This window comes from Mustelus asterias, chromosome 14 (assembly GCF_964213995.1).
Source record: "Mustelus asterias chromosome 14, sMusAst1.hap1.1, whole genome shotgun sequence".
NCBI lineage: Eukaryota > Metazoa > Chordata > Chondrichthyes > Carcharhiniformes > Triakidae > Mustelus > Mustelus asterias.
The window spans coordinates 63,933,520-64,005,608 of record NC_135814.1 but is presented as its reverse complement, the minus strand read 5'-3'; the positions used below and the strand labels follow the sequence as shown (position 1 = coordinate 64,005,608).

Here is a 72,089-nt window from a genome sequence, read left to right as displayed (position 1 = left end):
AGTAGAGAAGCAGATATTTAAGGAGGTAGTTCAGAAATCTCAACAAAGATATGAGGAAGAAAGACTACCAGAAGGATCCACCATCCATGGACAACTAAGGAAGTTGAGGGTGATATCAAATTGAAGGATTAGTGGTAAACCAGAAGATTGGGAAAGTTACAGACACCCAGCAAAGGATGATCAAAAAATAATAGAGGGAGAAAATGGAGCGTAAGAGAAAGCTAGCATGAAATATAAGAGCAGACAGGAAAAGTTCGACAAGGATGTAAAAAGGAAAAGAATAAGTAAAGAAAGCATCAGTCCCTGAGAAGGATATAACATCGACTTCAGCATGAGAAAGGAGGAAATGGCAGAGGCGTTGATCAGGTATTTTGTATGTGAATTCAGAGTAAAAGCATCCCAAGAAGAGCAAAAAATCAAGAGGCGAAAGGGAGAGGCGAGCTTCAAACAATCACAATCACCAGAGAAAAAATACTAGGAAAACTAATGCAACTTAACGCTGACCAGTCCCCCTGGACCTGATGGTCTGTATCCTAGGGTCTTAAAATGAAGTGGCTGGCGATATAGTGAACGCATCAGATTGTTGTACCTGTTAATTCTCAGATACTTTCAACCAGTTTACTTACTCCAAGGTTTTACCCCGATGTCCTTATTTGCAAGATGGACAAAGGACAAACACAAATAAAGGTTCAACAAGCTTATTAATAATAACACTATTAACCCTTAAATTACCCCCATAAAACAAGAGGATACCCCAGCAGATTCAAGTATACTACCCGTAAAGATGGTTTGGTTGGACTGCAGGCCCGATTCTCTGAGTCCCTCTGGTCCGTCGAAGGTGAGTCTCGATGGCAGCTTCTTCCTTCCTTCCTTCTTTGGTCAGTCTTCCAAATGGGCAAGGCTGCCTCCTTCGTCGAGTCTTCACTCCTGTGTGACTCGAAGTGTGTCCCTTTATCCCCCAGCCTGCTTGCCTCTCCAGAAACTTCTCTGGCTTCCGGCCAATGAGGTCCCAGGAGGGGGTTCCAATACCCAGTGGGTTTCTTGATATCTGCCTGACAGGACACCAGGGTCCGCCCCCAGGTGTCCATCTCCATGTTGTTGAACTTGTTATCAGATAAGGTATCTACAGGAACTCTTGGTGACAGAAAGTCTGGCTCGATCTGGGCTTCTAACAATAGGCCGGTGCATTTCAATGCGGTGCTATGATCTCCTGCTAAGTCTCAGTAGATTGTAATGACCTTTGATGGGTGATTGATGGGTCAGGCACAGACAAGTCTGTGTATTTGTATAATTGGCCTGCCTGAGGTTTCACTGTGTTTGATTTTAATATGCCCAATTCTTTAATTTAGGATGTCTAATTTTATCAGCCTTAAAACTAGGCCCTGTTTATATCACCACAAGATGTAATCTTTCAAAATTTCCTAGATACTAGAAAGGTCCCAGCGGATTGAAAAACTGCATATGTAACATCGCTATTCAAGAAAGGAGGAAGACAGAAAGCAGGAAACAATGGGCCAGTTACCCTAAAATCTGTCGTTGGGAAAATACTCAAATCCATAGTAGAGGTAGCTCACCACCACCTTCTCAAGGGCAATTAGGGATTTGTCAATGAGTGCTGGCCCAGCCAGCGATGTCCACATCCCATGAATGATCTTTTTAAAAGTAGTAGGACATTTAGAAAATCATATGGCAGAGTGAAGATAAATAATTTTTGACAAATTTATTAAAGGTCTTTGAGGATGTAACAAGCAGGGTGGACAGTGGAGAACTAGTAGAGGTAGTGTATTTCGATTTCCAAAGGCATTTGAAAAGTTGCCACATAGAAGGTCACTACACACAATAACAGCATATGCAGTTGACAGTAATGTTTTAGCATGGATAGGGGAATGCATAACTAATAAGAAGAGAATCAGGATAAATGAATCATTTTCAAGATGGAGTGCCACAAGGATCAGTACTGGGGCCTTAACTATTTGCAATCTATATAAATGACTTGGATGACTTCATTATATCTGATTTGCTGAGGATACCAGATGGGTAGGAAGGCAAGTTGTGAGGAAGATATAAAGAACCTGCAAAGGGATATGGATAGGTTAAGTGTGTGAGCAAAGGTTTGACAGATATATAAAGTTTAAAGGAGGAAACTAGAGCACCCGGAGGAAACCCATGCAGACACGAGGAGAATGTGCAAACTCCACACAGACAGTGACCCAAGCTAGGAAATGAACCCAAGTCCCTGATGCTGTGAAGCAGCAGTGCTAACCACTGTACCACCGTGCCGCTCGTGACATATGTGGGAAAATGTGAAGTTGTCCACTTAGGCAGGAAGAATAGGAGAGTAGAATACTATTGAAATGGAGAGACTATAAAAGGCTGCAGTAGAGAAGGGGCCCTTGCACATGAATCACAAAAGGTCAACACGCAGGCAGAACAAGTAATTAGGAAGGCAACTGGAGTATTGGTCCTAATTGCAAAAGAGATAGAGTATAAAAGTAGGGAAATCGTCCTACAAACTGTACAGGGCATTTGTGAGGCTGCACCTAAAGTACTGTGTGCAGTTTTGGTCACCTTATACTTGCATTGGAAGCAGTTCAGAGAATGTTCACCAGGCTGATTCCTGGGTGGAGAAGTTTGGTTTATGAGGAAAGGTAGAGCAGGTTATGGCTATATTCGTTGGAAAGATGGCTGTACTCATTTAGAAGGATGAGAGATAATCTCATTGAAACATATAAGATTTTAACGGGGCTATACTGTGAGATGCTGAGAGGATGTTTCCCCTCGTGGGGGGCTCTAGAACAGGGGGCACAGTTTAAAACTAAGGCGCCTTCCAACTAAGTTGGAGTGGAGAAAGAATTCTCTGAGGATCATATGTTTTTGGAATTATCTTCCTCAGGGGGTAGTGGAGACTGGATCATTAAATACATTCAAGGCTGGGTTAGACAGAACTTTTGATCTACAAGGAAAGCAAGGGAATTAAGGGAGGCAGGCAGAAAAAGTGGAGCTGGAGACTAAGGAAAAGTGGAGACTAAGGAAATTTGGCATGTCAGCTATGACTCTCACCAACTTTTACAGATGCGCCATAGAAAGCATTCTTTCTGGTTGTATCACAGCTTGGTATGGCTCCTGCTCTGCCCAAGGCCGCAAGGAACTACAAAAGATCATGAATGTAGCCCATCTATTGACTCCGTCTACACTTCCAGCTGCCTCAGCAAAGCAGCCAGCATAATTAAGGACCCCACGCACCCCGAACATTCTCTCTTCCACCTTCTTCCATCGGGAAAAAGATACAGAAGTCTGAGGTCACGTACCAACTGACTCAAGAACAGCTTCTTCCCTGCTGCTGTCAGACTTTTGAATGGACTTACCTTGCATTAAGTTGATCTTTCTCTACACCCTAGCTATGACTGTAACACTACATTCTGCACGCTCTCATTTCCTTCTCTATGAATGGTATGCTTTGTCTGTATAGCGCACAGGAAACAATACTTTTCACTGTATACTAATACATGTAACAATAATAAATCAAATCAAATCAAAGCTGAGGGATCAATCAGATCAGGTTTTATTGAATGGTGGAGCAGGCCCCAGGGACTGAAAGGCCTATTCCTGTTCTTACTTCAAATGTTCTCATCTAGGAATGTAAGAACATAGGAACAGGGGTTGGCCATTCAGCCCATCACGCCTGCTCTGCCATTCAATTAGATCATGGCTGATCTTCTACCGCAGTGCATTTCCCGTTCTATCCCTATATCCCTTGATGTCATTAGTCTCCAGAAATCCATCGATCTCTGTCTTGAACATGCTCAATGATCGAGTTTCCAGAACACTCTGGGGTAGTGAATCCCTCAGATTCATCATCCTCTGAGTGAAGAAATTCCTCCTTCTCTTAGTCTTAAAAAGCCTATCCTTATCCTGAGGTTATGTCCCCTAGTTTTAGACTCATCAGTCAGCCAGGGGAAACAACTTATCTACATCCGTCCTGTAACACCCTGTAAGAATTTTGTCAGCTTCAATGAGGTCACCCCTCATTCTTTGAAACGCTAAGGAATTAAGACCCAGGCCAGAATTTCCCAGCTGCCCCCTCCACCCCCCCCCCCCCCCTCCCCCACCCCCATAATTCTAGTTTTCCCACAGCAGAGGCATCTCGCCATTGGCCACCAGTGGCATCTTCCAGTCCTGCTGAAGTCAATTTGCATGTCTTGCCTGTCCTGCTGCGGTGGGCTACCTCAGCGGGACCGGACGATCCCACTGGTGAAAGGGCTGGAAAATTCTGCCCTCAGCTTCTCAATCTCTCCTCATAAAACAATCCCACCACCCCAGGAATTAATCTGGTGAATCTCCTTTGTACGCCTTCTGTGGCAAGCATATGACAAGCATATCCTTCCTTCGATAAGGCGAATAAATCTGTACACAATTCCAGTTAAGGTCTCACCAAGGCTCCAGATAACTGCAGAAAGACATCCTAATTCCTGTATTCCAATCCCTTACAATGAAGGCCAACATACCATTTTCCCTCCTAATTGCTTGCCTCACCTGCATGTTAACTTTTAGTGACTCATGAAGCAAGGATATCCAGGCCCCAACATCTCACCATTTAAGAAATATTCTATCTTTCTGCCTTTTCTACCAAAATGAATAAATTCATGGTATATCCCATCTGCCATGTTCTAGCCCATTCACTTAATCTGCCCAAGTCTTTTTGAAGCCTCCTTGCATCCCCCTGGCAGCTTATATCCGCACCCAGACTGGTACCTCTTCAAAGGTGGCATTCAAGAAGTCTCTCTCGGAGCTGCTCAAGTCTGGTGGGTCCAGGGGACGTGAGGATGGTCCTGCCTGCTCAGCTGCTTTGCCTGCTCAAGAGTGCAGAAGGCCATTCGGTCCATCAAGTCTGCACTGATTCTCTGAAAAAGCATCCCACCCAGGCCCTAACCCCATGTATTTACCCTGCTAATCTCCCTAACCTGCATATCTTGGGATACTAAGGGGCAATTTAGCATGGCCAATCCACCTAATCTGCACATCATTGAACATGCTGGAGGAAACCAGAGCAACCTGAGGAAACCCACGCAGATACAGGGAGAGCGTGCCAGTTCCACACAGTCACCCAAGGCCAGAATTGAACCTGGGTCCCTGGTGCTGTGAGGCAGCAATGCTAGCCACTGTGCCATCATCCCATCCAAATATAGTTATCAAGAGATCGGATTCTTTTTGTGGGTTGTGAGTATCACTGACAAGACCAACCATAACATCCTTCGAGAAGGATGAGCCGACTTCGTGAACCATGTGGTGTAAGTACACATTCGAGAGAGTAAGAATGACAACTCATAGAAACCCTACAGTACAGAAAGAGGCCCTTCAGCCCATCGAGTCTGCACCGACCACATTCCCACCCAGGCCCTACCCCCATATCCCTACACATTTACCCACTAATCCCTCTAACCTACGCATCTCAGGACACTAAGAGCAATTTTAGCATGGCCAATCAACCTAACCCGCACATCTTTGGACTGCCACAACTTTATTTGCAAATCCAACAGCTTTATTGCCAAAACATGAAACTTGAAAAAAGCAGAGTGTTTGAAAACACAGTTACCCCACCCCCTTGTTAGTCAAGGTAGCTTGACTACAGATCAATTGGATCCAATCTGACTCAGAGAAATCCTACTTTCAGCAGGACTTCTCCTAGTGACGGTCTCACTTCGATAATGCTGTATCGATGAGAATCTTTGACCGGATTTTATAGGCTGCCTGCACCAACTGCCCTAGTGTTCGATCGTTTGACAATACTCTGACCTCTGAGTCAGAAGGTAATAGTTGATTCAGGCACAAATTCAAAGGATTTAATACATAAATTAGGCCGGGACTTCAGTGCAGTGCTGAGTGGTAGCATTCCATCAGATGAGACCTTAAACTAAAGCTCCATCTCCTCCTCAGAGGGGTATAAAAATAGTGGCATTATTCGAAAAAAGCAGACCCAACATTTTTCCCTTAACCAACGCCAAGAACAGATGATCTGATAATTGATTACAATGTTTTACTGTAAGCATTTGCTATGTGCTAATTGGTTGCAGTTTTTAATGCATTATAATACTGTAAATGATACTTCATTGGGTATCTCAAGGTGCATTAGAGTCAGAGGTTATGAAAAGCATCTCTCTTTGTTTCTTTTTTTCATTCTTTCTTTTGTTCGTTCTTTCTTTATTCATGTTGATGGTTGCAGAAATGTCTGTCTGCCCCCTGACTGTAGAATCCTCGATCACCACTTGAGGTATGCAAATTGCAAAAGAGTAATAAAACTCATTTGCAATTGTTATATACTATAATGTTATTAAGACTTTGATGAATTACGATGCTCTTGAAAAATTGCAAGCTCAACTACATTAATTGTCTTTTAATGCTTATCTTCGTTATAATGTGACAATGAACATAACACTTTGTCATTTTCCTGAGAAGGGAGGCTGTTAGCTTCTGCAAGATTCCATTAGTAATACTGTACTTTCTTTTTATTGATTTCTGACTGCTTTTATCTTTTTGAAACATTTAATTAGGCACCATGCAATATGGCAGCCTCATCATACATCATTCTATCTATCATGCAGTGATTTCTTCAGTTCATTACCCCTTCACAAAGTAGTCTTCCAATTTCTGTAAGTGCCTCGGAAGTTTTAGAATCAGGCCTTCATGTATAACAGTTTACATTTTCTGTATCCGAGGAGATTCCGATAAATTGTTTTTTTCCACTACATTGCATTTCATTGAATAAACTGTGTGGGCTTCCAAACACTGTTATACAGTAGACTGTTGAGCATTGGTGGCACTGCTGCCTCACAGCGCCAGGGCTCCAAGTTCAATTCCAGGCTTGGGTGACTGGCTGTGTGGAGTTTGCACATTCTCCCAGTGTGCGTGTATGGGTTTCCTCCGGGTGCTCCGGTTTCCTCCCACAGCCCAAAGATTAACAGAGTAAATACGTGGGTTATGGGATTAGGGCCTGGGTAGGATTGTGGTCAGTGCACTCAATAGGCCAAATGGCCTGCTTCTGCACTGTAGGGATTCTATGATTTGAAATAAAATGCTGGAAACGCTCATTAGGTAAATCAGCATCTGTAAAGAAAACAACAACCTAACCATTCAAGTCTAAATCTTCGTGCGAACATATTTCCATTGTGATATTAACATATACACAAATTGAAAGAAGAGTCGCATGTTATATAATAACTTATGTGTAAGTGTACATTTCCCCTCTATCACAATTTATATATGTTACTTTCTAAGCATTGCACATAGATTCCTGTGTCATACCAAATAATCCAAAGAAACAAAGGCTGTTTTTTAATGTACGAGAAGACTCTTCTGGATCATAAAAATACTAGAGTCACAATATTTGCAAGTCTTCAATTGATTTGAGTGAAGCCCTGGTTCTGAACCCCAGCTCATTCATTGGGGCAATAATGTGTCACAGTGGTTAGCACTGCTGCCTCACACCAGGGGACCAGGGTTCGATTCTGGCCTTGAGTAACTGAATGGAGTTTTCACATTCTCCCCGTGTCTGCATGGGTTTCCTCCAGCAGTCCAAAATGTGCAGGTTAGATGGATTGGCCATGCTAAATTGCCCCTTAGTGTCCCAAGATGTGTAGATTAGGGGCATTAGTGGGGTAAATACATGGGGTTGCAGGGTCTGGATTGGATGCTCTGTCGGAGACTCAGTGCAGACTCAATGGGCCAAATGGCCTCCTTCTGCACTGTAGGGATTCTATGATTCCCATCAGGGACGCCGTGGGAAATTGGAAATTTTGTCAAAATAAATAGTTGCATCTAACAAGTATATTGTTGGTCTCATCGCATTTTGCCATCACAATAATTTATTGGGATTATTTGGCCAAAAGTTCAAATCAATAAATTGGCAACCAATCATAACTGAAGATTGCAGGGATGTGCAAATGAAGTAAGGAAAGTAGGTAGATGAGTTTACAATAAAGAGCTTCTGTGGCTATATGAAAATAATAAATCCAGCATGAGCAATCAGTGATAGGTAAAGTCCCGGCTTTTCCCCAGAGATTCAAAGAACAAAGAACAAAGAACAAAGAACAGTACAGCACAGGAAACAGGCCCTTCGGCCCTCCAAGCCTGTGCCGCTCCTTGGTCCAACTAGACCAATCGTTTGTATCCCTCCATTCCCAGGCTGCTCATGTGACTATCCAGGTAAGTCTTAAACGATGTCAGCGTGCCTGCCTCCACCACCCTACTTGGCAGCGCATTCCAGGCCCCCACCACCCTCTGTGTAAAAAACGTCCCTCTGATGTCTGAGTTATACTTCGCCCCTCTCAGCTTGAGCCCGTGACCCCTCGTGATCGTCACCTCCGACCTGGGAAAAAGCTTCCCACTGTTCACCCTATCTATACCCTTCATAATCTTGTATACCTCTATTAGATCTCCCCTCATTCTCCGTCTTTCCAAGGAGAACAACCCCAGTCTACCCAATCTCTCCTCATAGCTAAGACCCTCCATACCAGGCAACATCCTGGTAAACCTTCTCTGCACTCTCTCCAATGCCTCCACGTCCTTCTGGTAGTGCGGCGACCAGAACTGGACGCAGTACTCCAAATGCGGCCTAACCAGCGTTCTATACAGCTGCATCATCAGACTCCAGCTTTTATACTCTATACCCCGTCCTATAAAGGCAAGCATACCATATGCCTTCTTCACCACCTTCTCCACCTGTGTTGCCACCTTCAAGGATTTGTGGACTTGCACACCTAGGTCCCTCTGTGTTTCTATACTCCTGATGACTCTGCCATTTATTGTATAACTCCTCCCTACATTATTTCTTCCAAAATGCATCACTTCGCATTTATCCGGATTAAATTCCATCTGCCACCTCTCCGCCCAATTTTCCAGCCTATCTATATCCTGCTGTATTGCCCGACAATGCTCTTCGCTATCCGCAATTCCAGCCATCTTCGTGTCATCCGCAAACTTGCTGATTACACCAGTTACACCTTCTTCCAAATCATTTATATATATCACAAATAGCAGAGGTCCCAGTACAGAGCCCTGCGGAACACCACTGGTCACAGACCTCCAGCCGGAAAAAGACCCTTCGACCACTACCCTCTGTCTCCTATGGCCAAGCCAGTTCTCCACCCATCGAGCCACTTCTCCTTGTATCCCATGAGCCTTAACCTTCTTAACCAACCTGCCATGTGGGACTTTGTCAAATGCCTTGCTGAAATCCATATAGACGACATCCACGGCCCTTCCTTCATCAACCGTTTTTGTCACTTCCTCAAAAAACTCCACCAAATTTGTAAGGCACGACCTCCCTCTTACAAAACCATGCTGTCTGTCACTAATGAGATTGTTCCGTTCTAAATGCACATACATCCTGTCTCTAAGAATCCTCTCCAACAACTTCCCTACCACGGACGTCAAGCTCACCGGCCTATAATTTCCTGGGTTATCCCTGCTACCCTTCTTAAACAACGGGACCACATTCGCTATCCTCCAATCCTCAGGGACCTCACCCGTGTCCAAAGAAGCGACAAAGATTTCCGTCAGAGGCCCAGCAATTTCACCTCTCGTCTCCCTGAGCAGTCGAGGATAGATGCCATCAGGCCCTGGGGCTTTGTCAGTTTTAATGTTCCCTAAAAAACCTAACACTTCCTCTCTCGTAATGGAGATTTTCTCTAACGGGTCAACACCTCCCTCCGAGACACTCCCGGTTAACACGCCCCTCTCCTTCGTGAATACCGATGCAAAGTATTCATTTAGGATCTCCCCTATTCCCTTGGGTTCTAAGCATAATGCCCCTCCTTTGTCCCTGAGAGGTCCGATTTTCTCCCTGACAACTCTTTTGTTCCTAACGTATGAATAGAATGCCTTAGGATTCTCCTTAATCCTGCCTGCCAAGAACATCTCGTGACCTCTTTTTGCCCTTCTAACTCCCCGTTTGAGATCTTTCCTACTCTCTCTGTATTCCTCCAGAGCTCCATCTGTTTTCAGTTGCCTGGACTTAACGTACGCCTCCCTTTTCATTTTAATCAGATCCTCAATTTCCCTGGTTATCCACGGCTCTCGAATCCTACCTTTCCTATCTTTCCTTTTTACAGGCACATGCCTATCCTGCAGCCTTATCAATAGTTCCTTAAAAGACTCCCACATGCCAGACGCGGACTTACCCTCGAACATCCTCTCCCAATCAACATCCACCAATTCCTGCCTAATCCGGCTATAGTCAGCCTTCCCCCAATTTAGCACCCTGCCCGTAGGACAGCACTCATCCTTGTCCATTACTATCCTAAAGTTAACAGAGTTGTGGTCACTATTTGCCACATGTTCCCCTACCGAAACTTTGACGACCTGACCGGGCTCATTTCCCAGAACTAGGTCCAGTATAGCCCCTTCTCTAGTCGGGCTATCTACATACTGTTCCAAAGAACCTTCCAGTACGCATTTTACAAATTCCTCCCCGTCCGGTCCCCCAGCTCTAAGCACTTTCCAGTCTGTGCCAGGGAAATTAAAGTCCCCCACGACAACAACCCTATTTTTTCTGCACCTATCCAGAATCTCCTGACATATCCTTTCCTCCACTTCCCGTGGGCTGTTGGGTGGTCTGTAGTACACCCCCAGCATAGTGACTGCACCCTTCCTGTTTCTGAGTTCCACCCACAGCGACTCAGTACATGACCCCTCTAAGTTGTCTACCCTCTGCACCGCGGTAATATGCTCCTTAACTAATATCGCTACTCCCCCACCTTTTTTAGCCCCTCCTCTGTCTCGCCTAAAACACTGATACCCCGGAATATTCAGCTGCCAGTCCTGTCCTTCTTTTAACCAAGTTTCCGTCACTGCAACCACATCCAAATTCCGCACAAGCATTAAGGCCCTAAGTTCGTCTGTTTTACCCGTTACACTCCTCGCATTGAAGCAGATGCACTCCAGACCTCCAGGCCCAGTCAGGTCCTCCTCCTCCAGAGTGCTCCTCTTCTTAGCTAGCCTTGCCCTGGCCCCCAGCTCGACCCCAGCCTCAGTATTTACTGACCTCCTGTTTTGTTCCCCACCCCCCTGCCACACTAGTTTAAATCCTGCCGAAACACTCGAGCAAAACTCCCAGCCAGGATATTTGCTCCCTTCCAGTTAAGGTGTAACCCATCCTTTCTGTACAGTTGTCATCCTGACTTGAAGATTTCCCAGTTATCTATGAATTTAAAACCCTCCCTCTTGCACCAGTCCTTTAGCCACGCGTTCAACTGTAGAATCTCCCTGTTCCGAGCCTCACTTGCACTAGGCACCGGGAGCAGTCCAGAGATTGCTACACTGGAGGTCTTACTTTTTAGCCTAGCACCCAACTCCCTGAATTTCTCTCGTATGACCCCCCTGCTCTTCCTACCTACATCATTTCCCCCAATGTGTACAATCACATCCGTTTGACTACCTTCCTTTTTAAATATGCTTCCTACCCTCTCGGAGACATCCAGTACCCCGGCACCAGTACCCCGGCACCCTCTCGGAGACATCCAGTACCCCGGCACCATTCCATAATGGACCGCTGGGAGCAGAACCTTCATCCATCCTAAACAGTCCATTACATGAGGAATGGTGTGGCTGGGGTCGGAGAGTCCCTACATCAGGATTTCCCATTTCCCAGTTCTTCCAGTGACTGAGAGTCGGGTTCATGGAGTTGAGAGACTGAGACCTGCCAAAAGGTGAAAGTGGAGACAGCCTGAGACCTAGGATAGGATCATGGTCAAGGGTCTTCGAAAAGGAAGTATCTTTTTTTTAATATTATCATTCACTCGAATTATACAAAGCATGTTAAATCTGCACTTTTCCTAATTTTTCAACAATGAATTCATTTCAATGGTTTTAAAAGAATGTGCATATTCTAGCCTGTGCTTCAACAAATTTTCTTTGTGAAGATGATGTTTCTCAAACCGATAGCTTCCATGTGATTTGTACTAGCAGATATCATACAGACTTTCCAGATGTGTTCTTCTTAAACTGGCCCTGGTTTTTAAAATTGATATTTGAAGTCGGTAAATATACCTCTTGAGGCTGGTATGAGTCAAAATACAGTCAGGCTTCATTCTCACAAGCTTGAGGGAGAACCTGACCCCTTGAAAGCGGAAGCCAAAGTTCTCTCTGAACACAAGAAGCGTGGACATTTATACATCAGGGTTCCCAATACAAGCCATAAAGCAAAGTCCAGTTAACAGTCCTTGATCATAAATTATAGTTTCTTTAACAGCTTCTGATAGTCTCTGGATCATGGTTAGAGACTATCTGGTATCCTTGGGTCATAAAGCACAATTCTCCTGGTCGTTGCAGTCAAGGTGCCACCTCTGGTCCCCTGCTCTTCCCGCGGCCTTTCCTTTGAAGTGACTGTGTACGATTGCAGCTGTTCCAGTGGGAGTCCTCCTTCAAACGGCCATTCTCGCACTCTACCATTTGATAGCTGCTTCCTTTGTTTAAATCATACACAAGCCTACGGAAAAAGTAAGACTTACAACCCTACATCTACATTTAACTGTCTGTTTTATCAGAATGATATAAACAAGCAAGGGAACCATGAACAAATGGCTTATACTAAAAGTTAAAGATGAAACCAAGAACAAATGGCTTGTGCTACTAAAAGTTAAAGATGAAAGACATGAACAAATGGCTTATACTGCTACCAGGAGCAATATAAACAAAGGGGAGACTAGCCATAAGGAAGGGTTATGTTTATGATACATTCCAGGTACAAAGTTCAACCTTTTAGGCACAAAATACATCGAGTACAAAAAACATTAACCCTTTCCCTTCTTCAATATTTCTTGTCTCTCCCAGAAGATGGTTGGTGGAGGGGTACTGAGAATCAGATGCTCAATTACACTGTGATTGCATGGGACAGCTTGAACTTTTCTTGTCCATCAGTTATGTATGTTAATATGTTTGAATGTTAATTTGACTGCAGTAAAATGTGTTGGATTTTGTAGTAGATTGATTCTTGCCATGATGGGAAAATGTCTATTCTGCTGATGGGACTATCATCCCACAGCATATCGAACTGCTACATGCACCACTACATCTTTTTGATGAGGGGGAACATGACATGGAAAACCAGGTTCTTCAATTTAGATTCCTGTTAGAGTCTTTTCCTTTAGTTCACGATTCAAATAACTTCTTACATGCTTGCTTTTATCAAGACCCTCATTGACAGGAGCAGAATCCATCACAAACCGAGTCGGGGACTTTGGTGCAAGTAAACACTGCTAGAATTTTAAGGAAAAATCTTCCATCATCTCATCTACATGGGCAGAATGGTGGCACAGTGGTTAGCACTGCTGCCTCACAGCGCCAGGGACCTGGGTTCGATTCCTGGCTTGGGTCACTGTCTGCACGTTCTCTCCGTGTCTGCATGGGTTTCCTCCAGGTGCTCTGGTTTCCTCCCACAATCCAAAGATGTGCTGGTTAGGTATATTGGCCATACTAAATACTCCCTCATGTACTCGAACTGGTGCCGGAATGTGGCAACTAGGGGATTTTTGCAGTAACTTCATTGCAGTGTTAATGTATGCCTTCTTGTTACACTAATAAATAAACTTTAAACTTTTTACTTATGCATAACTAATAATCTTCACTAACAAATGATGTCCAAAACCAAAAAAAAAGAAAAAAAATGGATCTGCAGATGTTGAAATCAATGGTGAGTTTAAATTTTTTTTTAGTCAATCATGGGACATAGACGTCGCTGGCTGGCCAGTATTTGTTGCCCATCCTGATTTGCTCTTGAGAAGGTGGTGGTGAGCTGCCTTCTTGAAACGCTGCAGTCCACATGCTGTGGGTTGACCCACAAAGCCAATAGGGAGGGAATTCTAGGATTTTGATCCTGCGACTGCGAAGGAACGCCGATATATTTCCAAATCGGGATCGAAGAATAACTTACTCATGTTTCTTTCAATCTAATATGCTGCACTCACTGTTCACAATATGGTCACCTCTACATTGGAGAGACCAAATAGAGATTGGATGATTGCTTTGTGGAAAACCTCTGTTGAATTCACAAGTATGATTCTGAGCTTTTGGTCATTTGTCATTCTAGATTTTTCCACTACTCCCACTCTCTGACAGGCTTCCCACACTGTTCTCAACATAAGCTAGAGAAACAACAGCTCATCTTATGACTATGGGTGGCATGGTGGCACAGTGGTTAGCACAGTGATTAGTACTGCTGCCTAACAGTGCCAGGGACCCAGGTTCAATTCCGGCCTTAGGTGACTGTGCGGAGTTTGTATGTTCTCCTCGTGTCTGCATAGGTTTATCAAACATGGCTTCGGCAATAAACCACTATGATTTATTAAACAGGAAGGAGACAAAACATAGTGAGAATAAAGAATAGACTTGGAGTGACTCTAATATTTAAACCACTTTGGGATATATAAAACAATTTAGTCATTTCTCCATCAACGCTCAGTGTAAAACAGAACCTTGAAACACTGTCCCTGACATTTAAGTTTGACACTGACTAATCAGAGTCCTTGACTTACCTCTATCTCTGAATGATTCAAAATGACTCCAGATCTCAACAAAAGCTATTAAATATAAACACATACCTGTCTACAGAACATGCTGTCAAATGAACTACAAAGAATCATGATCCATCCCTTCCCAGATACCGGACTCAAGTCTTTCATTGATGCTGAACAATAAAGGAATTTAAAATAGTGGTTTCCTACAGGAATACAGCTGCAATCAAATGCACTTCAATAGATCCACAGGATACTTGTCTTTGAAGTGAATGGTTTGACCCGACCTGGGAACAAGTGAGTGTGGCACACCTGACTACTGCCGTAATAATGCAAATGATATTGATCATCATGTTAAATATAATGGACAAGACAAGTGAATACAGAGTTACTATTTCCGCATGCGTGTCCCATTGCTATCTACACTGACAACCACCTAATTATTTCCTGAACTGTTATGTATTGAAAGGATTAGAACAAGTTAAACTGTTCCAACCTATGTCTGTGACAACAGAAAAATAAAATGACGTAAGACATTGGGACATGGCAAAATAGCAGCAGAAATAATCACAGATTCCAGAAATATAATGACAAAAGAAAATGCATCTATCAACTAACCATTTTTAATATGGGCAGCACGGTGGCACAATGGGCAGCACGGTGGCACAATGGCACTGCTGCCTCACAGCGCCAGGGACCCAGGTTTGATTCCAGCCTCGGGCCGCTGTCTATGTGGAGTTTGCATGTTCTTCTTGTGTCTGCGTGGGTTTCCTCTGAGTACTCCGGTTTCCTGCCGCACTCCAAGGATAGTCATAGTGGTTCACAGTGTGGAAACAGGCCCTTCAGCCCAACTTGTCCATGCCACCTCTTTTTTTAACCACTAAGCTAGTTTCAATTGTCCGCATATGGTCCCTATCCCTTTATACCCATCTTACCCATGTAACTGTCTAAACGCTTTTTAAAAGACAAAATTGTACCCGCCTCTACCACTACCTCTGGCAGCTTGTTCCAGACACTCATTACCCACTGTGTGAAAAAATTGCCCCTCCAGACCCTTTTGTATCTCTCCCGTCTCACCTTAAACCTATGCCCTCTAGTTTTAGACTCACCTACCTTTGGGAAAAAATATTGACTATCTAGCTGATCCACGCCCTTCATTATTTTATAGACCTCTACAAGATTACCCCGAAGCCTTCTACGCTCCAGGGAAAAAAGTCCCAGTCTATCCAGCCTCTCCTTATAACTCAAACCATCAAGTGCCGGTAGCATCCTAGTAAATCTTTTCTGCACTCTTTCTAGTTTAATAACATCCTTTCTAACAATAGGGTGACCAGAATTGTATACAGTATTCCAAGTGTGGCCTTACCAATGTCTTGCACAACTTCAACAAGACGTCCCAACTCCTTTATTCAATGTTCTGACCAATGAAACCAAGCATGCCGAATGCCTTCTTCACCACTCTATCCACCTGTGACTCCACTTTCAAGGAGCTTTGAAGCTGTACCCTAGATCTCTTTGTTTTATAACTCTCCCCAACGCCCTACTATTAACTGAGTAAGTCCTGCCCTGGTTCAATCTACCAAAATGCATCACCTCACATTTATCTAAATTAAACTCCATCTGCCAATTGTCAGCCCGCTGGCCCAATTGATCAAGATCCCATCGCAATCCGAGATAACCTTCTTCACTGTCCACTATGTCACCAATCTTGGTGTCATCTGCAAACTTACTAACCATGCCTCCTAAATTCTCATCCAAATCATTAATATAAATGACAAATAACAGTGGACCCAGCACTGATCCCTGAGGCACATCGCTGGTCACAGGTCTCCAGTTTGAAAAACAACCCTCTACAACCACCCTCTACAACTCTGTCTTCTGTCATCAAGATGTGGAGATGCCGGCATTGGACTGGGGTGAACACAGTAAGAGTGTTAACAACACCAGGTTAAAGTCTAACAGGTTTATTTGGTAGGAGATACCATAAGCTTTCGGAGCGCAGCTCCTTCGTCAGATGGACATTTCCACTCCATCTGATGAAGCAGCAGCGCTCCGAAAGCTTATGGTATTTGCTACCAAATAAACCTGTTGGACTTTAACCTGGTGTTGTTAAAACTCTTATTCTGTCATCAAGCCAATTTTGTATCCATTTTGCTAAGTCACCCTGGATTCCATGAGATTTAACCTTATGCAACAACCTACCATGCGGTACCTTGTCAAAGACCTTGCTAAAGTCCATGTGGACAACATCAACTGTACTGCCCTCGTCTACATTCTTGGTTACCCCTTCAAAAAACTCAATCAAATTTGTGAGACATGATTTTCCACTCAAAGCCATGCTGACTGTCCCTAATCAGCCCTTGTATCTCTAAATGCCTGTAGATCCTGTCTCTCAGAATACCTTCTGACAACTTACACACTACAGGTGTGAAGCTCACTGGCCTGCAGTTCCCAGGCTTTTCCCTGCAGCCCTTTTTAAACAAAGGCACAACATTTGCCACCCTCCAATCTTCAGGCACCTCACCTGTGGGTGTCGATGATTCAAATATCTCGGCTGGGGGACCCACAATTTCCACCCTATCCTCCCACAATGTCCTGGGTTAAACGTCATCAGGACCCGGGGATTATCTACCTTGATGTGTTTTAAGACTTCCAGCACCTTCTTCTCTGTAATATGTACACTCCTCAAGACATCACTATTTATTTCCCCAAATTCCCTAACATCCATGCTTTTCTCAACAGTAAATACTGATGAGAAATATTTATTTAGGATCTCACCCATCTCTTGTGGATCCGCACATGGATGATCTTGTTGATTCTTAAAAGGCCCTATTCTCTCCCGAGTTACTCTTTTGCCCTTAATGTATTTGTAGAAGTTCTTTGGATTCTCCCTTGCCTTATCTGCCAAAGCAATCGCCTGTCCCCTTTTTGCCCTCCTCTCTTAACTCTCCTCCTACACCCTCTATACTCTTCAAGGGATCCACTTGATCCTAGCTGCCTACGCATGTCATGTGCCTTCTTCTTCTTCTTGACCAGGGCCTCAATATCCAAGTCATCCAGGGTTCCCAACTTCTACCAGCCTTGCCCTTCACTCGAAGAGGAATGTGCTTACCCTGAGTCCTGGTTAACACACTTTTGAAAGCCTCCCACTTACCAGACGTCCCTTTGCCTGCCAACAGACTCCCCCAATTAATTTTTGAAAGTTCCTGCCTGATACCATCAAGATGTGCGGGTTAGGTTGATTGGCCATGCTAAATTGCCCTTTAGTGTCAGGGAGTCTACGAGAGTTAATATGTGGGGTTAGGGGGATAGGGCCTGGGTGGGATTGTTGTTGGTGCAGGCTCAATGGGCCAGATGACCTCCTTCTGCACAGTAGATTCTATGATAATATAGGAAGATATTTCACAACATAGAATTAAATAAGCTTAGTCAGAGAACAAGAGATAGAAGACAGACAGGAGTACAACTGTAAAGGGGATACAGGAGCAGAAGGACCTAAGTGTAAATGCGCATAGATCAATGAAGGTGGCAGAACAGATTGAGAGAGCAGTTAATAAAGCAGACAATATTCTGGGCTTTATTAATAGAAGTATAGAGTACAAAAGCAAAGAGGTTATGCTGAACTTATAAAAGACCCAGTTAGACCTGAGCTGGAGTATTGTGTACAGATATGGCGCCACATTATAGGAAGGATGTGAGCACATTGAAGAGAGTGCAGAAGAAGTTTACAACCAGTGATAATAAATTTCAGTTATGAGGATAGATTGGAAAGGTTGGAACTGTTCTCTTTGGAAAGGAGAAGGCTAGGAGGAGATTTGATAGAGATACTCAAAATCATGAGGCGGCTGGACAGAGTAGATAGGGATAAACTGTTCCTGCTTGTAAAAGGATCTAGGATGAGAGGGCACAGATTTAAAGGAATTTGCAAAGGAAGCAATGCGATGTGTGAAAAAATGTTTTCACATAGCGAGTGGTTCGGGTCTGGCATGCCCTGCCTGAAAGTTTGGTGGAGGCAGGTTCAATTGCAGCGTTCAAGAGGACATTAGATAATTACTTGAATAGAAACAATGTGCAGGGGTATGGGGAAAAGGCAGGCAAATGGCAGTAAGTTATAATGTTCATTTGGAGAGCCAGTGTAGCCAGAATTTTACGAGAATGATTCTAAGTGTCCAGCTAGCGTGAAAATAGGAGAGTTGCAGATCCATTTTTTGGGCAAGTTTTTACACCCAATCTTGAGCACATAATGCATGAAAAGTTGGGCTAGACTGTTTCTAGCTGCTACAGGTAGTGGGTGGGGTTTAATTTACCAGCCAGCAGCAGAGGAAGCTATTACACATGTGCAGACCGCTGTGTCTGCACATGCACAATAGCAATAGCAGAGGCCTGGCAGAGAGAGGGGTACAGTTGTCAGGCGTCTTCTGTTGGAACTAGCTTGAACACATTGCCCCCTGCAATCACGGGGGCTGACGGCTGATCACGAGCCCCACACTGCCCGGACATATAGCCCCCGCTGTTCCCCCCCGCCCCCCCCGCCCGCTCAGAACAATTGTGCCCCCTCCAACAACCGTTCCGATGCAGAATGGCAGCAGCCCCCCCCTCGCACCCCTATCGGGCCACCCAGGCCTGGCCCTGCTCCCTTAGGCCCTGCCCCCATAGGCCCCACCCCTTGGCACTGCCCAGTGAGCAATGCCAAGGTGCCCAGTCAGCATTGCCAAGGTGCCAGGCTGGCACTGCCAGGCTGATATTGCTCAAGGGGCACCCCCCCCCCCCCCCCCTTGCTGTCAGCCTCCCCAGGGAGCTTCAATGGCTTCCAGTTCTACCGACAAGGTCAAAATGACTGTTCCCCATTCAAGTGGAGCAGGTATTTTCCTCACTGGAGAGAACGGTTGAGCGCCAGGCTCACTAAACAGATAGTAATAATCATTTCCATAAATTTTAAATAATTTATTCCTTGCTGGAAATCCAATGCCAGTAAGATCGCGAGAGCCACGAAATCGGGCGCGATCCTGATTTATCAGCTCTCACACGATTTTACCAGTTCACGTCACCCATTGATGGATGAGGCAAACTGGTAAAATTCTGCTCAGTGGACTGAATGGTGTCCTTCTCCACCGTAACACTTCTGTCACTCTGTGAGCAGATAACAGGATTTAGAAACAGAAGTTTGTGCAATGATCAAATCTTTGTTCTCTACGAACTTTGAACTCATCTCTCCCTATCTTAACGCTATTCTCTCTCCTCTTGACTAGTCTCTTCCCACTTCCATTCATGGTTCCCAGTTTCCGGGCCCTAACCACCTCCTCTTTGTTGTGGATGTTCAATTCCTCTAATCCCCCACCAGGACGGCCTAGAGACCCTCACTTTCTTCCTTGAGCAAAGGCCTGAACAATCCCCATCCACCATCACTCTCCTCTGCCTGGCTGAATCTGTTCTCTCATTCAACAATTACTCCGTTACATCGTTGACTGTATAGGTGCCACTTCCTTCTGTCATCCGGACCTGAAACACTTTATCAATTTTGCTTCCAATTTCCATCCCTCGCTCACCTTCATATGGCCCATCTTCAACACTTCCCTTCCCTTCGTTGATTTATTTATGGTGATAGAGTGTCCACCAATATTCATTACAAGCTCACTGACTTCCACAGCTACCTCAACCAGACCTCCTCACACCGCGCTCTCCCAGTTTCTCCACCTCCATTGCATATGTTCTGATGATGCTACCTTCCAAACCTGTCATGTTCTCCTTTCTTCTGAGCTGAGGTTTCCCCCTCATGCTGGTTGACAGCGCCCTCAACCATGCCCGAACCATCTCCTGTATTTCTGTCCTCATCCTTTCCCCTTTCCCCTAGAACAATGACAGGATTTCCCTTGCCCTCACTTTCCACCCCACCAGCCCACATTCAAAAGATCATTCTCTGGAGGGGAATGTTCTCTTGAAGGAGCAGTTGTATACCTGCCTCAGCACCGCAGACTCCAGCTTGATGCCACCACCAAACACATCTTCCCTTCACCTGCCCTGTGAGCATTCCTCAGGGACCACCTCCCTCCATGATACCCTGGTCCACTTCTCCATCACCTCCAAAACTTCTACACTTTCCCATGCAATCACAGCAGGTGTAACTTCTGCCCCTTTATCTTCTCCCTCCTCATCATCCAAGACTCTAAACATTCCTTTCAGGTGAAGCAGTCATTCATTTCTTCCAATCTAAAGAAGCAATTACTGCTCCCAATGTGGTCTTCTCTACAAAGGGGAGACTAAATGCAGCCTTCGTGAACATTTGGTGGAATAACATTCACTTAGTCCACAAGTATGACTGAAAACTTCTTGTCACTCGCCACTTCAATCCATCATCTTGCTCCCATGCTCACATGTCCATCCTTGGCCTGCTGCAATGTCCCAGGGAAGCCCTATGCAAACTGAAGAAACAGCAACTCATCTTCTGATTGAGCACGTTACAGCCTTCCAGACTTAACATGGAGGTCAACAACTTCAGGGCATGAACTCTCTCCACCATTTTGATCATTGTTTTTTCTTCTTTTTACACCAACGCCCTCCCTCCACAGGATCAGTCCATAACTTGTGCTTATGTATTGTTTTCAGAGAGCACTTACCTTTGTTATGTTACTTACGCATGCAGTAATCTGACTTTACTGCCACTATTAGCACTTCCTTAGTCTTCAACACTATTATTAACACTCTCTTTGTCTTGTGTCCATGACATCTTTGTCAAATCTCTCCTGAGTTCCCTGACCTTCTGTTTTGCTCCACTTGCTCCACCCCCTCTCTTCAACAGTATAAAATCCATCACATTTCTACTTTCCTTCAGTTCTGACAAAGTCATACTCTGTTTCTCTCTCCACAGATGCTGCCAGACCTATTGAGTTTTCCCAGAATTTACTGTTTTGATATCAGCTTCTTCATTGCTTTTGTCAGTTTTGAAATGACCTTTGGTAATGAAAATGGACTCACACATTGGTAAATTATGGATTTCCTCAGAAGTAAATACGTAGTAGGAAATAAAATGATAGAATTCAATGTGCTAAAGTGAAGGATAGGTCAGAAACAGTTTAAAATAAAACATTTGGTATTTGGCTCATCGCCCAGTAAAACAGTAGTGCTTTTAACACACTGAATCAAATCTAGATAAATATTAAATTATCCCACAAAAGGAAGATCTGGCGATAAAAAAGCAATAAAACTTTTGAAAATGCTGGATACACATAGATAAGGAGCAGAATTTTCCCAATCTGTGGAGGTGGGTTCAGGGGTGAATGAGATGTGAAAATCTAAATATTGTTCTCAGATTGCAATCCCAACGTGATCCCACCCTGTTCCAGTTTACTCCAGGACAGGATTATGGGGTGGCACAGTGGCTAGCACTGCTGCCTTGCAGCACCAGGGACCTAGATCATAGAATCTTACAGTGCAGAAAGAGGCCATTCGACCCATCGAGTCTGCCCCAACCACAATCCCATACAGGCCCTATCCCCATATCCCTACATATTTACCCACTAATCCCTCTAATCTAGGCATCCCGGGACACTAAGGGGCAATTTAGAATGGCCAATCAACCTTGCCCGCACATCTTTGGACTGTGGGAGGAAACTGGAGCACCCGGAGGAAACCCACGCAGACACAGGGAGAATGTGCAAACTCCACACAGACAGTGACCCGAGCCAGGATTCGAACCCAGGTCCCTGGAGCTGTGAAGCAGCAGTGCTAACCACTGTGCTACCGTGCCGCCTCACTTGGGTTCAATTCCCGGCTTGGGTCACTGTCTGTGCAGAGTCTGCACATATTATACTCTCTTAAAATACAGAGTCCCAATCACCTCTCTCTCGTGCAACAATGGATATTGGAAATATCCTCTACTCCAGCTTGAAGGAGCTCATGCATAAAGGTTCATGACCAGTGTCACCTCCACACACACAGTGGCAATACGGTTCTTGCCTTGCTCTATGGTTGTAGTTGAGGCTACAGGTGGCAGACTTCAGTGAAAACATTCTTACTAAAGCACAAACACCTGACATACTGTTCCTCACTGAGTTTCGGATTAGAAAATATTCCTTGGTTATCCAAAGTGAACGTGGCATTTTAGTTGAAAACGCTCCATCCCACCCACTCCCCCATCTTTGAGCAGCTTGTCCTACTCTTTGTTGCCTCTGCTCACTCTCTCCATCATGCTGTGGTCTGAGGGGAACAACCACAACTGCATCCAGGTCAAGGAGGAAGTATTTTTTTTGCAGAAGCCTCAAATTCAAGGCAAGGTCTTTCAGCACATGCCATATCACTCCCTGTAGACTTTTGCAACCAGATACCAACAAATACTTCTACAATTACACACAACACTCCATAGGAATCAAGTGGCAACTGGCCCAAAAGTACATAGTTGGCAATCCCTTTAAATAAAACTGATGAGTGTTTCTCCTGCTCTCTTTATTTTTTCATGGGAAGTGGGCATCACTGGCATTTGTTGCCCATCCCTAATTTCCCTTGAACGTAGTGGTTTGATGGGGTATTTCAGAGGACAGTTAAGAGTCAACCACATTGCTGTGGGTCTGGAGTTACATGTAGGCCAGACCAGATTCGTGATCTAAATTGATTGTTCCAACGATTGATGGCGTTTCATAGGACCATTAACTGAGACTTCTATTCTAGATTTATTCATTGAACTTAAATTCCACCGGCTGCCACGGTGGGATTTGAACTCATATCACCACAGCATTAACCTGGACCTCTGGATTACTAGCCATGTGACATTGCAACTAAATCATCATCTGCCCCCCGTGCATGAGTTCCACTGTGTGAGGTTAAGGGAAGCCATTAGTTGAGTATTCAGCTCTAAATGGAAGCACTGGTATCAAATCAGTATCTGTTGCCGCTGCTGACTTCCAGCAAACACTGACTGTGCACATGCAAATGGCCTCAGCAAAATGGCTTTTGGCATGACTTACCATTTTGGGCCTCCACTGCCACCCAAAGCTCCCAAAAATCCCGTTCTGCAACTTTGGTGGGTTTCTTTTTCCTCTTTTCTGCACTACTGTTTCATGCCTAGAAAGAAAATGATTCAATGACAAGTCAATATTGTTTGTTAAGGCCTTGTTAATAAGGCTTTAGTGAAAGGCATAGCAATTACCCACTGAGGGAAATTAAATAGACCAGGTATGAATCAGCTCCACTAAATTGGAATTGGTTCAACAATGAAGCCTCTAAACTCTTTGATGGAGTATATATTCAATAAGGATTTTTCTGTAATCATTTCATTCAATCTAGTCTGCTGACAGTGGGAGGAGACTGCCAAGGATTTGTTGGTGTCATCAGAAACGTAGCACTGATATCACCAACTGCTACCGAGCTTTTAGAAAGTTTACTGCTTTGGGTTCAGTGGCATTTATCAAGTTGAGCAATGTTGGGTTCGAGAGTACTTTCAATTGAGAGCAGTAAATTGCTGAAAAATGTTTATCCATCATTCAGCTTTAGATCCAAGGCTCCTTCATGGGACAAGTAAAATTGTCACCAAAATAAATTATTATATGGACAAGGGGTGGGACATTACAACCTCGCTCAGGCGAGACTAGAAATTCCTGCCCAAAGTCAACGGAGATTTCCGTTGTCGGACCCTCACCCGCGCTGATCCATGGTGGGCGAGGTGGTAGAGTTCTGGCCATAGAAACTAAAATTTAGTGATTAGTTTCACAAGTAGGCTTACATTAGTTACTGTAAAAATCCCCTAGTCACCACACTCTGGCACCAGTTCGGTTACACTGATGGAGAATTTAGCATGGCCAATGCACCTAACCATCTTTCGGACTTAGGGAGGAAACCCATGCAGACAGGGGGAGAACATGCAAATTCCGCACAGACAGCGACCCAAGCCAGAAATCGAACCCGGACGCCTGAAGCTGTGAGGCAGCAGTGCTAACTACTGTGCCACCATGCCGCCTAGGAGCAGGAGTAGGCCATTCAGCCCTTTGAGGGCCAACCACAACTAGCAAATGAATACCACCAAGCTCAGAGTATACAAACAATGCTTTTACAACTTGAACTGCAGTTTACTTTTCTTCTGATTTCAAAATTTAGTAATATAATTACACACATGAAAGGATAAGTTGGACACCCATGAGATGCTGATGTGGCCATCAGCAACAGGAAAATGATATATCATCGCAATCTCTCAGCTTATGTCCTGGCATCTCCTCGCACTCCTCGCTCACCATCAGGCCAGAGGCCTGGTTCAATGTGAGTTGCAGAAAGGTGTGCCAAGGAAAGCAAAAGGCTTGATTTAATGTGACATGACAACTCAATGAGCCTAAAGGCCATCCTGGACTCTAAATACTACAAGCAATAGGTTATAGATGGAGCTAAGCAACATCACAACCAACAGATCAGGGAAAAACTCTGTAGCCCTAACACACCCAGTGCAAAATGTTTACAGGCATCCACGAGGAGGTGGTTTACTAGTAAACATTCCCATCCACTAACGTTGTAGAACAGGAGCAGCAGCACCTTGGGACACCATCACCTCTGAATTCTTCAACAGCCTGATTTGGACATTTATTGCTGCAGTTCTTTCATGATCACTGGGTCAGTATCATGCAATTCCCTACTGAAATGTGGCAGCATCATTAGCAACACTGTAAGGAGCAGGCCCACCACAATGTTCTCAATCATTGGGTAAAAAAATACAGCCCTACCAGTATTGCTACATTCTGAAACAACCTTTTCAAAATTGGTCCTAATATCATGGATGTTTAAGTTATTCATTCAATATCTAGAAACAAATCTATGAGTAAAACGGGTTGTATAATCTTTCCACTAAATTTTCCACAGTTTATCCTCACTCGAGCTAGACATTCATCATTACTTACTTAGAATCCCTGCAGTGCAGAAGGAGGCCATTTGGCCCAGTGAGCCTGCACCAACAACAATCCTAGCCATCCCTGTAACCCCATGTATTTATCCTGCTAGTTCCTCTGACACTAAGGGGAAATTTATCATGAACAATCAGCCTAACCCGCACATTTTTGGACTGTGGTAGGAAACCGGAGAACCCGGAGGAAACCCACACAGACACAGGGAGAACGTGCAGACTCCACACAGACAGTGACCCAAAGCCAGAATTGAACCCAGGTCCTTGGCGCTGTGAGGCAGCAGTGCTATCCACTGTACCGCCGTCAAAGGGCATATTTTCACTCTTTCTGAAATGACACCCCATCTGTCATTTTCCCACTCATCTACTCCGTGTACTCCCCACAGCTCATTTAACCATCTAACCTGCTGCCATCGGCTAAATTTTATCAATAGGTTCCAGTGAGAATTGAACTCGCAACCCCTAGTTTACAAGATCAGTGGTCTAAGCACGGAGCTATGAAACCAATTTAAGCTGCTGCTAAACCACTTGAAGTATCAATTGAGTGTTTTGATTGGCACTATTTATGTCAATGTGTCTAACAAAACCCCATAGTGCAAAAGGACCTGACAGAAAACTAAAGCAATCAGCATTTCCATTGATTGCCAGTAAAATAAACAGAAGGAACCAGAACAAACACTCAGATATCTAACAGGAGGCAGTATTCTCCAATTGTCTTCTCAAGGTACTTAGGATTCGTTGAACAGATAAATGAATAACAGATAATCAGAGAAAGGTATAAGCAGCTGCAGCTGAAACAAAAAACACAAAATGCCGAAAACGCTCAGCGGGACGGTGAGCGATTTTGGAGAGAACAGAAAGTTAATGTTTTAGGTGCGACTCATCATCCGGTCTAGAAAGGCATTGCAGAGAATCCGCATTTAAAGAGCAACATAACAAAAGGAAGAGGCAAAACAGAAACATAACGGCCTTTAAATGGAAATTGGGTAACAGCTTGAAGTAGTAATAACGTGATACATAATGAGAGTAATTTAAAAATAGTAAAGAGATTTGCAAAAGGAAGAGAACAGACATGAAGCTGAGGCAATGGGGTGTAAGAGACGGAAGCAGAATAAACTGGCAAAGCAAAACTGACTCCAGAGGCCCAAAATGAGTTTCCACACGTCTTAAGTAAAGTGTACATTTAAGCAAATCCCCTTGCCGTTTGTTGTGATTATTCTGTTTGTTAACATTTTCGATGCTCCTTTGGCATTTATTTGCATATTTTTTATAATGCTAAATAAAATGATAATAACTGATAGGATCTATTCTCTCAATTTGTAACCTTAATTATGCTCGTGTCTCAGAGAATCATGATATAGCAGCTGACTAGATTTATTTGTACACATCTTTCTCCTGAATCTATCATTCTTGCGCATTATTGAAAGGAAAGAATCAATGCCAATTCCGGCCGTCGGGGAATATTTGAATAGCTACACGCACCAGGAACTTAGCAACCTTCAATTTGCAGAACTGGAATGTTACATTCTGTACATGACTCTGCATGACTTTTCTCAGCTCCTAAACACGAACTTTGTTTGCCGAACGTTTATTTGGTACTAAAATTGTAAATGAGGTAAAGAAATGTTCCATTTAAACTCAAAGGGGGGAATTTTCCCGTCCCGCCCACCACGGGAACCATAGCGGGCGGGACACGGACCATGCAAATGTCCGTTGAGCTCAGGTGGGGTTTTCCAGCATTGGGGTGAGTGCGGCCAGAAAATCCCAAGCAACAACTTGTATTTATACGGTGCCTTTCATGTAATAAAACATCCCAAGGTGCTTCATATGAACGTTCTTTATAAAGCAACGTTTCACACAGAGCAACGCGGGTGAGAGCTTTAAAATCAAAGTGTTGCCAGCCATGAGTAAATGTACATCAGCAAGCACCGGGGTGATAGGTGAGCAGGGCATGGTCCAAGGAAGGACACAGGAAGCAGAGTCTGAGATGACCTGAAGTTTTCAAAGGTTAGAATGTAGAAGGCCAAGAGTGCATTGGAATAGAATCTGGAGGGAACAAACACGTGGAGGAGGTTTACAGCAGCAGATGAGCTGAAGCAGAGGCAGAGTTGGCAGATGTTACAGAGGTGGAAAATAGGCGATCGTAATGATGGTGTGGATGTGTGGTCAGAAGCTCATAGCGGTGTCAGATATGACGCCAGGTTTGCAAACGATCTGATTCAGCCTCAGGCAGTTGCCAGGCAGATGCAATCTGAAGCATGGGAGGGGAGTTTGGAGCAGGGTTCAAAGTGGGATTTTCCAGCCGCGCTTGCCCCAAAACCAGAAAATCCCACCCGAGATCAACAAACCTTTGCATGGTCCTGTCCTGTACCAACTGCTACCATTCCCATGACGGGTGGGATGGGAAAATTCCAGCCAATGGCTTCCGTCTTCCCCATATTTAATGGCAGGATGGCAGTGAAGTAGAGCTGGATGCCATCAGCATACGAGGGGGCACAGCAGTTAGTACTGTTGCCTCACAGCGCCAGGGACCTGGGTTCGATTCCCAGCTTGAGTCACTGTCTGTGTGGAGTTTGCACACTCTCCCAGTGTCTGCGTGGGTTTCCTCTGGGTGCTCCGGTTTCCTCCCACAGTCCAATCATGTGTGGGTTAGGTTGATTGACCCTGGTAAATTGCTCCTTAGTGTCAGAGGGACTAGCAGGGTAAGTATGCGGGGTTACGGGAATAGGGCCTGGGTGGGATTGTGGTCGGTGCAGACTTGATGGGTCGAATGGCCTCTTTCTGCACTGTAGGGATTCTATTCTATGAACAAAAACTAACATTGTGCCTTTGGATGGTGTTTCCATGGGGCACATGTAGATGACAAATAGGGGACAGCCAAGGACATATCCTTGCGGGGCACCAGAGATAATGTTGCAGGAACAGGAAGAGAAGCCATTGCAAGTGACTCTCAGGCTATGATTGGGTAGAAAAGAATGGAACTAGGTGAGAGCAGTCCCACCCAACTAGACAACGGTGGAAGGCACTGGAGGAGGACATTGTTATCAACCATATCAAAGGTTACATGCAGGTTGAGAAGGATTAGGGGGAGATAATTTACTTTCAACACGGTGTGTAATATCTCTCTGGTCGATAACATTGACATAGGTAGGGCCAAATAGCGTGGAGCATTGATGAGCTGTTGTTTGAGTTTGGAGACAGTGAGGAGTCGGTAAATTATCAGAGGAAGCATGACTGGAGGTATTTATGTGGGAATGCAGATCCAGAAAACACACAGAGTTGGAGATTTGTCCTTCAGCCCAAAGGAAAGCGAGTTTCTGATCAGAAAGAGACCGGGGCAGAGGCTGAAAAATCAGTATCACCAATGGCCAATCATAGGCTCAGTCGGAGATTGGAGCCTCTCCGTGACAGCAGTGATAGTGGTGGTGAGGGGCTGGGGGCATGGAGAAGTTGTGGGGGGGGGGGGGGGAAGAGAGAGAGAGGTAGGGGGTCTGTAAACTCACCAAAGTTGTGTTAAAACATAGCAATAGAACAGCAGATCAGAGACAGAAGCTGTTTGTTATGGTACATGATGTGGAGATGCCGGCGTTGGACTGGGGTGCCCTTAACCTGGTGTTGTGAGACTTCTTACTGTGTTATGGTACAGCCAGTGTAGTCAAGTGCAGAAGCATGGTCTTGATGTCTCGAGTTGTCAAGGAATTTGGAAGCCAAATCGGGAGAACATTCGGATTGAGGTTGTAACCAGATCTTTCCGAGAAATCACAAAGTAAAAGAAAGGAGTAGATTAGAGACAGGAGTTGGGTTTTAGGCTTCAATTCAATATAGTCCAGTGCAGACACATGATTCTGATGGTCAGAGAAGTCCAAGAATTTGAAACTTATAAGGAAAGTAATTCAGCTTCCTTAAACTACTAATTCAGGCCTTGTTTCTAGTTTAGAACAGGGAATTGGCTGGTTAATAGATCAGTGACATTAGCTCCTTGTGTCAGTTCTAGAGATCAAAAGTAATCATGAAAGTTTCCTATCTGTAGTCATTGACTCAGCAATGCTGACTGATGCCCACATGGCTGTCACAAGCAAACAAACAGAGGACTGGGAAGGCAGTAACACAAAGAAATGGAAATGTAAAGTAAGTCGACAACAGAGGAACCAAGGGAGAGAAATTAAATGGCGAAAGATAAACTTAAGTGAAGAATGTGTCCCATTAGTTAAATATTTTCCCTCACCCTACAGCACAAAATTATTTACCCTGTAAGCTGATGGGAATGGAAGCTGATAACAGTATGGTCAGGGCACAGGGCAAGGCAGAAAGTCAGTTTGGGAGCGGCAGATAGCTGATGCAGCATTGAAAAATAAAACCTGCTTCCGCTTAAAGGGGACATGACAATACTGGAGCAAGGAGTACAAACGGGAGCAGCAGCCCTAGCGGAGATAGTAAAAAGGAGAGCTCTCTACTTCAAGGTGTCAAAAGTCAATGGGCGGGTTTGTCCGGCCATGCTCACCCCAAGACTAGAAAACCCCACCCGAGGTCAATGGACCTTTGCATGTCCGTGTCCCACCCACTACAATTCCCGTGGCGGGCGGGATGGGAAAATTCCGCCCAATTTTTTCCTGGAATAAATTGGAAGTCACCACCCGTACGTAAACAGAAAGGTGTTTTGATTCTTTCCCTCTTTTTAAGCAATATCGTAATTCCCGACCCATCGGTTTTGAAGCGATACAGTTTTATATACAGCAAACCCAAGCTAGGATTTCTGCCACTGTGGTCTTAAACTCTAGGGGGATGCCCAATGCTGACCAGGTGAGTGAGAGCCTGAGAAACATGCAGTTCCCCCACAGAATTGCCGCAGGCTTCCCACAAATTCTCCCCAACTGCTGGGCGAGATCGCCGTTGCCCACATTAAATCCAGCTCATTGTTTCCCTTGACTGAAGAGCCTAGATGCAGGAAACATAATCTCCCATCATGCTCTTCGTATGACCACTGGTATTTAACCTTTGACACCACTGGAGGAAGAAGAATTGCAGATTCTGGGGAAAAAGGCAGCGGACACTGTCAGAGGCGGTGGACCAGGAAGCGCTATAGTTTGTCAGATCCATTGGAAAATTGCAGTAATCATGTCTTGCAGATAAAAGCAGCCATTCAAGAAATTGGCATCAATATATTGAAAAGAGTTCCACTAGACAGCCTAAACTTCTAACATCATTCAGTTTAAATTCCTTCTTTGATAAATTGCAATAAGGAGGTGATCAAGAAGTGAGAAGAAATTGAAATTGGGCAGCAGCTGCAATCATCTACCTTTCATCTCTTATTCACCCATTCTCTCTTCCCTACCGCTCCATTCAGGCTCTCCACACAGTGGTGCTGAGCGTTGTCACCAGCTGCTTTAGAGCACCAGGTGCCAGTGGAAGGTGACAGTGGAGATGCCACAAAGTCAGCCAGCCCCTGTCCCAGAGCCTCAGAACTCCGATCGCAAAGATTCTGCTTAATAAAGATTGAGGATTTCACTGAGGCGAAGTCTCTTAAAATCATCTCAAGAGGACCTGAGGCAGGTGGGTGAGTTTGCGATGCAGTCCAGTGATTTTTAATCCTTTCATGTGGCATGGGCATCAGTGGCAAGGCCTGAATTTGGTGCCCATCTCTAGTTGCCCTTGAGATGGTGAGCCATCTTCCCGAACCGCTTAACTATGACAGATTCAAATGCTGCAGCACCTGGGACATGGGATAGTTCAGAAACCACTACACTTCTAACTGAGAAGTCCCTAGGCCAGTTAGCGATTCCACAAGGAGGCATTAGCAAGTGGCCTTCAAACTTTAGATGAAGGTTTGAGAAAACGTAGGCAGCCGCCTGAATCTACATGATCCAAATGGAATCATTAGGTCTACTTCTAGATTGCTCAATGATCAGACAGATTCAGGACCAGGTATAATACGAGAATCATCCAGCTAATGCCTCCCTTATTGCTAATGAGCCTTATGCGTACCGTCCGATCAGCCATTTCAGATTATGGGTCTAATGTAATGAAGTAAACAGGAGAAGGCTACAAGAACGTGCAGTGCTGATACCACCTGCAAAAGAGTCCTCCGAGGTCTCAGAAGAGGTCAGGGTTACCCACCCTCCAGAATTGCCCTGAAGTCTTCATTGGGATTAGCAACTAACTTCCCAGATACTATAGCAAGAAACTCCAGGGGAAAAAAATCATAGGGGCATTAAAATGCATTGTGCTTTTTTTACATTTTCTTTGAACTCTTTTGTTCATTTGTTATAAGAAATCCACTCCGTACTCATCCTCTCGTCAATTGTGGACATATTTTTTTCATTCATTCGTGGGACGTGGGCGTCAGTGGCTGGCTGGCCAGCATTTATTGTTGCCCTTGGGAGGACAGTTGACAGAACATCCCCTGGTGCAGATAAATGGCAGATAGACTCCAGCTCCTCAGAGCCCATTTGGAAATGTTTTTAAAACCTCACACCTTTACTGCTTCCAGTTCCAGTACAGCTCCAGTTTTGCCATGGGATCTTCATTGAACATAACACCAAGCAGGACAGCATAGGAATAGACAATTGTATTTGGCCAGTATGGGGATTGAACCCACGATCTTGGCATTATTAGCACCAAGCTCCAACCAACTGAGTTAACTGGCCAATTGCCTAATTCTGCTATATTGACCTGCCTATCACTGGTTTGTTGCCCAGGCCAGTTGGTAAAATAGCAGTGATTTAATTGGAGCCTGGTTTGCATATTAAAACAAGGAGATGCTAGTTTCACTGGGAATGGTGTTCTTCCCACCCACTCAGACGAGCAGGTTAACATTGAAGAATGAGGAGGGAGTGTCTGCTGGTAACGATGTAAATTTAAGTACTGTTAGTTTCCTTCAGGCACGCAGTTGCCCCACGGCAATGTCTAAATGTCATTCCTAAGTATGCTGCAGGATATTTAAAATGAAGAATAATACTGAAACAGGTGCGCAAACAAATATAATCGGACCGTGTGTCTCAACGTTAATCTGTGAAGTTTACTGGAAACAGATTTAACAATTCGCGAAGATGTTGCAGGTGTGCCACCTGGTGGACAAATGGGTAAGTAAAATAACAGCCAGGCTCCAGTGTCAATCATCAGTTAAACCTAGCTGAAACATACAGGGTAATTCTGCAATCCTACTCTTCCAGGAAGTCCAGGTCAGAGATAAAAGCTATATATGATATTCATAATGCGTAACCAGTGCAAAAGTGTTTTCCTTAATCTGTTTTCAGATGTGATGAACTCTAGCAAGGCAGCATTTATTGCCCATCTCAAATTGTCCTGAGAAGATGGTGGTGGGCCTTCTCCTTGAACTGCTGTACCTTATGGTTACAAAAGACAGTAAACTCCAAGATATTGATCAGTCAGCAATGAATATATGCAATATACAGCCAAGTCAGCAGAGTGTGTGACTTAGAGGAATCTTTAATTGATGGGCTCCCTTGTCTTCCTTTGTTGTGGAGGTTGAAAGGGAGAGAGGTGTTATCAAAGTAACCTTAGTGAGTTGCTGCAGTGCATTCTGTAGATTAAAAATACGTCAACAGGCAAGTGGATACTGGGCTTGGTGCCAAGGGCGCCATTCAAGAAAACTGCTGTTTTGATTGGTGTCAAAGCTTTTCGAATTTTGTTGCAATTGCATTTACCAATGCTGGTAATTTACCAATGGGGCGGCACGGTAACACAGTGGTTAGCACTGCTGCTTCACAGCTCCAGGGTCCCGGGTTCGATTCCTGGCTTGGGTCACTGTCTGTGTGGAGTTTGCACATTCTCCTCGTGTCTGCGTGGGTTTCCCTCCGGGTGCTCCGGTTTCCTCCCACAGTCCAAAGATGTGCGGGTTAGGTTGATTGGCCAGGTTAGAAATTGCCCCTTAGAGTCCTGGGATGTGTAGGTTAGAGGGATTAGTGGGTAAATATGTGGGGGTAGGGCCTGGGTGAGATTGTGGTCGGTGTAGACTCGATGGGCCGAATGGCTTGAAACTTGGCTTTGAGGAAGAGCTTCTGTCTTGTTCCCGTAAAAGTTAATAATTCTAGTCCAGGTAAGTTTTAATTGTGACACCTCAAGATGGCCAATAATGGGAGCTGGTCTAGCTTTCTTTTGTTTGAGATAGACATTGCTGTTGTATTCCAGAAAGGCTATTGGCGAAGGATGTCAGTAAGGGACGTATGAAGAGAGGCGACTACACCTGAGTGAGACAGCGACCAAGTGAGTAAAAAATTAAGATAAAAGCAAAATACTGCGGATGCTGGAATCTGAAACCAGCTCTGACGAAGGGTCATCCAGACTTGAAACGTTGGCTCCATTCTCTCTCCACAGATGCTGTCAGACCTGCTGAGATTTTCCAGCATTTTCTGTTTTTGTGTGAGTAAAACATTAGGTTCATGTGGGAATTCAATGCATGGGGGAAAGAGGCATGATATGCATGAGAATTATTCTAAGTGGGGAACAGGAGCAACTGAGCAGAAACAAACCTTCGGAGGCGAGTTTAAAAACAAAAAAATCACAGGGAAATTGTATGTTAATTGGTGGATAAGAAACTGTTGTCAGGGAGTGTCTTTGAACAGCTGTCAATTAGAAAAGTGTACTATTTTTAAAGAAGTACCTCCTTGAATTTGAGTAAGAAACACCAGTATTAAGGGGAAGTCAGGGCCAGTAAGTAATATAAATAAACCCGAGTAAAATAAAGTTAATGTAAGAGAAGTAAAATTAAGAAATGGCAGGGCAGCTCAGTCATGTGGAACGCATGTTCTTTAATTAGTGGGAAGTTGTGGCTACTACTAGTAACCTAGACGACCACATGGACATGAAGTGCTACCAGCTGCAGAAACTTGAACCCCATGTTTCGGAGCATGAGTGGCAGCTGATGACACAGTGCCACATCTGCATGAGACCTACGTGAATAGTATGTTCCTAGAGGTGGTCACACCACAGCTTGAAAGCGTGGAGGCAGAAAGGAAATGGGTGATCATCAAGCAATGTAAAAGAACCAAGCAGGAGTCCCTTGGGGTTCTGTTTGCTCATTGATTTTCTGTTTTGGATACTGGTGAGGTTACGTCCTCCACACGCAAAACAAATGACTCAAATGTATTGATGATCTTGGGGCCATCTAAGTTTAATAGAGTATAGGCCTGTACCTTTTTTTGACTTGTCAGACAATGCAGCACACCACAGTAAATACGCCAATCCTTCTCAAACATTTCCCAACTATCTTCAAATTTTTCATCAAAAACAAACAGATTGATGCGGCGAACTCCTTGTGCCATTTTATCAACTTCTAACACCATGTAAATGTTGTGGCTTTCTGAATCACTGACAGCAGGGATTTTCAACAAAGATTGTTTTATGCATTCGTGGGACATTGGGCATCGCTGGCTGGCCAGCACTTATTTCCCATCCCTAGGTGCTTCTGTTCAGAGGGCAGTTGAGAGTCAACCTCATTGTTGTGGCCCTCAAGTCACATGTAGGCCAGACCAGGTAAGGACGGCAATTTCCTTCCCTGAAGGACATTAGTGAACCAGTTGGATTTTTCCAACAATCGGCAACAGTTTCATGGTTATCATTATATTCTTAATTCCAGATTTTTTTTTAATAGAACTCAAATTCCATCATCTGCCATTGTGGGATTTGAACCCGGGTCCCCAGAACATTTGCTGATTTTCCAGATTAATAGTCCAGCGATAATACCACTACGCCATCACCTCCCAAGTTTGGTGTATTCACTAGCTTACCAGCTACTTCAACACTTATGTTCTGCCCATGCTCCTGGGGATAACTCCCATGCTCTCAATACATGATCTCTTTTGTAGCATATCATCATGCTCTCACGTGACCACTTGGTCTACCATTGACAAAGTACCAGGACCGGATGAGATGCATCCAATGATATCAATGGAAGTGAGAATGGTTATTGTAGGGGCACTGGCCATTATCTTTCTGTCTTCCCTATACTCAGGGGAGGTGCCAGAGGATTGGAGAATTGCAAAAATTCCCCCTTGTCCAAAAAAGGTTGTATGGATAAGCCGAGCAATTTCAAACAAGTCAGTTTAACATCCATGGTGCAAAAGCTTCGAGAAACAGTTATCTGGGATAAAATTAGTAATCACATGGAAAAATGTAGGTTGATTAGGAAGAGCAGCATGAATTTCTTAAGGGACAATTATGTTTAACTAAGTTACTGTTGATGTGGTGTATATGGACTTCCAAAAGGCACTCCATACAGTGCTGCACAACAGACAGTGGAAAAAGGTATAGCTCCTGAAATAAAAGGGACAGAAGCAACATTTATACAAAATTAATAGGAAACAGAGTAATGGTTAAGGGATATTTTCAGGCTGGCGGAAGGTTTGTAGTGGAGGCGTCGGTGTTGGATCCCTTGCTTTTCCTGATACAAATTAATGATCTAGATCTTGGTGTGCAGGGGACAATGTCAAGGTATGCAGTTAATACAAAACCTGGAAGCATTGTAAACTGTGAAGAGGACAGTGTAGAACTTTAAAAGGGCATGGACAAGTTGGTGGAGTGGGCAGATTGCTGGAAGATTCAGTTCAATGTGGAGAAGTGTGAGGTGATACATTTTGGTATAAAAAGATGTACCCTTTATTTTATACAGTCTCTCTAAAGGGTGCGCAGAGGGAGCTGGGCATGTTTATGCATAAGTCATTGAAGGTGGCAGGACAGGTGGAGAGAGCAGTTAATGAAACATACAGAATCCTAGGTTTTATTAATCGGGTCATAGACTACTGGAACAAGGTGGTTATGCTGAACTTACACAAGACACCAGTTAGCTCTCAACTGGAATATTGTGTACAGTTATGAGCCCCATGCTTTTGCAATGACATAAACGTTTTGAAGAGAGTGCAGAAGAGATTTACAAGAATGGTTCCAGGGATGAGAAACTTCAGTTTTGAGTCAATTGGAGAAACTAGAACCATTCTCCTCGGAGAGAAGAAGACCAAGGAGAGATTTAATAGTAATGTTCAAAATCATGAGGTGGCTGGAGAGAGTAGATAGGGAGAAACTGTTCCCACTCGTAAAAGGATCAAGAAAGAAAGGGCACAGATATAAAATGATTTGCAAAAGAAGCAATCGCGATTTGAAAAGTAACTTTTTCACACAGCCCTTGGGGTCTGGAATGCACTGCCTGAGTGTGTGCTGGAGGCAGGTTCAAGCGAGGTATTCAAGAGGGAATTAGGTGATCACTCAAAAAGCTACAATGCAGGCTTATGGGGAAAAGGCAGGAGAATGGCACTAAATCATGTTTGTTTGGAGAGCCAGTGTAGACATGATGGGCCAAATGACCTTTTTCTGCAACATAACAATTCTGTGAACTAGAGCCAATCTTTACACACTTATAAGCATTTCTCACACTTGCAATTTACAAGCACTTCTTAATCCCATAGTCAATGTCCACCAATGGCCTATAATTAATATTAAATGAACAAATACCTGCCACATGTCAGCCCAAGCCTGTATGTTCTCTAGTTCCTGCTGTGGGTTGCCATAGGCCACTTAATTATAGAAGGAGTTGTAATTAGAGTTGAACACTGGAAAGGGCACTAACCAGCCTCTACTCTCAACCTTATAACATGGAGACGGTCATTGGCAAAGTAGCTGACGATGCTTAGGCATGATGTGGAGATGTCGGCATTGGACTGGGGTAAGAAGTCTCACAACACCAGCTGACAGTGCTTGCTGATGAACTCCTGCAGTGATGTCCTGTGGCTGTGATGACTGGCCTCCAACAACTGCAACCTTCTTTTGTATCTGGTCAGCAGTGGTTGAAAGATTTTCAAAAAAATTCTAATTCAACGTGTGGGAAAATGGGAGTAAATCCCTGTTTGTTTTAGTGTGATCTCCAGGATGAATCTCTGACACTCTGTGCATCACAGAGTGCCCTAGTGCGACTCGCTCTGCAAAGTGGTGGGTGGGGCCTATTCCGTCTGGAGAAGCCGGCAGCATAGCGCTGAGTGGGCTACTGCACATGCACCGATCTGGCAGTATGGAGATTGGCACATACACAGCGGCCCCGCATTGCCAGCCTCTGGATTACTGGCCAGCCCCGCAACCCCCCAACACTTCCCTTTCCGCATCCCCCCCCCCCCCCCTCCTCCAAACCTGATCGCTGGCCTCCCGGACCTCCTCAGGCAAGCCGCTTTGTTCCCCCCCTCCATCCCAGCCTGCGCCGATCTCCCCGAACCCCCCCCACCTTCCCCCCTTGGCAGCCCCAACTCCACACCCCCCCTCTCCCCCCCATCAGTCCCAACCCCCAACAAGGCTGGGGCAATAAAATGCGGCAAGCCATTCAAAAGACAATTGACCTCTGGTGGGACCGGAAGATTCAGCTGGCGAGACGGTACCAATGAGCCTATTCATTAGCCTTTCACTATCACTGCCTCTCTGAGTACTACTTCCCACAGAACAGCCTGACAAACAGGAAGGGTAACTAAAGGTGGTAAAGAGTAGCAAAGTAATAATGTGGAAGTAGCCCAGAAAGTATGGAGAGAGAGATGCAATAAAGAAAGTCAAAATGTAGCATAACACATCACATGTATGTCTCTCCTACAAAAGTACAGCAAATAAATTGCGAAAAGAAAATAAAGAGAGACGCAAGCAAAAAAAAACTGAAATAAAAACATAACATCCAGAGAGAACCACAAGAGGACGTAGTGACACCATCAAAAAGACAAAGGTGAAATACAAAAGACACAATTTACTCCTACAATTTACTCTAAGCAACAAGGCTCAGAGAAAATTCACTAATAAACATAAAAGATAACTACAAGGACATACTGGAAATGTAATACATTATAAAGCTATGTTTTGTCACATGACCTTCAGATTGCACCATCTACAAAAGGAAAATGTGTCGCCCAAAAACATGAGACAAGTGGCATTTTCAGCAAATGTGGAAGCTACAAATTAATTTGTGAATTGTAATTCCTGAAAAAGAGCCACATAGCTTTAAGACAAGATATTTTCATCTACGTTTAACATTCTCGGATGTGTGTGTGGTAATGCAATTACATAAATATTTTTTTTAAATATCTGCAATAATTAAATATTTTCTCATCATTTAGTTAACTAGGTATTTTGGCAATATTTTTGGTGCTAAATATGGAAATCTATTCCTGTTGTGGAGATCTGTTTAAAACAATTCTACATGCACAAGCAATTAACTTAGAATCTCTACAGTACAGAAGGTCATTCGGCCCATTGAGTCTGCACCCACCACAATCCCACCCAGGCCCTATTCCCTAACCCCTCATATTTACCCTGCTAATCCCCTGACACTAGGGTCAATTTAGCATGGCCAACCTAACCCACACATCTTTGGACTGTGGGAGGAAACCACTGCACCGAGAGGAAACCCACGCAGACACGGGGGAAATGTGCAAACTCCACACAGACAGTGACCCGAGGCCAGAATTGAACTCGGGTCCCTGGTGCTGTGATGCAGCAGTGCTGACCACTGTGCCACCATGCCACCCATTATGATGATAGGAAAACGTGTTAAAATATATTAACAAATAGTTGTGAACTTTTGTGTCAAAGATGAGTGCCAAGTGAAAGTTCAGGGAGGTGAAATGCAATCCATGGCACTGCTTATGGAAGCCAATTATACACCCATTCTAATATGTTTGCTAAGGTCTCCTTTTAATTTGTTGGAGCCCATCTCAGCATTGACTATTCCCCCAATTTGATATCATCTGCAAATTCAGAAATGCATATTTATGGAATGGAGCCCCTTAGGTTCCTAAACCATTCTCCTTTGTCCCGGAAGACCCACATGCATGCAACTGGATGGGAATCCCACTCTCCTGATGATGACACATGCACTGTGTAAATGTAATCTTGTGTGTTTACGTTTTCTTTTCTTAAGAAATGTTTTAATTTACTATGTAAAATCCTGATGTTCGGGACCGGATCAGAAACTCCAAGATATATTATGAAGTTGATTTTAGTAGCATGGCGAGCATAAGGTGTTTCGCTCCAGGTATGATTTAATTCACCCACTGGAAGCTTTTACTAAAACAAACTTTATTTAAGACCACAGTTAGAATATAACAAAAATTAGCATAACTTTTACCAATTAAAATACTTAAATATGACAAAGTATAATTTTTAACAGTAATCCATCTCAATTGTTCCAATTTAAGCAATATCCCCATAGACATGAATCCTACTTCAGAATCAATTATCACCAAAACAGATATGCTCACGTGGATGCTAGATTTCCAGCCTTTTAACCCATCTGGACAGATGAAGAAAAACACCTGCCTTCTGACTCCCATAGAGCAGTTTTCAGAGAAGGACATATCCTCAAACAGCAAAACTTCAGAGAAATAAACCTAGTTTCTAGCAGACTTCATAGAGGCTCAAAGCTATTTCTTCTTTCTACGGTTCCCAAAAAGCAACTGACTTGATTTCTCTGTGTAAACCTAGTCCTGCCCTGTCATATGTCCATATCTGTTAATCAACCTAATCAAGTCCCACTCTGAAAAACCCCAGAGAAAAACACTAAAATAACAACCCTGCTTTAGTCCAGATTAAAAGAAACATTTTAGCAATTAAGATCAATTATGCTGCTGGAGTAACAGGGATTCCATGTACAGACAAAATGGCACCGATACACAGAACTGCACAAGAAACATGACACATATATCATTTTTAAAGTCACACTGGCTTTGGAGTAAAATACGAATTGAAAATTGTCATAACTTGTCAAGTTTCCCTTTTGGATTTGGTTAGCTCAGCACTTCCCACCTGCCTGATCATAACACTTCCCAAACTATCCACCTGTCTCGTTTACTTTTACATGTTCCCTAAATTTGCCTCTGGCCAAGCATTTGGTCATCTATCCCATTATCCCCTTTTGTGGCTCAATGCCATTAAAACAAAATCTATAATACTTTTGTTGAGCATTTGGCTCCATTAAACGAGCTTACTGTTATTCTTCACTAGTCATACTTCCACTATTATTACAGCATTTACATGGACACTTTCATCTTCACCAACCTTGGCCAGAATGGTGATGTCATTAAAACATTGCCATGTGTAGGTCACTGGCCACCCGAGCCACATTATCAAACTGACTTAACCCCTCGTTTCTTGCCTTATCTTTGCCAACATCTCTACTGCAGCTTCCCAAAACATTGGGTCTTCATCCAACAGTGGAGAACCACTGTTATTAAGATCTTCACTCTCAATCCCTTCCCTAACACAAATAGACTGATACTAACTAGTAGGATCATGTGGGCTAGTGGCAGAAATCCCATATGATGGGCTTCTGAAAATTCTTGGTCGAGAATTTTCAGCTCCAAAGAAAAATATTAGATGAAATAAATGATGTCAAAGCGCCACCTGGTGGCTAAAACCCTGCAATCACATGCAAACTTGATCAAGTATTTTTAATGGGAAGGGGAAGATTCATTGCACTCAATGAGAAATTCCTATTGCAGCCACACCTAGAGGCAATATGAAAATATGGGAATGGAAAAGTCCATACGATATGTTCAAAGGGACATACTGATTTAAAATAAAAGCAAATTACTGCGGGTGCTGGAATCTGAAACAAAAACAGAAAATGCTGGAAAATCTCAGCAGGTCTGACAGAGCTCTGACAAAGAGTCATCCAGACTCGAAACATTGGCTTTATTCTCTCTCCACAGATGTTGTCAGACCTGTTGAGACTTTCCAGCATTTCCTGTTTTTGATACTGATCTCAAATACTAGTTAGTCTTCCATGCCATTGTACATGGGGACTTAAAATAAACATTATTATTCAGGTGACGTTAACGTAGATGGACTCTTTTTGGTGCCAAATGGTGGAGGGGAATGGGGAGGAAAAGGCCACCTGCCACACACACCCGGTGACTCCAACCACACACCGTGATTAACTCAATTCCCTCAGAGTATTTGGAGATGAGCAATAAATGCTGGCTTTCCAATGCTATAAGAGTTTTAACATCAAGTTACAGAATACTGATATTTCACAATGCATTTACACAATGCATCAGTATTCTGTAACTTGATTTTGTGTCTCTGGGCCCTGTTTGAGAGCAGATTTCCACTCCATCTGACGAAGGGGCAGCGCTCCGAAAGCTAATGGCATTTGCTACCAAATATACCTTTTGGACTTTAACCTGGTGTTGTTAAAACTCTTACTGTGTTTACCCCAGTCTAACGCCGGCATCTCCACATCATTTCCAATGCTACCCATGGATTTTTCCCCCCAAAAAAGGAACACATTCATAGAAAGGAAAGCCATCTTTTCCATAAGAGAAGATACCCAAATCCAGACAAGAAAAATAGCCAAAGGCACATTTTAAGTTTCATTTAATACCTGCATGCAGATGGAAAGGTATTCTGCAAGTACAGGATTATCACAGGCCATTACAATGGGAACATCCTATTAAAGATTGACTGAGCATGCAATACAAGATGTAAGATCGCAATGGGGACAACTCCTGTTGAAATATTCATAAAGAATGTTGACATGACAGGACATATAAATGTTAATATATTATTTCATCTCCCATGGCATTGTGCACAAGCAGTCACATTCAATTGCAATATTCAGGTTATGTAGTGTAGGAGGACTAGATGGTTAGCAAACAATAATGGGAAGAGGACAGGAAGGTATAAGGAAAGAAGAGAAGGAACAACACAATGCAGACAGTGAATGGGAAAAGAACGGAAAGCAATTGTACTGCCCCATGCCCCAATCTAGGAAAATAAATGTTTGGCTGGAAATGGCTAAGGAGAGAAAGGTTTAGATTTTGGGAAATTCTGGGCAGGTGTGAATAAGTTTGCCAAAGCAAGACCAGGACCAAAGACCTCAGGGAGAACAACTTATGCTGTGTGAAAAAGGTCAATAATATAACAAAAATAACAAAGCAGTACAGTGGTTAACACTGCTGCCTCTCAGTGCCAGGCACCTGGGTTTGATTCTGCCTTGGGTGACTGTGGAGTTTGCATAATCTCCCATGTCTGCATGGGTTTCCTTCGGGCGCTCCAGTTTCCTCCCAGTCCAAAGATGTACGGGTTAGGTGGATTGGCCATGCTAAATTGCCCCTTAGTGTTCCAAGATGTGCAGGTTAGGGGGAATTAGCCACAGTAAATGCGCAGAGTTACAGGCTCTTTCAGAGAGTCGATGCAGACTCAATGAGCTGAATGGCCTCCTTCTACACTGTATGGATTCTATGGCTCTAATGTAGGACTAATAAGAGATGGAAATAACAGAGATGCTACATGAATCCTTTGCCTCAGTTTTCACCAAGTGTAATGACAATGGGAATGGGGGGGGGGGGGGAGGAGAGTGGTAAAGAAAAGGATGAGGTGGCTCAATCAGGTAGGGTAACAATGTAGTACTTAAAGAAATTGGTGAAACTCAGCAGAAAGGGCACTAAATCATGATCACACGTCTACTAAAATGCTGAGAGACATAAGGGAGAAACCAGCAATGGTTGCCCACAATCTTTTAAACATCTTTAAATATGGAAGTTATGGGGAACAGGAGAGCTGCCAACTAATCTTTCCAGCACTACATTAGTGACTATACTTCTAAAAGCACATCATTGTCTGCAAGGCACTTGGGACCGCCTTAGGTCTTGAAAGGCACAATATAAATGCAAATCTTAATTTTTCTTTCTCTGGTCAGAAAGTGGAAAGGGATAAGCCAAACAACTAATGACTAGTTAAATTAACATCATTAGTGGATAAGCTTTTAAAGAGCATGGCACAGGGTAATCATCCAGTAAGACGTGGGTTAATTAAGCACAGCCAGTGTGCATTGGTAAAACAAAAGGTTATAAACACTGCTGTCCCCTAGGGATCAGGATAAAGGCCCGTTGCATAAAGAATATGGTCAAAATGCCAAAATAGAGAATAGTTAGCTATGAACAGGAATGTTACAATTAAGGAGAGCGAGTGGATTGGGCAAATAAAAGTGGTGTTGTTGGGAAAGGAGAGGTAGTACATTATTGGGGAAGAGTCCATACACTTTATCATAGAATCTCTACAGTGCGGAAGGAGGCCATTCAGCCCATCGAGCCTGCACTGACAACAATCCCACCCAGACCCTATCCCCTGCTTATTTACCCTGCTAATCCCCCTGACACTAAGGGGCAATTTAGCATAGCCAGTCAACCTAACCTACACAGCTTTGGAGTGTGGGAGGAAACCAGAGCACCCAGAGAAAACCCACGCAGACACAGGGAGAACGTCTGTGTAGAGTTTGCAGTCACCCAAGGCCGGAATTGAACCTAGGTCCCTGGCACTGTGAGGCAGCAGTGCTAACCACTGTGCCGTGTTGTCCAATGGTAATAATAATATTTTTAAAAATTAGTGGAGGAGCAGAGCATGAGGTTCGTATTTATAAAAGCTGTAAAAAGCAAATCCGATTCTAGGTCTTATAGAGTGCAAAGAGAAAGGTAATACAAAACCTGTGTAAATCAATAGTTTGGACGCAATTCAAGCATGGAATCTTATTTTAGGAAAGATGTCAAGGTTGCAAAGAAGATGCAGAAGAGGTTTACTAAGATGATACTCGAGACGAGAGACCAAGGAAAGCCAGGCTCTATTCATTATTGTACGAGATCAGACATATCTTCAAAATTGAGAACTTTTGATAAAAATTTGAAAACTATTTGTCATTGGTTGGCGAGTTGAGAGCTGACATGATCAATGTTTCATTAAATGAACGGAATGCGAGTTTAGGAGAATGTTTCTGTGCAGATATTTGTGGAACTTACAAAAATATTATGAAATTTGTCAAAGGAATGTGAAGAAATATTTGAAAAAACGGAAAAGGAATGAGAAATAGTGGAAAGGACCAACTGAAAGTATAATGGTTAAATGGCCTCCTCTGCTTTATGCAGCGGGCCTTTATCCGGATTCCTCTGATTTTACATACATCCTGGTGGGTTGCTATTTTGGAAACAGTCTCAGAAATCAGATTGTGCATTCCCAAACCTACAATTTCAGTATTTTGTTCGCAAACATGCAAGAGATAAATTGGCTCTTAATGACTACAAGATGCAGTTTATATTTTCATAGAAATCATAGAAACCCTACAGTACAGAAAGAGGCCATTCGGCCCATCGAGTCTGCACCGACCACAATCCCACCCAGGCCCTACCCCCATATCCCTACATATTTTACCCACTAATCCCTCTAACCTACGCATCTCAGGACACTAAGGGCAATTTTTAGCATGGCCAATCAACCTAACCCGCACATCTTTGGACTGTGGGAGGAAACCGGAGCACCCGGAGGAAACCCACGCAGACACGAGGAGAATGTGCAAACTCCACACAGACAGTGACCCAAGCCGGGAATCGAACCCAGGTCCCTGGAGCTGTGAAGCAGCAGTGCTAACCACTGTGCTACCGTGCCGCCCTGCAGCTTTTTTCTTTCTGCAGCTTGGCACAAATCTTTAAATTTGACACCATCTGGATACAGGTCAGGTCGAGAAATTCACTTAACTCTGCTCTCTGCTCGCAGGTACTGGTATAACATTTTCTCTAAGCATCAGCCTGTCACCTTATGGTTCTCAGATCACAGTGTCATATCAACACAGTTAATTTTAAAGTGGCTTACACTTTAATGCAAATATCAGAAGTTTTAAAATAAGCAGTAAAATTTAAAACCTTTGCCATACAATCACAATTTGATATCGGTGCTACATTGTTTTATATTCACTGTGAGCAGTCAAACCAATGCTCCAAATTCTAGGCTCTCAGTTGGATCACAAGTTGTAGCCTGTGGACTATGTTACAAATATTCATTCATTTTTGAGTATCTTAAACAGTTACAAATGAACTGTTTTAAGTTCCTAAAAAGTGAATTAAACACCAATTCTTGTGTGTATTAATTGTAATTCTGTCCCATTGGCTCCTTGGTGCAGAAGCATTATATGGAAGGAAATTACTTCAGCAGGGAGCGGGGAAATAGTCTGCTTCAATTAGTTTTAGTATCAATCCACTGACATGCAGCACACCCCACTGGTATGAAAATCTCAAACTCTCTAAATTACTTAACTAGGCCCTGCAGCATAACATAAGGATAAAGGTTTGGCTGCAGTCAGGACCTCATATACAATATTTTGCTCATCTTTCCTTACAAAACACTTTTTCTCCTCCACCACCTCACCCCCCCCCCCTCCCACCCCGCCCCCAATAGTTATGGATAATCCCGAGGGCCATAACTCTTGCACTGAACGCAGCAAAATGTAAATCAAGACTTCAGTCGCCCCCGAAAAACACTTTTTTTAATAAATGTTGATGATTCTTAAGTTCTATGGAATGCTTTTGGCATTCAATACACCATCAGGCATACCAAGAGTGGTAAATTATAGCAAGGTCAATGACCTACCTGTGTGGTTTATCCACATTTCAGAAGGCCCTTTTCAAACTAAGCTGCTATGACCTCACACTGTGACTAGTGGCTTCTCATTTCAAACATATTACCCTGCCCTCCCTCTTCAACAGCTGGCAAGGGAACCATCAAATGAAACAGGTTAATGGGACAGGCAAAATACAAACAGAATTGAGAAAATGCTTCATTGCATCCCTAGGAGGGCAGCAGGAGTATCAATGTAAGGGTTCATGTAGGGAGCTACGTAGATTGTCTTCTGAGTAATCCATGGTGTTATTGAAACATTAGTTAGTATTTCTGGAATCTGCAATCACTGCTGTGTAACCAAAATTAGTCAGACGTTAAGCTATGTGATTTCTTTCCATGCGTTGTAAGTGAACTGCAAGTGCACTTTAATATACCAGTGGGACAGACTTGAGTGACATTCAATTGCCTCAAATAGATGAGGAAAGCCCTCGGTCCATTTGTTTATCCATTCAGTAAAACAGCAGCATCTCTTTTTTTGCCTCTCCCACTACCATTGTGGAATGTAATTATTTAATTTCACATTCCTGTTCACAGCTCTAACCAAAGGTTCAGAGCTTATCTGAACTGGCCCATACCCATCATAACTGTGTCTCTTACTAGTCTGAAACCATTGTCCTGCTATTGAATGCAAAAAGCAATTAATTTTCCAAATCTAAATTTTCCATCTTGAACACCCTCAATGAACACCTTGCCTTCTTTTCAAGTTTCTGCACCCTTCTCATATCTCACTCCTCTGAATCTAGGAATCAGCCTAAAGAGCTATGCAAGGTCTTCCTGAACCTCATGTCATAAAATATCCCAAAAAGCTAAACCTTAAAAACACTATATATTGCAAATATGGTTTCATCCATCCAGATAAAAGTATCCAGTCCAAAGTTAATTTTACAGTTTTGCCTGAATACTTTTGGAGCTGGTTTTGAGAAGGACACTGGTATGGGTTCAATGGTCCACACGTTAAATTCAGAGGAAACTGCATCGCTGATGAGTTTCTCGAGCACTCGTTGCTAATACACAGTCTAGGTCTCACTGAAATACAGGAAGGAGTGTGATGACAACTGCTCTGTACACTTGGACTTTTGTTTACAAGAGACCTTCACAACACAAACACTTGTTGCCATAGCTTATGAAAGGCTGAGCCATTTATGAAAGAAATTTCCAAAAATAAACCACTCCAATGACAATTCTGTTTCTTCTGGGATAGTTCCATAGGTGTTGCCTGTCTTCCATAACTTTAGTGCGGCCATTTTCTCATTTATATTCAGACAATAATTTTAACTACTTTATGGCTTTGAAGAGCATAACTCCATCTTCTTCTCACCTCTCTCCTCTGAGTTCACTACCCTCCAAAATTCCCTAAATCTTTCCCAAATAAACTCCGCAATCCATATACATAGCCACCTCACCTGGTCTTACTAATGCATCATATCAATTAGATAAGGCCATCTCGGCTCACTTTCTTCATCACTCACTATCCAGATTCCTCTCAATTTCCCCACATACACCTCCCAGACCATTCCCGCAGGCCCCATAAAATTTAGATCATTGATTTTTTCCCCCCATACCTTCACCTTTGATGTCACAGTCCCCAATAATACCATTACTCTCTCCCTAGTCATTTTCTGATATTGTTTTCATCACTGCTCTCTCAAGTCCGTGGGATGCAGACTTGAAAGGGTATGTTGGACAAGTGCTTCAACCGTCCACTGCCAGACCTGGCTGGCCCATTTTAAACAAGACGTGGAGATGCCGGCGTTGGACTGGGGTAAACACAGTAAGAAATCTCACAACACCAGGTTAAAGTCCAACAGGTTTATTTGGTAGCACAAGCCACTAGCTTTCGGAGCGCTGTTCCTTCACCAGGTAAGTGGGAGTTCTGTTCACAAACAGGGCATATAAAGACACAAACTCAATTTACACAATAATGGTTGGAATGCAAGTCCTTACAGGTAATCAAGTCTTAAAGGTACAGACAATGTGAGTGGAGAGAGGTTAAAGAGATGTGTATTGTCTCCAGCCAGATTTTGCAAGCTCAGGCAAGTCATGGGGGGTTACAGATGGTGTGACATGAACCCACGATCCTGGTCACGATTCTGCTCAGCAACTCTGCGCAGTGACTGAGCAGAGACTGATAGCCAAGTTCCGCACACGAGGATGGCCTCAACTGGGATCATGGGTGCTTAACTCTCTCTCCACTCCCATTCTCTGTACCTACAAGACTTGATTACCTGTAAAGACTCGCATTCTAACCATTATTTTGTAAATTGAGCTTGTGTCTTTATATGCCCTGTTTGTGAACAGAACTCCCACTTACCTGATGAAGAAGCAGCGCTCCAAAAGTTAGTGGCTTGTGCTACCAAATAAACCTGTTGGGACTTTGACCTGGTGTTGTGAGACTTCTTACTATTTTAAACAGTTCAGTTCTGCTCATATGTTAACACTGTTCACTATTTCAGGATAATTCGTGAATGCAAAGAAATCCCCAGTATCTTTTCTCTACTGCAAAAGATCTTCTCTAAAACCTCTCCTGTCCCCATCAACAAGTGTGAGGAGCTCTTGGACTTGTGTGTCACGAAGATCATCTGATCAGCTACCTGTCACTCCCCTCCCTTCCACTAACCCAGTTGGACAAATATGACTAATTCAACACACTGCTGAGATCACCCAAAACTCTGCTAATCCTGCTTTAACTACAGTAAACCACATTTCAAGTTCCTGCACTAATGGAACTTCATTGACATCCAGTTATACGATCTCTTGATTTTAAAATTCTCATCCCAGTTTTCAAATCCATCCATAGACTCACCCCTCGATATTTATACTCTCCTGTCACCTTCAATCCTCTTAAGATAGTGTAAGTTCCTCTCATCCCACAATCAGAGGCATCTACTCGCCTCCAATTTGGAGCATCCCCAACTGTAACAACCAGCTGGCAACATCTTCAGTTCCCTAAACTCTGGAATATCCTTGCTGCCTCTCTAACTCGTTTACCTGCTTCAAGACACTCCTTAAAACCTAAATCTTTGACCAAGCTTTTGGTCACCTGACCAAATAACTCCTTATGTCACTCAGCGTCATATTTTTTATAATGCTCCTGTGAAATACCTTAGGACATTTTACTATGCTAAATTTGCTTTACAAATACAAGTTGTTGCTGTTTCTTCAAGAGTTACAACAATATGGAAAGATATCCAAATGCATAACTTAAGCATTCAAATATATAAATGATGCACTAGAGCATTTTGAAAACAATTTAGCAATGTTTTTCACAGTGCTCCCATTACCATGCATAGTATAACTTGTGTAACTGACATAGTACTGGAAATTTGCATCCAAATTTTTAATCTCATGCACTCAGAAGTAGTTAGTTCTTTGCATTTCCATATGGTCTGTCACTCACTCTCCACACTAGATTTGACATCATAAATTTGCAGACGGGAGATCTTAGTATTGACATCTTGAAATAAAATTGCTGGCCAGACTGAGTGGTGGAACATGACCACTTGACGCATTCAACTTTATTTTCAAATGTGGTAATATTTCCATGTCAGCATTTTATTTATGCAAGAGAGTGTTATCTTAATTTGTGACTGCTATTGGACAATGTTTTCTAAAACAGATTTTTGGAATATAAAGAATGAACGGTTCTATAAATGCACACAATTCTGTAAAATCCAGCTAAGTTAGAAAAGTTTCATACACAAACTTCATTACCTATCTGCAAATTCTGATACACAATATAATAATTGCCTTTAGAAAAATATCAATCTTTTAAAAACTTGTTTTACAAAACAATGAATACCAAAATTAATAACACTTAGGAATCTGCAAAGATAGGGCTCAATATTTAAAATTTGGAACTTTTTGGCATTAAAAGAAAATCAGATAAACCATCAGTAATTTTAGCAGTTTGAAGTAATATCGTCATTTCACATAGAAAAACAAATTCTAGGAAAGCACAACATTTTTAACTACACATGGTCATAGACTTTCCTAAATGTACAAAGAAAATTTATTTTCCTTGATAATGTAGATTAAAATTACAGTTGGAGACATCAGGGACATATTTCAGTTTGGAGAAATAAAGAACATGATCAGGAAAGTATACCCCCCACCCTAAGACATTTTCACGTTAGATAAATGCATGCACCAAATAATTAAAAAGGCAATAATTTGACATTTTAACACTTGTTACCAACTTTATGTGGCAACCCACCCTTGTAATCACACTTCCTGTAAACTCAAGCATGATATCAAATTTTAAAGTGCAAACTATTTACAGATTACCTGGTCTAAATAAATGCACACCCACGTCCCAATAACAGTGGTTATACAACTAACCAACCGTATTAGTGGTAGAGTTTTTTTTGTTGTTAATTACTAGAGTAGTCTGCGCAATTGCACATTAAGTGTTTATCTGCAATTGTAAGTCTTCAAAACAAAAATCCATACTCCTCAAGCTTCTTCAATAGGAGCACTACCAACCAAACATGTACTCCATGGCTTTGGAAACGAGGCTGTCATCTTTTCTAGGGGTCTGCCTGTCTGAAACCACCTAAACAAAGAAAAGGAAGGTATTATTAAATTTAGCTCAAAGCACACATCACAAAATGATTAACATCCAGTTTTCCCACACGTACCTGATAGTCACTGCTAGAAGCTTTGAATGCTGCAGCCAGAGGCCTCATTGTAGTTGTTCTTGGCGTACTTGGCGACTGTATAGGTGTACCCACTGTGTTGATGGGAGGAGTAAAGGCGGAAAAGAGTGTTCCATAACCTCTATCAGCTGTCTCCATAACACTCTGCATAACAAAGAAAACTAAGTATTTGTCACCATCTTCCATCCTCATTTCTGTCTGTATCTTCAGAATTCAACCACTAAAATGTAGGCAAGAGACATTTTTCCACCCTACTGTCTGAATACCATGAGGTGGTTAGGAAATTTGACTAGTTTCCTGCTGGCAAGGAATGGGCTAGGAATACATGCATTAAAATATTTGTCCTGTCAAAAATCTCTAAAACATTCAAAAGCTTCAAGAGGTGGATTTTGATTTTTCCTTCTTTACCCCTTCTTCACCTGAACAATTTTACTTAAATGGTGAACAATAGTGACAACAAGGAAACTAGGAAGCTCCCAAACTCAGGTAACATGAAGCACTCTAAGCTACTGATTACTTTAATTATTTTATGAGAACAACTTCAACGGTAATCAGCACCCTGCCTTGGACGAATGCATAGTCAAGAATATAATTTTTTGTATAATTCCCAAATGTTTTCTGAGTTCCATTTTAGTTGGCAACAAGACATTTCATAATCCAACGACAACATCTGTATTTATATAGGGCTTGTACTATAAATCCTCCCAAAACACTTCACAGGAGAGCTATCAAGCAAAATTTGACATCAAGACTGGCCAAAGATATGCATTCAATGCAACAGCAACATTCTCTCCCCTCCCCCCCACCCCCCCCCCCCCCCCCAAGTTTCTTCATCTTGGGTTTCATCAATAAACTGTCTGACAACAAGCGTGACTTCAGCTTAAATTTTCAGAGTTGAAATCAGGACCACCAACATCACTAACCCACCTTGTCGATACATGGCTTCACTCCAACCATGATAGCTTCTCCAAAAATCTTGCCATCTTTACTCAAAGCTTTCCTGGCCTGTAGTTTAGACTGATATTGAATATGCATCCAATTTCCATTGTTTGACATCTGTATGGTGTTCCAGCAAAGAGAAAAAAAAATCAAGTTTAAATATAAAATTACTTTTAAAAATGGAACAAGAGCTATAAAGTTCTTTCCGTTTTTTTTTTACAGCTTAACTGTAGATTACCTCAGACTGGCAAAAATCCAATAAGTCGGAAGCATACTTGGCAAATTTAAAAATCTTATGAACCAAAACATGTGAAAGTAACACTGTCAAATTGTACACTGAACAGGATAACTGTTCCATTATATACATAGGACAAGGGAAACACCAACAGGGTTCATTTATCATATTTTATATTTTAATAAAAATTGGGCTCCAGTTTCAGAAAGTCTTACATTTTCAATACTTGAAGCACCTGAGCTGCATTACTGTGCTAAAGGTACAATGGTTTTGTCTAGACTGAATGTAATCAAATGCTTTGATTCTCTTGCTTCTATCATGGAATCAAAACATATAATCTTTAATTTCCGGATCACAGCATTATAACTGTTTAATATAATGGGGGAAGACTATTTTGGTGAATGTGGTACTTGGAGAGGGAGCAAAGGGGAAGCACAGTATGAACAGAAAGGAATCATGTTCGTCTGTACAGTGCACCTTAGCAATGAAGCTAAAGCTCTGATCCAGAAAATATTCAACTGAGGGAGTGCATTGGGTGAATGTTTTATTTTTGATGGGAGGAAAAGACGATGGGAAGGCACAGGAGGGTGAAGGGCACTTTGTAATAACGCAAAAAGACAACCACAGTGGAAAGAAAGCACAAACAGTTGATTTATTTCCAGACATCTACAAAAATGCAGAATTTGACAGCCTCACAAAGGAAATAAAAAGGCCTTTTTCCACAAGTATGGAACATAAAATTACTCAGCAACAGAAAGATTAAACATTTTAGTATTTTACAACTAATTTATAATGACTACAATATAATTAAATTATATATATTTTGGCTTCAGTCAGTGAGAGAATCAGCTTCAGCATTTAATTTAATTAAGAACTCAAGGTAATTATTTTTTTTTGCTGACATCAGCAGCTCTTTGGCTTTCTGTTGTCATCGTCACAGGAAAAAACACATTGTTTGCCAATGTGGGGCACTGAGCAGTACATTTAGCTTTCACAGCAAAGCTCTTTAAAGTGACTCTGGAAAATGCACAAACATTTGCTGAATTTTTCAACGGTTAAAATGTCAATAGCTTCAGCCTGGGTCATGTGAATAAAACAGTGTAGCAGTCCATTGCAATTAAGCTCACGTTATGTTCAGTTCATTGAATATGGGCATCAATTTATTAACTGAATCCACAAGAAATGTTTTCCAAATATGAAGCCAGTTTCTATTTAGGAATAATGCCAAAGATACATCCACACGTTAAATTGCTCACGTGTGTGCATCTGTGTGTGTAGGGGGTGGGAGAGGCGAGAGGCTGCATGGAGTCTTGTCATCAGGGAATATGGAGAGTTTGGCTGCCAATTACCTCAGTTCATAAAATAACACTTTTACCAAGTGCTTTAAAACACAGATCGAATCCATAGAATCACTACAGTGCAGAAGGAGGCCAATTGCCCTAATGAGTATGCACCAACTCTCTGAAAGAGCATCCTACCCAGGTCCACTCCCAACAACCCCCCTCCCCCATATCTATAACCACGCACATTTATCATGGCCAATCCACCTTACTTACACATCTTTGGACTGTGGGAGGAATCCAGAGCAGCCAGAAAAAACCCACACAGACACAAGGAGAACGCGCAAACTCCACAAAGACAGTCACCCAAGGCCAGAATCGAACCTGGGTCCCTGGTGCTGTGAGACAGCAGTGCTAACCACTGTGTAGCCCTGTTTCCATATATTATAATGTTGATCTATAATACGCAAACTTCAGTAATTATATACTGAATGCCACTATACTTGATTATTGTGGTTTTGCGTTTGCTGGCAGCAGGAATCAGGTGTTAAAATGGGGTGACATTGGAAAACAGTTTGGAAGCATTAGACCAATTAAACTAATATTTTTTAAATGAAAGGAAAGTGAAATCATTTTCTATTACGTTGGTTGATGGATATATATTTGATTACACAAATAAATTTGGCAGAAGCTTGAACCATAACTTCACTTCAGAAAATCAGTACTATTGCATCCAGTTTGCTGATTGTATCCAAGGTGAAAACTCTATTCCACTGTGTTTCAGAATCAAGAGCTCCTAGAGTTCATAGAAAAGCTCATTCATTTTACACTAAAGAAGAAATTTGCCAATAACATTTAAGCAATAAATACACGTTTCTAAACAGCAATAAACGTACAGCTATTGGAAAGCTTAAATCGGTTTGCAGAACCTTACCACATGCTTTAAAATGTTTCCATATTGTGCAAACTGCAGGAGGATGTACGAAGCAGATGCTGGTGGAAACCTGCAATGAGATTTTACTTGGCTTAATTAGTCTTATTCCCAATGTCAGTAGCCCAATCCATTACGCAAACCAGCCACCATCCATTGACTACGTCTACACTTCCCACTGCCTCGAAAAAGCAGTGAGTATTATCAAGGACTCCATGCACCCTGGACATACTCTCTTCCACCTTCTGCCATTTGGAAAAAGCTGCAAAGATCTGAGAACACATACTAATCGACTCAAGAACAGCTTCTTCTCTGCTGCCATCAAACTTTTGAACGGTCTTGCCATATATTAAGCTGACCTTTCTCTACACCCTATCTGCGATTTCAATGCTTTATTCGGCACACTCTCCTTTCCTCCTTCCCTATGTATGCTATGAACGGTATCTTCTGTCTATATAGCGCAAGAATCAATACTTCTCACTGTATCCCAATACATGTGACAATAATAAATCAAAATTATCAGACTGGAAGTTAAAGTCACAAATTCAGGTACTAACAATGACAAAGTACTTGTAGGAGCAGGAAACAACTTCTAGCCACTAGAATGTGTCTTTTTTTTTTAAAAAAAACAGATTTTCTTTCAGTCATATATACTACACCCGGCAAGGTTTCCCACACCACATCAAGCAAACTGCTCAGTCTCCACCTGACACCTCTCAACAGCCACGCAGCAAAGATTGGATGGTCGTTCGTGAAAGAAAGATTATGTAGCCTACTACCATCATAGCACCACACATGCTATGCCGATCTCTGGTTGCATTGACTTAATGACATTTCTGAAAGGACCAGATATTTCTTGCTTACCAATCTGCTATTTAAAAATGAATTTATTCATTGTAAAGCGCATACCTATAGCCCAGATTAAATTTTCAAATTCCGAGTTAGAACATTGCTGAATTATAACTCTCAAATTTAAATGGATAAGTCCTTGGTGAAAAATAAGGGTCAGAATGATTCTCTCAAAACAATATAGTCAAAAAGCTGCAACTTAAGACACAGATAAAAGCCTAATTTTGTTAGAGTAACTTAGATATCAAAAAATCTTTGACTTCTTTCACCAGAGTAAACCAGAGGACTGAAAATGCCTGATGAAGTCAATGCAATTGGGTTTGATCAGTAACCTAGGCTTCCTACCTTCTTAACTTCCCAGTTCAAAATATTTCCACCATGGAAGCCATGAGACTATTAAGATTTAAGGAGTCAATGTAACCTGGCATATACTAGGTAACATTAACTGACAAAAAAAAACTTCATGTGAAAAAGCAAGTCGCCATAAACAGCTCGTCAGCAAAACTGAAACCCAGGGGAGAAAAAGTGTTAGCATGGATGCAAAAACAAGCTAAGGGGTAGAGTTGTTTTGAATGGATGTTTTTAGACTGGAGAGATATACAGTGTGACAATAACGTGTTATTAATATATTTTATGTTTAGGGGGACTTTAAGATTAAGTTCTTTTTCTGAAAGAAAGTTGGTTTGTCTGGAAGAAAAGCAGCAGATGCTGACAAAGCTGCATAATTAATTTTAGCTAAGAATGTGTTACTGAGTTACTGCACTTCTTAAGTTCTCCTGGGATTTCAGATTAGGTTGACCAAATCATGTGGTATTAGGTTAATGGGAGGAGCTAGGCTTGAAGAAGAAAAAGTTTTTTTTTAATATAAAGTACAGTAGCTGGAGAGAGCTATTTAAAGGTAAAGGCCTGCAATGAGCTCTCTCTCTCTCCAAAATCTCTCTGGAAATGCCAAAACGGTCAACAAAGGTTAAAACAAGTATGTCTGGACTTGCTATTTTTAAAGTGAGGATTAAGTCAAGAAGAAAAATGTTGCTTAATTGGAACCAAATAGTGACAAGTTAGAAGAGATTTTTTTTTCATGTTTAAAGATTGTTCAACAGTTAAGAGATAATCTGTTTCATTTTGTTAGGGATGAATAAGGCCTGTTTTAATAAAAAAGTCCTAGTTTGTCAGTGGAATCACTCCGGAGGTGAAGCATCCTTTCCTCACATTTATGCCAAAATAGAAAAATTGTTGATGTCTAATCTGGCTTCAGAATATACCTTGGGGTTCTGATCTGGCACCCTAATAACAATGGTTACGCAAGGATCAATACCAGGATCACTATTGTTTATGATTACACATTAATGATTTCAAGATATAGGGCACAATTTCAAAAGTTGCAGATGATATGGCATTCGGAAGAAATAGACTGCAAGACAACATTAACAAGCAGATGGAATGAGTAAGCAGATGGAATGAGTAAACACATGGCACATGAAAGCATGAAGTGATCGGTAGGAAGAATGAGGAAAGTTAATAAAGCTAAATGACACAATTTTAAAGGTTACACAAGAATGGAGACACTGAGGGGGAAGCATGTTGCCCACAAATATTTGAAGCTGACAGGAAAGGTTAACAAAACAGTTAATAAAGCCTCCATGACCCTGACTTGTCTAAACTCAGAGGTTTATAAAGTCAGGATGCTATGCTAAACCTATATAAAACATAATACTTCATAGAATCCCTACAGTGCAAGAGGCCACCATTTGGCCCACTGAGTCTGCACCAACCACAATCCCACTCCATAACACTTCGTATTTACCCTGCTAGTCCTTCTGACACTAAGAGGCAATTTACCACGGCCAATCCATCTAACCCACACATCTTTGGAGTGTTGGGAAGGAATTAGTGTTGGAGATTGAACACCACACTTTAGGAAAAAAATGAGATGATAATTTAGCAACTGTGGAGGTCTGGATGCTTTGAGATAGAACTGGATGACTACATACATGTGAATACAATTGCTGTACTTGTGGATGATGTGGTCAACGAACAGCATGTAAATGAGAAGTAAGAGGGGACCACACACCCCAGAGGTAACAGTGCTGGAACAGGAAGAGACGCCATTGCAAGCAATACTCTAGCTGAGGTTAGACAGATGAGAACAATGCCACTGAGCTAGGCGAGTTATGCTGTAAATGGCAAGGAGGGATAGTTTATTTGTATCACACCAAGGACAGTGAGGAGGGATAGTTTATTTTAAATGACGCTCGTTATTTTTGACAAAACGGAGGGATTCAAACTTGGAGCTCCACGAAGAGGAGCACAGATTTGAAAGCTCACAACGCATTCACGGATTTGAGTAAGTGAACTTGCTGATGGGCTGGTAATTTTCAAAGACAGTGGGGTAAAGGACTGTTTTTTTTTAAAAGGAGAGGGTGGTGATGGAAGATTTAATGGGATGGGGTACAAAATCTGAAGAGAAAGAACCATTATTTTGCTGGGCCAAATGACAACGCTTCTAGCTTGTGGTATTCTTGAACAGAAATATGCTGCACAATTTTAAATGTCATTGCAAGCAATGTAATCTTAGAAAACATAGCTGGAAAAGACATAGTGCTACACAAATTGGCATTCCTTGCGAACTAGATTAATTGCTGCCAATACTATGTAAACATTGCAATTCATCGAATATATGTTGAGAGACCAAAAAATAATATTTAAATATACTGGCTAGAAACCCCGAATTGATTTTAAACCAAAAACATCAAAGATGGTCAATCTCTGTACAGTTTACATTCCAAAACACCTGAAACAGAGATAACCTATCTGCAAAGATGCATCAGGGAGAATTGGTTTGAAGTTGTGTGCCTTTTCCTGTCCCATTAGCAAAGCATCCAGACCATCACCTGGGTACTCAACTGGGTAGATTCAAACCATTAGACAAAAATCACATGGACAATGGGACGCTGGATGAAAGAGGAATTCCCAACCATGATCTAATCACGTTACAACTGGAATAATTGACCATGACCATATTTGGATCACTGAACAATTTGGAGGGAGGTCATATGACAAAGCAGCTACCCTGTTGAAGCAATTTTTTTCTGCAGACCATAAACAACTGAAATGCTAAAGTATGTACCCCTCTCTCTTTATTCAACTTGCAAGTTTTGAACCCTCTGCTGATTTTGACTACCCTGATTCCACATAGACATTTTACAAAGAAATCAACCCCACAGCTATCTTCAGAACAGATAAATCATTTGTCTACATCTTTAAACTACCTTGACACTGACCCAGAAGGACCACGAGTTCAGCCTGAAGCAAACTAAGCTACCAATCTTCAAGAACCATAACCTTTTAGCTTTACTGGATTTTAAACCACTTGATCAATCCTCCCAATCTGTGATCTATTGCGCGTGCCGCATGCAAGTCAGAGTTTTTTTTTCTTCGACAAGGTTAAGTATAACAAAATCTATTGTTTTTTTCTTTTCCAAAGAAGAAAGCCTGTGTGCCTTTTATAGTAACACCATGAAAACAGTTAAACACTCACTGATTTGGAAAGCATAACCTTTATATCCTTTTCAAAAGAGGGCCTATTATGGTCAAATCAGAAGCGGGAAAAGAGGGAATCCATCCGACTCCTCCTCACTCAGTTGTAACATATACATTAAGCTTTTTATATGTGCATAGAGAAGCAGTCTACAATTCTAGGAGAGAATACAAATCTTACAAACCCAAAAACAGTAATCCAAGTGTCATCTAAATGATCATCTGATGTCAGAGATTCTCCTTGCGTGTAGAAAGGATCTGCTTGTGCAGGAGAAAGAGTGGCCTTTCTGTGTTGGCCAATAGTGGTAGGACTATACACACAAGGACCTAAGGTAGAAAGGGAATGTTTACTATTAAATGCTACAGAAGTAATTTTATCATGCTCTTGTTTGAAACATGAATTGTTAAATACACAAATTTAAAATGAATGCATTTCTCCTTTATTCAGCAATTAAGGAAATTAAGCTTTATGGAATTAACTATCACACCTGTCATCTTAAAGCACAAGGACCACTGGAAAATTTTGAAGTAAAGAATTTTGGACTTAAGCTGTGTGAAGGAAACCAGTTATCCTCAGCAAAATTTCAAGTCCTACATTCTTGCACATCAAGTGTTACTCCATTCAGAAATGACTTTAAGACACCTACCTTACCGTTATGACGGGAGATGTTGCAAATTAACATTAGGTTCTAAAGTATAACTTTGTAAACATAATCATTAGATTTGTCATTTTAACATTTTACAACCAGCAATCAACACACATGCAATCTAGAGTACATTTAATGAGGAGATACCACGTCACGAGTAGCAATGATATGAAACATCAGGTTGCAAGTCACCTGGGGAATTTGCTATAATGTAGCCAATGTTAACATTGGATCTGTTATAATGTAACCAATAGTAATATGGTGCGAGGGTCAGCTGGCCAGGTAGACAATGTAACAATAGCAAAATGATGTGGTGGTCAGCTGACCCAGTATAAATAAGCAGTAGTTGGGAATTGTGGGGGTGCTTGTATGGCCCAGGGTGTAGCCTCAAGTGTTGGAGTAATGAAGTTTATGTATTAAACCTTTTTCTTTGATTTACTTTCTGAAGTTCTTTTTATTGCTTGCAACTGAAGTATTCCTTCTGCTGGATGAACATTTATAACCTCAAACATCTACTGGCATTAACAGTGGTATCTATTTCCAACACCACATTCACACAGCAGCCTTTCACAAGTCTCCTGGTCCCACAAGTGTTGCCCTCATCCAGGAGAGTTGCTTGGATTAACTTTTGAGTTCCCCAAAGAAATTGAGAGGTCTTAGATTTGCCAAAGCCCTTTTCAACTGACGGCGTTTTGGGAAGAGACTCATGACTTAACGGTCAGTTAGCAGAGGAGGAGTCTCAGACTGGATGTTCATTTTGCACCCAGCAGAAAAAGGCCATCCATTATTAAGGAATATGGCAGCAGAGCATTGAAGGGTTAAACTGTTGCAAGGATCTTCTTAGGAGCCAAAGGTTTGCAGTCTTCATTAAATTTATGTTATTCATCAAGAAATGCAAATGCCTCAGTGAAGAACTACACTTGACAGTAAACATACCTGATCCAGGTGTTAATAAGTTATTTCCAGAAAGAGGAGTTTGAACTTTTGAAACATTTACCTGCAATTTTAAAAAAGTCCAATGAGAAATTATCTGAAGTAATCTTGTATTTAATTCATAGGCAATCATGATTCACATTTCTGGCAATTTTTAATGTAGAACTACACAGTGCAGTGGCAGGGAAAAAAAGACAAGAAAGTGGAGTAATTCCTTGCAACATCCAGGTACGTCATAACATTTGGAAAATCACACTACCAGAGATTTAGAAGTAAGGTGCACATGCACCCAGCCACATTCAATATATGACAAAGAATTTCAGCAAAGGAAGAAACTACTTTTAAGAGTAGATTTGTAACCTTAAAGTCATAATAAATGCACAGCAAAAGGGCACTCAAAAGTACTGATGAAAGCAGAACAACAGGCAGCACGGTGTCACGGTGGTTACCACTGCTGCCTCACGGCGTCGAGGACCCAGGTTAAATTCCAGCCTCAGGTCACTGTGGAGTTTGCACATTCTCCCCTTGTCTATGTGGGTTTCCTCCAGGTGCTCCGGTTTCCTCCCATAGTCCAAAGATGTGCGGGTTAGGTTGACTGGCCATGCTAAATTGACCCTAGTGTCAGGGGGATTAGCTAGGGTAAATGAGAGTTACAGAATAGGGTCTGGGTGGGATTGTGTTCAGTACAGACTTGATGGGCCAAATGCCGTCCTTCTGTACTATAGGCATTCTATGATAACTGAAAAGTACACGCCTTTCAGACATTGCAACATTAGCAATTGCAGAATTGTTGCAATATCTTTCTAATTGTAGCCAAAAAAATTATTTGCAGTGGCTTTCATTCTCAACCCCTCACCATTACCTGACAAATTACACTTTCTGGCCGATGACTCTATACTTAACTTCATCAGAAACTCTGCTGCTCGTACTTTGAATCGCACCCAATCCCATTCATCCATGACTTTTGTGCTCATTAACCTATACTGGTTCCCAGTTAAGCAATGCCATTTTTAAATTCTCATCCTGGTTTTCAAGTCCCTGCATATTTCTTCCAGCCCCATAATCCTCCAAGATATCGTCATTCATCTAATACTGGTCGACTTAAGCATCTTCAGTTCTAATCCTCCCCTAATAGTGATCATACCTTTAGCAGCTTGGGCCTGCCAGTCGTTCCACTTCGCTTTCTTCCTTTAAGAGGCTCCTTTAAACCCTACCTCTTTGACCAAGCTTTTCTGAAATGTTCCCTTAATAAACTAAATTGCAGTGCACGGCCAGTTTTTCCAGTGTGCAGTCCCTGTAAACTTTACGCAGCCACATCAACAAGCAAGACCTGTGCAGCATCTTCCAGGCTGCTAGAGTTTAATGGGAACATTAGTCATCTGTCCTTAAGTGGCTCGCTGTCGAATTTCACTTTACAGGATTCCTGTGAAATACCCCACTCTCTAAACACCCTGGAAGATACAGTCACATTCAACACAAGGGAGTGCAGAAATACTTTGCCCAGAAAAACCACCCTTGCATTTGTATCTAGCCTCTTACCAGCTGTCGTGAACTTAAGGGTGAAAGTCCAGCTCTTGAGCTTCCCAAATCATCATATAAACTACGAACTGGTGGTGCGCCACACTTATCCTTTGGAGTGGGTACAACTGGTTGGGGAGGAGTGCCTCCTGAATGAGAGAAAAAACGTGAGACGATGTTTTTCATTTACCAGAACTCTTTGTTATTGCAGATTTAATAATTTAATATAAAGATTGAGCAACTTAAGAATAAAGCCAACTGGAAAATAAAACTCAACAGATCTGACTTGAAATTATATTACCATATCCGACACCACTTCCCAAAACCTGTAGCTTCATCAGGTTTCAAAACCCCGAAGGTTTAATGGAATATTTATATTATTTCAAAACCTGGATCCAATCATTACTACTTAGACATTCTCACTGTTAATGCCAGATTGAAAATTTTGTGGATCACAGCTTAGTGCCTAAGCAACATCTTATACAACCCTATGATAGCATGCAATTTGAAATACTGCTTTTGTTCAACAGAGCAACTTACAATAATAATTGAATATCATAAGTTTATTCTTTTCTTTTTAATTCATTCATGGGACATGGGCGCCGCTGGCTGGCCAGCATTTATTGCCCATCCCTAGTTGGGCGAGAGCAGTTGAGAGTCAACCACATTGCTGTCTCTGGAGTCACATGTAAACCAGGCAAGGACGGCAGATTTCCTTCCCTAATGGATGTCAGTGAACCACAAGGATTTTCCGGACAATCAACAATGGTTTCAAGGTCATCAGTAGATTCATAATTCCAGATATATTTTATTGAATTCAAATTCCATCATCTGCCGTGACGGGTTTCGAACCTGGGTCCCCAGAGCATTAGCTGAGTTTCTGGATTAATAGTCTAGCGATAATAGCACTGGGCCATCGCTGCCCTGCCAGCAAATTATTTTTTTATTTTCTTATTATTTTGCACATTAGTTAACTAAATACCTGTTAAACATGAACCTACCCACCACGTGGTATGTATTAGATAAAAACTAAAAATAAACCTTCCAAATACGAGCGAAAAGCTAAGACTCAAATGTCAGCATCAATCCACTTACCTCCAAAGGGAGATCGCACATCTGTTATTCCTGCCAAAGTGCCACAAAAATTCCTTGGTTGAGGAGTTACAGGGGCTGGTAAATCTCCCATTAGGAAGCCAGGTAAAAATTGAGCACCAGCACCTGGCTTAGGAGATGTTGGAGATCCCAATGCCATTGGTTCAGATCCTATAATTTAAAAAATCACTCAAAGTCATAGAATCATAGAAACCCTACAGTACAGAAAGAGGCCATTCGGCCCATCGAGTCTGCACCGACCACAATCCCACCCAGGCCCTACCCCCATATCCCCACATATTTACCCACTAATCCCTCTAACGTACACATCTCGGGACACTAAGGGCAATTTTTAGCACGGCCAATCAACCTAACCCACACATCTTTGGACTGTGGGAGGAAACCGGGGCACCCGGAGGAAACCCACGCAGACACGAGGAGAATGTGCAAACTCCACACAGACAGTGACCCAAGCTGGGAATCGAAGCCAGGTCCCTGGAGCTGTGAAGCAGCAGTGCTAACCACTGTGCTACCGTGCGTGCATTTGTGTATATATATTTTATACAACTTAATTATGCATATCTTAAAAGACAGAAACTTTTCTGGAGAGAGGGGGGAAGTTCAGACCTCAATGCAGGGAGGGCTCAGATCTCGGTACCGCCAGCCTGCTTTCGATTCAAATTCAGTGCGAGGGGCTGAACAGGAAGTGCTGGGTCCAGTAATCCACTCCCAGAAGTGCTTCCTCTTATTAGGGAAACCCACCCCGAGAAGTGCTTCCTCTTATTAGCTGTAGACTTCCTTCAGGAAAAACTGACCTTTGCTTCAAACTCAAATATATCACACGGCAACATTTATTTTCCTGCACTGAAGTCTGAGTTTAACTATTTCTGAGCTGGTTTTAGTCCCAGTCACTGTTGTTTGGCCTCTGGGTGTAAATGCCGGGCACATGGTGGTGGGTTCACACAGGAACCAATCTCTACAAACAGGACTCTTTCAGCTCCAGCCGCCTGCTGCTGTCACGCTGCCAGCGTATTAAATATTACAGGATTGCACCGTCCAGAGTCACAGCAGCTCCCAATTCACATTCAACAACCCGCTCCCATGCTGATTCGGAGAAATCCCGACTCAGAGACCTGGAGCCGCGAGGCCCGAGCGCCAACGCTCACAGCGCGCGGCACATTTAAACCCGCTGCCCCAGGGTGACGGTTAGTGAAGGTGAATCCACTCACCGGGCCCCGCTCCCTCCGCCTGACTGAGCCCGAGAAACAGTCAACCCGGCGGCCGCGATGGCGCCGCTCGCATCCCAGTGCGAGGCTGCGCGCCGGAGCCGCCACCCGCAACACCCCCCCCCCCCCACACACACACACACACACACACAAACTAACCCCCCCCCCCCCCACACACACAAACTAAACCCCCCCCCAACATACACAAACTACAACCCTCCCCCCACACACACAAACTACAACCCTCCCCCCACACACACAAACTCACCCCCCACACACACACAAACACAAACTAACCCCCCCACACACACACAAACACAAACTAACCCCCCCCCAACATACACAAACTACAACCCTCCCCCCACACACACACACAAACTACAACCCTCCCCCCACACACACACACAAACTACAACCCTCCCCCCACACACACACACAAACTCACCCCCCACACACACACAAACTCACCCCCCACACACACACAAACTCACCCCCCACACACACACAAACTCACCCCCCACACACACACAAACTCACCCCCCACACACACACAAACTCACCCCCCACACACACACAAACTCACCCCCCACACACACACAAACTCACCCCCCACACACACACAAACTCACCCCCCACACACACACAAACTCACCCCCCACACACACACAAACTCACCCCCCACACACACACAAACTCACCCCCCACACACACACAAACTCACCCCCCACACACACACAAACTCACCCCCCACACACACACAAACTCACCCCCCACACACACACAAACTCACCCCCCACACACACACAAACTCACCCCCCACACACACACAAACTCACCCCCCACACACACACAAACTCACCCCCCACACACACACAAACTCACCCCCCACACACACACAAACTCACCCCCCACACACACACAAACTCACCCCCCACACACACACAAACTCACCCCCCACACACACACAAACTCACCCCCCACACACACACAAACTCACCCCCCACACACACACACAAACTCACCCCCCACACACACACACACAAACTCACCCCCCACACACACACACACAAACTCACCCCCCACACACACACACACAAACTCACCCCCCACACACACACAAACTCACCCCCCACACACACACAAACTCACCCCCCACACACACACAAACTCACCCTCCACACACACACAAACTCACCCCCCACACACACACAAACTCACCCCCCACACACACACAAACTCACCCCCCACACACATACAAACTCTACCCCCCCATCCTCACACCCCCCCCATCCTCACACTCCCCCCCCATCCTCACCCTACCCCCCATCCTCACCCTACCCCCCCATCCTCACACTACCCCCCCCAATCCTCACCCTACCCCACCCATCCTCACCCTACCCACCCCATCCTCACCCTACCCACCCCATCCTCACCCTACCCACCCCATCCTCACCCTACCCCCCCCATCCTCACCCTACCCCCCCCATCCTCACCCTACCCCCCCCATCCTCACCGTACCCCCCCCATCCTCACCCCCCCATCCTCACCCCAACCCACCCCCCCCATCCTCACCCCCCCCCATCCTCACCCCCCCATCCTCACCCTACCCCCCCCATCCTCACCCTACCCCCCCATCCTCACCCTACCCCCCCCATCCTCACCCTACCCCCCCCCATCCTCACCCTACCCCCCCCCATCCTCACCCTACCCCCCCCCATCCTCACCCTACCCCCCCCCATCCTCACCCTACCCCCCCCCATCCTCACCCTACCCCCCCCCATCCTCACCCTACCCCCCCCCCATCCTCACCCTACCCCCCCCCATCCTCACCCTACCCCCCCCATCCTCACCCTACCCCCCCCCCATCCTCACCCTACCCCCCCCCATCCTCACCCTACCCCCCCCCATCCTCACCCTACCCCCCCCCCATCCTCACCCTACCCCCCCCCCATCCTCACCCTACCCCCCCCCCATCCTCACCCTACCCCCCCCCATCCTCACCCTACCCCCCCCATCCTCACCCTATACCCCCCCCATCCTCACCCTATACCCCCCCCATCCTCACCCTATACCCCCCCCATCCTCACCCTACCCCACACCTATCCTCACCCACACCTATCCTCACCCCCATCCTCACCCTACCCTACCCCCTCCACACACCTCACAAACCACCACGTAGGGGCGGCACGGTAGCACAGTGGTTAGCACTGCTGCTTCACAGTTCCAGGGACCTGGGTTCAATTCCAGGCTTGGGTCACTGTGTGGAGTTTGCACATTCTTACTGCGTCTGCGTGGGTTTCCTCCGGGTGCTCCGGTTTCCTCCCACAGTCCAAAGATATGCGGGTTAGGTTGATTGGCCAAGCTTAATTGCCCCTTCATGTCCTGGGATGTGTAGGTTAGAGGGATTAGCGGGTAAATATGTAGGGAAACAGGAATAGGGCCTGGGTGGGATTGTTGTCGGTGTAGACTCGATGGGCCGAATGGCCTCTTTCTGCACTGTAGGGTTTCTACCCAAATGACCAACTCCGCCCACCATACACACCCGACTGTAAACCACTACCCAACCCTCCCACCCCCAAACCAAACACTACCTTCAACCCCACCCATACCTCTCAACCCCCCACCAACACCCAACTCCCCACAACCCAAACACACCCACCACAACTCTAAACCCTCCAAATCCCCACATCCCCAACAGGCCCTCACATCCAAAAGACCCGCAACCCCACGTAACACTCCCGAACCCATATCCCCAAACACCTTCAATCTCCTCCCAAATACCCCCAAAAGTTTATTTATTAATGTCACAAGTAGGCTTACATTAACACCGCAATGAAGTTACTGTGAAAATCCCCCTAGTCGCCACACTCCGACGCCTGTTTGGGTACACCGAGAGAGAATTTAACATGGCCAATGCACTTAACCAGCACATCATTCAGAGGGAACTGGAGCACCTGCAGGAAACCCACACAGACACGGGGAGAACGTGCAAACTCCACACAGACAGTGACCCAAGGACAAGAATCGAACCCGGGTCCCTGGCACTGTGAGGCAACAACGTTATCATAGAATCCCTAGTGTAGGTGGTCATTCAGCACATCAAGTCTGCAACCACCAAACCCACCCAGGTCCTATCCCCATAACCCCACATATTTACCCTGCTAATCCCCCTAACACTAAAGGTCAATTTAGCATGGCCAGTGAACCTAACCCACACATCTTTGGACTGTGGGTGGAAACTGGAGCACCCAGAGGAAACCCATGCAGACACAGGGAGAATGTGTAAACTCCACACAGACAGCGCCAGTGCTAACCACTGTGCCATCCCCCTCCACACCCAACCAACCCCACACCTCCCAAACATTATCAAGCCCCCCAAAAACACAAACCTAACCAGCCCTCCCAAACACACCCTGACCTTTCCCCAAACATGTCCCCCCCCCCCCCATTCCAAACAGACCCCAACACCCTTCCCCAAAACACATACCCCCCACTCACCCCCATTACCCCACCAAAAGCCACTCTCCAGAGAACCATCTTCGTTCCCGCCCGCCCGGGCAGAGTGGAATGGAACCTTACCTTGGAATTCCATGACAATGGGTTCGAGAATGTGGGCGACACATGGACCTGGAGCAGCTCCGTCCGCCCCACGCCGCCGGCTCCACAGCAGCAAGTCCGCCCTCCCTTTCCCAGTCACAATTCCTGTAGCAGCGAGTCTTTCTTCACCCACCTCCAGGAGCAACAACTCCCCCCCCCTTCCCTCCCCACCCCTGGCACCGGCAACTGCACTTTCAAAAATGGCGGAAAATCTCCGAGAGCGGAGCTGCACGATGGGAAGAGCGTCACTCACTTCACTCGGATGTATTTCCTTGCAAGGGGCTGGGCTTGAGGAGACTGTCAGTGTGTCTGCTTCACTGACCTTGTAACAAGACCGCCTCCTCAACCACCCATTGTCTCCAGCCTTGGCTCACTGGGAAATATGCTTTTTTTTTGTGGCTAATGTTTAAAGAGCAAAATCTAACTACCGTTAAACAGCAACTGTCAACGTATCGGAAATATATGTGGCAGTACTTATAATCGAGTGGCAAAATTGAAAGGGGTTTAAATGCTGTTCAAATGATTTAGATTATGTGCTGAAGTGTTAAACCTTGGTGGGCCTTGTTGCCGTCGGAGGTCCCTCTACGGAGGGATCTCCCCCAATTATCTTGGGGACCTGGGGTGGAGGGTGCTGCACGCAGCAGTGCCGTACAACCGTAGGTTTTTCCGGTTCACGGGCTCCCAAGACTGCCCTTTCTGTGGCCTTGTGGAGTCCGTGGACCATGTCTACGTTCTGTGTTTTAGATTGCACACCCTTTTTGGTTTCCTCAAACACCTTTTACTGATGTTTTGTTTGCACTTCAGTCCCACGCTCCTGATCTACGGGCACCTGGTGCGGAGAGGGGCGGGTCGGGATGCCGACCTCCTCGTGAACCTGCTCCTGGGCCTGGCGAGACGCGCCATCAATAGGTCCAGGCAGCGGGCGATCGACGGGACCATCCATCCTGACTGTCTGCCCCTCTACCGCGGCTACATTCGAGGCTAGTTGTCCCTGGAGAGGGAGCATGCGGTGTCCACGGACGCAGTTGACGCTTTCCGCGACCACTGGGCGCCGCAGGGGCTGGGGTGTATTGTCGACCCTGACAATCACCTTTTGGTTTGATGTTTTAAGTTTCCTTTCGACTTTGTTTTTGGTTCGGGCTGTTCCCCCTTCCTTTTGGGGAGCTGCCCCTTTTAATTTGTCCCTAAGTTAATTTGAGTTTGTTTATTTGGTTGGTGTCAAAAGACATGCTGAAGTGTGATGAGTATGGGACCATAACAACAGTCATTAAATATTTAACGAAAATGAGCTATTTGGCCAATAGAGTCAAACAACTCTTTCAAAGAACAATCCACTTTGTCACCACCTTACATCTTTTACTTCTTAAACTCTCTCCAATTCATTTTTAAAGGTTACTATTCAATCAGCTAGTACATTCCAAATGTTAACCACTCATTGCAAAAAAATCTTTATGTCACCTCGGGTTCTTTTGCAAGTCACCATAAATCTGTGCTCTCTGCCTTGAGAATAGTTTAAATACTGTGATTAAACACCTCTTGTTTTTAAATACCTATATCAAATCTCTCCTCAGCTGAGAAGAAGAATAACCCCTAATAATAATAGAATAATACTGAATCACTTATGTACTTTTTCCAAAGTGTGCTCACAGTTGGATACAATGCTCCTGCTGGGGCTGAACTAGTTTTTTAAATATAGGTTCAGCATTAATTTCTGGCTCCATGCCTCTATTTATACAGGATGTGGAGATGCCGGCGTTGGACTGGGGTAAACACAGTAAGAAGTCTCACAACACCAGGTTAAGGTCCAACAGGTTTATTTGGTAGCAAAAGCCACGAGCTTGCGAAGCGCTGCTTCTTCATCAGGTGAGTGGGATTTCAGTTCACAAACAGGGCATATAAAGACACAAACTCAATTTACAAAATAATGGTTGGAATGCGAGTCTTTACAGGTAATCAAGTCTTAAAGGTACAGACAATGTGAGTGGAGAGAGGGTTAAGCACAGGTTAAAGAGATGTGTATTGTCTGCAGCCAGGACAGTTAGTGAGATTTTGCAAGTCCAGGCAAGTCGTGGGGGTTACAGATAGTGTGACATGAATCCAAGATCCCGGTTGAGGCCGTCCTCGTGCGGAAATTGGCTATCAGCCTCGGCTCAGCGACTCTGCGCTGTCGTGTGTCGTGAAGGCTGCCTTGGAGAACGCTTACCTGAAGATCAGAGGCCGAATGCCCATGACCGCTGAAGTGTTCCCCAACAGGAAGAGAACACTCTTGCCTGGTGATTGTCGAGCAGTGTTCATTCATCTGTTGTAGCATCTGCATGGTCTCCCCAATGTACCATGCCTCGGGACATCCTTTCCTGCATGTATCAGGCAGACAACGTTGGCTGAGTTGCAAGTGTATGTATCGTGTACCTGGTGGATGGTGATCTCATGTGAGATGATGGCATCCATGTCGATGATCCGGCATGTCTTGCAACAGCAACCTCTGCAACCTTTAAGACTTGATTACCTGTAAAGACTCGCATTCCAACCATTATTTTGTAAATTGAGTTTTGTAGCGGGATCCCCTTTTTAACTCCACTGGGTTTATTTTAGGTTTGGTTCTCCATTACCCAAACCCCACCAATGCCCGAGTGATTCTCTCTCTCGCCGATGGAACAACGGCCACCTTGCGTCTACTGCACTAGAGTAGCGCTGCCAAGAGAGACAAAAGGAAACTGCTGCCAACCACTACCTGGCAGCCTTTCCTGAGTGGGCGGTTTCGAAGCGCCCAGAATACCCTCCGTTCTAGACTCCAGAATTATGGTAAGGGATATTTAATATTGTGACTTGGTCAGAGATCGTTGGTGAGAAATTGAAAAGATCAAAACGGACTCCAATGGAAGTCAAAGATATATATATATTTGTTAAAACATCAAGGTCAAGATCACCAAACACTAGGAAAACAACACACAATGCCTTATGCTCTATAAGACTATAGCTATGGAAGGAATACTAAAACGGGCACAACGGGAATGCTTACTTTACACAAGTTTACCAGTGTCTTAAACTATGAAAGGTGCATGCAAAAGCCCCCCCCTTTCCCCAAAGCCTCATCCACTATGATGATCTCGGGAACTTCGCGAATTACCAGAGGATACTCACAATCCTAGTTTAAATTGCTCAGTGGGCTTCGGGCTGCGTGCTGGAGACGAACAAGAGGCAGGCAGGAACAGGAGAAGAGAGAGGAGAGAGGGAAGCCAGAGCTTGCTTGTCCCTTTTTAAAACCTGAACCAGTGATTCTCTCACACAAAACAGTTTCTGATCATTGGTAGTTTTGATTGACTGGAACAAAAGGGCCGGAACTGTCGGGACCGCCCTTAATTGATATTTTAATGTCTTTTAAATGTTCTCTGAGTCAGCCTGATTGGAATCCCATCAGTGAGCTGGGTCTTGATGTTGTCCGTGGATGGAATGATCTCTGTTCTCATTGTCTTGCTGCTGGGCTATTTATTCCTCGTCTGCTGGCCATGGTTTCTCCTTTTGTTTCCTGTTGATTAGATCATCCCTGTCTCGACCTTCTCATTATTCCCAGCCTCTTGCATATTCATGTGGCCTGACAACCAGCCGGCCATTTTCCTTATCCCTGGGTTCTTTAATCATGGAGGATTTGCCCTAAAACTTACAGTTTGTGTCTTTATATGCCCTGTTTGTGAACTGAAATCCCACTCACCTGATGAAGAAGCAGTGCTTTGAAAGCTCGTGGCTATTGCTACCAAATAAACCTGGTGGACTTTAACCTGGTATTGTGAGACTTCTTACTCTATTTATACAGCCCAGGATCACATATGCTTTGTTAACTGCTTTTTTTAAAGCATATATACCACCTTCAAAGATTTTTGCACAAGCACCCCTAGAGATAGCAAAGGCTTAAATGTGTGTTTCACTTTCTGTAAATTGGTGGAAGAATATCAGAATAAATCCAATGCCTACCGTACGTAACTTTCAGCAAGCATCTTCATCTGAGAGATGCGAGGATGAGAGCAGTGTAATTCAGTAAGGAGCAGCTCTCTGCCTGATGCAGGAGCGAGTAAGTTTTATTTATTTATTAGCTTCACAAGTAGGCTTACATTAACACTGCAATTAAGTTACTGTGAAAATCGCCTAGTCACCACACTCCGAAGCCTGTTCAGGTTCAATGAGGGAGAATTTCGCATGGCCAATGCACCTAACCAGCACATCTTCCGGACTTGTGGGAGGACAACAGAGTACCCTGAGGAAACCCACACAGACACAGGGAGAATGTGGAGACTCCGCACAGTGACCTAAGCCAGGAACCAAACCTGGGTCCCTGGCGCTGTGAGGCAGCAGTGCTAACCACTACTCTTGCTCCACAGAGTATGATGTTATTCTGACAATACGATTAATTATTGTGGGCAAAGAATGGCTTAATTTTGTCAGAAACTGTCTCATTTACCTATCCTGTGAATATTGTGTTCTGCACTTTGGGCCGAAGTGGATCTCGATTCGTCCAGTTCCTGATCTGCTTTGCTGGGACTGGCAATGTATCAAAACATTTAATGCCATGATGATTTCTGTGGTACGGGAGTACATGCAATACTTTTTTGCAAGAATAGGTGGCTAAAGGCAATCGCATTGGTTATGTGTGTCCCAGGTCAGCACTTGAAAGTATATTCACAGATGGGCAGAATTAATGATCATTGTTGAATTTTTGCCAAAACGATCAACGAGATAGTCTTGGCCTCTTGACCCAAGAGCAGTTTGTGGTCAGATATGATGGGAAAGTGTCTATCTAGTGTCAATACTGGTGGAAGTTCTTAATGCTGAAGACTATTGATAGTTCTTTCTCGATTTG

General features: G+C 43.6%; 1 protein-coding gene and 1 non-coding gene across 4 annotated transcripts; both read right to left on the bottom strand.

Moving 5' to 3' along the window:
• Positions 1-31,947: 31,947 nt before the first annotated feature.
• trnai-aau (transfer RNA isoleucine (anticodon AAU)) lies at positions 31,948-32,021 on the bottom strand. Its single transcript has one exon. It is a non-coding gene; the product is annotated as a tRNA-Ile (tRNA).
• A 17,261-nt stretch (positions 32,022-49,282) lies between these two features.
• nup35 (nucleoporin 35) lies at positions 49,283-67,433 on the bottom strand. 3 transcript variants are annotated; one of them, XM_078228527.1, is made up of 9 exons: positions 67,220-67,433; positions 62,418-62,585; positions 61,344-61,471; positions 59,808-59,868; positions 58,410-58,551; positions 53,842-53,911; positions 51,381-51,509; positions 50,436-50,597; positions 49,283-50,350 (listed from the first exon to the last, which is right to left on the bottom strand). In XM_078228527.1, the coding sequence occupies exons 1-9, from the start codon at positions 67,230-67,232 to the stop codon at positions 50,273-50,275; spliced, it is 951 nt and encodes a 316-aa protein (XP_078084653.1). In that variant the 5' UTR covers positions 67,233-67,433; the 3' UTR covers positions 49,283-50,272. The 3 variants fall into 3 exon arrangements, with proteins under 3 accessions (XP_078084653.1, XP_078084654.1, XP_078084655.1); XM_078228528.1 differs by lacking the exon at positions 67,220-67,433 and adding an exon at positions 63,644-63,791; XM_078228529.1 differs by lacking the exon at positions 67,220-67,433 and adding an exon at positions 63,042-63,163.
• Positions 67,434-72,089: the final 4,656 nt, after the last annotated feature.

What these genes read in the sequence shown, in the direction of transcription:
- nup35 (XM_078228527.1), bottom strand. An exon ending in CCTTAAGTTCACGACAGCTG is followed by an intron (nt 59,869 to 61,343) that starts GTAAGAGGCTAG and finishes TTAAAATTGCAG; the next exon opens with GTAAATGTTTCAAAAGTTCA. An exon ending in GAAACATTTTAAAGCATGTG is followed by an intron (nt 51,510 to 53,841) that starts GTAAGGTTCTGC and finishes AACACCATACAG; the next exon opens with ATGTCAAACAATGGAAATTG.